The sequence below is a fragment of the Hetaerina americana genome, unplaced genomic scaffold (genome assembly GCF_022747635.1).
Source record: "Hetaerina americana unplaced genomic scaffold, ioHetAmer1.1.p SCAF_232, whole genome shotgun sequence".
Taxonomy (NCBI): Eukaryota; Metazoa; Arthropoda; class Insecta; order Odonata; family Calopterygidae; genus Hetaerina; species Hetaerina americana.
In genome coordinates, this window is record NW_027286800.1 from 10,582 (window position 1) to 82,670 (window position 72,089).

At 38.0% G+C, this 72,089-nt stretch overlaps 1 protein-coding gene across 2 annotated transcripts; it reads left to right on the forward strand.

The window, feature by feature from the left end:
• Positions 1-20,477: 20,477 nt before the first annotated feature.
• Positions 20,478-45,024, forward strand: LOC139689451 (serine/threonine-protein kinase OSR1-like). Of its 2 annotated transcripts, XM_071586580.1 has the most exons (10): positions 20,478-20,678; positions 21,190-21,302; positions 22,171-22,421; positions 23,517-23,682; positions 24,892-25,127; positions 26,439-26,553; positions 31,873-31,977; positions 34,447-34,796; positions 36,050-36,236; positions 37,947-45,024. In XM_071586580.1, exons 1-10 carry the CDS (start codon positions 20,600-20,602, stop codon positions 38,022-38,024), a joined length of 1,680 nt encoding a protein of 559 aa, XP_071442681.1. In that variant the 5' UTR covers positions 20,478-20,599; the 3' UTR covers positions 38,025-45,024. The 2 variants fall into 2 exon arrangements, with proteins under 2 accessions (XP_071442681.1, XP_071442682.1); XM_071586581.1 differs by lacking the exon at positions 31,873-31,977.
• The last annotated feature ends 27,065 nt before the right edge of the window (positions 45,025-72,089 follow it).

Consider the following 72,089-nt stretch of genomic DNA (forward strand, 5'->3'; position numbering starts at 1 on the left):
TATTATCAATTTCTATTTACTATCATCCAAAATGCAAATCGACTTTTTCGACCATATCGAATGTTCCATAATATTTTGCATTCTGTGGATAAATCATAGGTTTGTGTACTTTAAGGATTGCATTTCCATTGCTGTCTCATGAAGCGTTTTCGTATCTCTCATTAATGTCGATAACTACAAGGAATATTACTCCGTCTTCCGTCGACATCGTAGCTTCAATATCATCCATAGTAGTAATTCGCTCCAATAGAGTCTATTGACCGGTGACATAGTCCTTGCCATTATTCAAAGGGCGAACACAACATGAAGTAAAATATTCGATATTTTGTTGATATATCGTAATGTCGCACCACCCTAGTCGTAAAATTTATGAGCCGCTGTGCATTAAATTCGATAATTAAACTTCTTCTGTACACCTATCCTGTAACAGGTACTGGGCGTTCTTCATTTTCCCGTCCCCATCGTCTTCTTATAACTGTTTGTAGCTCATTACTCTGTTTGCATCTGATAACGTCCCACCCCTACCTCTTCCTCGTGTTAATATCCCCCTCAAATGACCTTACTTCCCCTTAACTCCTTTCTCCTCTCCTTTTAACACTCCCCGCTTAGTATACATGTAATTATGCGTGGTACGAGCGAAATTTGTTCCCCCTCAATATTATCCTATTTATGTATCTCTCTTCTGCAAACCTCGGAATCTCCCCATCCATCACCCTGTCCGTCTGATTCAATTCTTCAATATTATACACCATATTTTAAAACACTCCAAATAAGTCTCTTTGTTTTAAATTGACTACGTCTGAGACCTGGACATCGCCAATCTCCATACGCAGACTCGTCGATTCTATTCTTTATTTTTATTTATTTTTGTACCCTGCAAGCCACTGCAAGGGGGTGCGGCAGGGGGTGAATACACACCAGATTAATTTTGACTCGAAATGATCCTGCCGGGCAATGTTATTCTGAACTCTTATTGTTCGTGGAAAAAATGACATCTTAAATCCATCTTTTCTACACTTATTCTCTCTAACTTTATTGACATGATCTCTCCCACCGTAGTAAGATGGGAGCAATAATTGTTTTTCATTTTCAAGATCACTGCTAAAGAGGTATCCTCCAATTTATGCTAGAGGCTTCATCTGTAATTTAACCTTCGTACCGTGAGTGATTCCCAGCCTAGCTGTTCTAATATTATGGATGCGCTACAAAGTTTATCATGAGAACGTTTTACAAATGTAGCTCCTCTACGCTGCTCGCGATTCAATTCAGCAATTAATCCAAATCCGTGAAGATTCCATAATCTAACTGAGGCCTAAATAACGAAAGATAACATTCTCTTTCATCTTTTTATCACATTTACCCATTCTTCTCCATCACATTCTTTGCTTAATCAAAATTATTCAACGCATCAGTATGTCGTTTACCCTCTAAAAACTACCAATTCGCTTACCCAGTAATGTCCTGCAGTTTAATTCTTCCGTAAAGCTTTGGACCTAAGTCACTAGATGTAATATTTGAAAACCAGACCAAATATAGAAATGAAATTGCTTGGTTAACATTTTTACCTTGAAGTAATATGTTGATAGATCCTTCTTCGGTGGCGAATGCGCAACTATGTTGTGAAATAGGGGAGGTAAAAGCAATAGAGAGGAAGGAGATAAAGATCCCGAGGGAGATCATAGCACCCAAGACCGACGTGGTTGTTATAGAAGAAGAGGGGAAACGAGGAACGGCGACAACACATGAAGAGAATTGTTGAGATAATGCGCGAGAGGAGACTAAATTCTATGGACTCCTGAGAAGGATGGACGAGAACACCCTCCCTTCTAGTGGGTCACTGGACTGAAAACCACCACCAAGTGAGTTGAGGGGGCGAAGAGAAATGTAGATAGTTAAATGGGTGTATCCAAGATAATAGTTCAGGATAGATTAGCAATGGGAAAACGGTGGACCACCTCAAACCGCTCCTCATCCCCGAGTCTCCCAAGGGAACAAAGAGACCAGCGATGCCCGAAGAGAGGAGAGATTAGGTGGATAGAGTGTATTAAGAAATACAGGAGGGAGGAAATGAGAAGGAAGGAACATGAACGAGTGATACCAGAGCATCTGATAAGAAGTTCAACACGATCCTCACGTGACCGAAATCAATAGCCTTCTTTCTTCTCAGATATCATCAATTTGACGCGTATCTTGCCTTTATATCAAACTCTTTCCTCCCCTCTTTTATAATACCTTCTCACGTTGACAGCAAATTTTTCTGCCGACTCGGTCAAAACCGCCTAGTCATCAGTATTATTGATGGTCATAAAAAATTTCTACGTACTTCAGTGCTTCTTGCCTTCTCCAGAGCCGCCATCTCTGTCAAATTTTCGGCCTATGTGTCTTAAAGATTTGATTACGCACAACATCCCTTGGGTACTCTCCTTCCAAAGCTTATCTCTTCCACCTCAATCTCCTCCACTCTACCCACTGCTACCTGTCCAATGTGCAATTTTTTTATCAGCCTCAAATCTTTATTGTCTATCCCAATGTTCCAACACTCAGCACCACACATAAGCTCACTTGCCCAAAAGCCTTCTGCCAGTCAATAAAACGAACGAACATTCCTCTATTCGCTTCCAGGGCTATCTCGTCAGAAAACCTCGTGCAGTTAATCAATAGCATCTCTGGGGCCTCTTTCCTTTATAAAACCAAACTGGTCTTGGATTGTAGTGCTTAAAATAGTCAAAAGATTTTTTGTCACTGTCATTTCTTGCATCAAATTTTAATTTAGTTAACTATTGTAACCCATTATCATGCATTTGAATTTTTCCTTGTACATGTATAGTATGATTGACTCGTGGCAGTGTAACTGCTATTTTTAGTTACTAGATTTTCTACTTTGTAATATTATTTTTAGTTTTATGCTGATAATTTAAATTTCACGGACTTTTAAAATACCCGAATGTTTTTAAATTAGTCCGTTACCCCTCTGTACTTATCGTATCTTTTACTTCTTTTTGGCATTATTCACACAAAATTTAATGAAACACCTAATGAAACTACTTAATGAAAATTAAAATAAATCTTAATGAAAAAAACCTCTTACTAGACTCCATTTATATCATCCAGGGTAATGTCAGGATGTGCCATTATACGACTCATTTTTCATAAAATTAACGATTTTTACGATAATTAGTGATTTTACATAAAGATATTAAGAATAATCATTACCTTTTCTCAATTTGAGGATTATTTTGTAGAAGCTCTCCAAACTATATCGTTATCTGCCAATATCATCGCTCTCTCAAAGCTCATCGTACCGACCTTCACCATTACTTACTTCTCCTACTTCATTCTCTGGCTTCCTCTGTCATTCTTACCCAATGTTTACTTCGTTTATGGTAAGTAATTTATCTTGCCTTAGGATGTATCCAATTGATTTTCCTCTCTCCTTATGAGTGCCCTCGGATATAATAATAGGAAATTGAAGGAAACAATTACAAGAAGTAGAAAATTGATGACGGGTACACTAAGCAAAATGTGAAGGAAACATTGTTGGAAATTAGGCCAGAGGATGTGCAAAGATGGAGGGTTTCGAGATGCGATTGTGACGGAGAAAGGAAAAAATAAGTTTTACACTGAGGTAGATAAATGCTGATGTTTTATATAGGATGGCCGCAAAGAGGAAGTTATCGGACGACACCTGAAAAAGGCAGAGAAAGTGGATGGAAGGAATAGTGAAAGATAATGGAATGTTGAAGGCTGTGATTGAGGGAGAACGTTGAGTGAGCTGGGTGGATGAAGGAAGCGAAGGCCTTTCAGGCAGCATGAAGGCTGGTAGAGGTTACGAAGAAATAAAGAAGGAAATAAATAATCTGGGACAAACAAGAGAAAGCTTAGGGATGCGTAGACGATATTAGTCCTTAAGCGATCGTCCAAAAACCTACCTTTGATAGGTATAATACCCTGAATGCACGAATCGAATAGTAAATCTGTAAATAGATGTTGATTGGTCATCATGCATATTGTTTTGTTCCGTAACTGTGAATTTGACCAACCGTGTATGAGCAGTATGAGTGACCGAATGACGAAAGCAACAGAACGGAGATGGATTTTTCCACTGGGGTGTTTGCTTCCCACCATCCCTCCTGGGCATGCCTCCCGTCCACTTCACCCGCCTCTTGTCGTTTTATGCCCGACTTCTCCCAAGGATTTCCTCAAATGATGATGGGGATGTTGTTTTACGAGGGGGACGCCTCGGGTTGAGCTCTTAAAAATCCACCCTTGGTCGTCTTTTGGCCCGGTGTGGGGTATTGGGGGGAGAGCAGGCGGAGGTAGGTAGGTAGGTTGTGGGAGGCCCGACTCCTCTCATCTGTAGAAGATGTTCCCCATTCCGAGAGGTGGGTTGGGTGTCAAAAATCTTCGCCCTTCCCCCCGGGCGCGGTCTTACTCCCTTTCGGGACACCTGGTGTGCCCAGACGATGGTTACCTCTGGTGGGGGTCTTCCATTATGACACATGAGTACACCCGTCGAGTGAAGCTCTAGAGGAGAAAGTGATGTCATCATAGAGCGCGACGCCATAATCGGCCTATGTCATTCATTTTTAACATTGTTAATTTCCAATGTTTTCACACTTGAATGGTAAAAAATTGACCTGTAACCTCGCGGCTGTCCGTCCTATCGGTGGGGTAGATCTAACAGTCGAGTTTACGAAGTACGTAAGGATATCGACGCGCGCCAAGCCATAGTTTGCTTATTGTTTCCATAATTAAAATTGTGAACTTTCTGCTATTTATACACTAGAGAACTGGAAAGTAATAAATTTGCCTCATTAACATTAAATGACATGTCTGGCTGATGATTTCAGGGTGGAGGCAGGTATACGACTAATAAGAGCAGTGTATTGTTAGGCCAGCAATGGCGTCACGTGCTACGTCGACCATACTTTGCACTCTTGAGCATGAAGATGTAGGAGCTTCGTGTCCCCCTTTGGGAGGGTAGGGACCTTTTCGGGAGCGTTCGAGGCAACTCGGTTCACTGCAGCACTCTCTCTAAATCACTTTCACAGATGGCCTAGGCTCGATGGGAGGGCTCACCAAACTACGTCGCGGCTCCGGAGTGGTGCGTGGGCCTCCGTCAGAAGAGACGCCACCAAAATTGTTATTTACTTAACTTCCTCGCGCCTGAGATCTTTGAAAATAGCAGTGATGGCTAGTTAGTTTCCTTTTTTACTTCATTTCTCCATTTATGGCTATGGTCTCTCCTTCGTGAACTTGACACTCGTACTTTTCAATTGTCTTAATCGTATGGTGGACATTTGTTATATCTACCAATATTTCATGTAAGGCTCGTGACCACGACGCTTCGTGCACTGTGGCTATTATATGTGAATGCATCCTCTGCCACACACCTTGACAGTGGCTTGGAGCGTGTCATTATGCTGTGATGTGGCATTAAAGCATAAATTTGTTGATCAAAAAGCACACAAATTCCTTTCATTAATCGTGCCTATATCCACAGGCCGTCGCAAGTTTTGGAAATACTTCGTGGTTTTTTTTATAAAAGGCATTGGGTATCATGGCCAGACTCGTCTAAAACAGAGAGCGGAAGTCGTGGTGAGCTCAAATATTTATTATTGAGCTACCGTACGTGCAAATAATTCGAATATCTTCCGATAAAAAATATACTGTGTGCATGCCTCGGCCTTGAATCACTCGAGAAAGTTATTTTTGGCCTCCTCCTCGTATTTTATTATATAACTGCATACACACGCCTCACGATATCGCCGACCATTAATCTAAAGTTATTTTGGTGGTGGCCCTTATCTTTCTTAATGGCGCATATAAAATCGTAGAATTCCAATGCCCGTCTTCTTGAGAAAATACATGGTTGATCCTCTTTTTCCCTGTCCTCTTTTGTTTGTCCTCGCTTATAGCAATACAGACGCAGAGGTTACAGACCCAACCATCCCTTCTTTATGAATTCACAAAGCAAAATTTTGAACCTTAACTCCAACACAAGTCATTTCGACTCTTTGCGGGATATTGTGTAGATTTTGATGATGAAATATTAAAACCTTTGATTAAAGCTTTTCATCGAGATAATTAAATTTTTAGAAGTTACCTCTGATCATTGAGTATGTTTAAAAAAAAGAAATTTGACGTTTCGTTCAACCTTCTGAGAACGTACGTAGATAAGAGCTGACGGAGGTAGGACGAAACGTAAAGGTTGTTTTGAAAAGAGACTCGATTCTCAGCGGGAAATCCCGAAAAAATTAACGAATCAAAATTCAACTATCATAATTTCGATTAAAATGAAATACCTTTACCATTTCTGTGGGATCTCCGTAATTGCTAGTTGATATATTTCGTTACATGATGAGAAGGAAAGCCCAATTGTTGAAAATCGAATCGTCCAACCCTCTATTCACATGTATTCGCGAAGAGGACCAGGATATGTACAGCCCTTCTTTAATTTGTCGCATGTTTGAGTTCCCTGAAATCTTTTTGGTGAAGTTAATTTTATTTCCCCAGATATACCTCCATATATCTTCGAACAGTGCTCCTATCTTATAAGGAATCAGGTCAGTCGTTCTCGCGGACCCTTGCCCATGTGGCTCTCGTTGAGGTTTTCGTTACCGACCGACAACGGAGCCAACTTCCTCCCACTTCCTTTTCAGAGACCTGGATCTGCCAAATATCGCAAAGATATGGTCAGTTTTTTGCGTAGACGGTGGCGCACTACCCTTATTTTTAGTACTATGACCCAAAAAATGATCTGCGAGCTGCCGCTCACCTAAAGCCTCTGCCGACCCAAATAAATTTCCGAAATCACTGTTACGCGGTGAATTGCGATTTCTGTGTTCCCCAGTAGTCCTCGCTCCGTCGTATTGTTGCGAGGAAACCAAATGACATTCGATCAGCAACTGTTCTTTTTTTCTAAGATGAAAATTTTGAATTTGCATAATTAAGAAAAAGAATATAATAATTGTAAATAAACAGACGATCTGTTTCGTGCGTACGGACAATTATTTCGGGGAGAAGAGGGTTTAAGAGAAAAGAATGTGATTCTCTACACAAGGGTAAGGAAAAGGATTTGATTTAATCAATATTTACGAGACGCGGGTAAGTTCTGAGTTCATCCAATTTCTTTCTGTATTCTCAAAGTAAATAGAAAGAGAAGGCTGAGCTTAAAATACGTGGGCCTCCTTTATATGCATAAAGAAGAGATAACTGCAGCATGTATTGCGCAGGGTTTATTTAAATACTGCTAATGATAGAAGCGTTTTCAAAACTTAAAATAGCGTCGTTTAGCGTGTGTAAAAATCCTTTTTCTCCACTTGAAAGGCTTGACCCCCATCAAGAATTATCACCAATTGAGTAAGGCATGCTATGATGGTGATATGAATGTAAAATGTATACATTCATAGGTGTGAAATGGTTCAATGAAGGCCAAATATCGTGTGATAACGAACCCTAAAAGGCTCGGCGACGGACCAGCCGGTTTTTCCAGCGGGTAAAGGGTACCTCTACGGAATCATTGTCGACGGCCATAGAATCATAAAATTGACGTTGGGCAAAATTGGAACGTGTACTGGAAAAGGATTTTTGGAGCATACTACATGTAAACTTTCTGGTGTCAGTAGTTTGCCATTAAACAATTTGAAGAATTTATAACTTTAATACAACTCGTATTGAAGAATTTTCATCATTATTTCGCATTAAATGCCAAAGATTATTAATACTATCCTAATTTAAGTTTGCGAATCGACTTTGAAGCATTCCTGATATAACATTAAGCCTTTTTTTTTGTGTCAATCATTATATTTCCTTAGAGGGTTTGAATTGAGGAGGAATCTTACGTGATCTTTATTATAGAATTATTTCACCTATTGCTTCCGAAGAAAGAATTTGAATTATCCTTGATCCCCAAAGAATACATCGTTCACATGCTCACTGATGTAACCGTCGCTTCAGAACATTTAAAGCATTGGTCAAATAGAATTGTAGAATGTTTTTTCATTTCACCGGGTACATCCTGAGGCCACTTAAGTGAAACAAATATAAATTTCTATGGATGATAATGTTCTTTCTTGTCAATGTAAAAACGTAATTGAAGTAATCAGTGGAAAACAGCTTCGAAAACCAAGAAACCTTATTCTTATTTTTTCCATAAAAACGTGTGCATGTCATATTACAGATCATTATAAATGGTAGTTTACCGTTTAAGGTTAATTTGGTATAAGCAATTACATTAACCCACCAGAAGAAAAAGCATTGCTACGGCTGGCGAAATGATACCCATTCTGACACCCAACGCTACGATCAAATGTTCTTCAATTCCGCATACGTCCCTAACCTTTTTCTAGCCCTACCTCGCCTGTTGTTCTCTCCTCTATCACAGTCTTCACAATGCCATCGCCAATCAAAACGCTGTGAATTCACATTTCTTTCCTCATTTGGATTTCTCGCAACTACACAATATCATTAGATGCACAGCATTTGGTATCAGGATTTCAACTAATTAGAAATATCTTAATGCTCACCACGTCTACGCATTGACCAAGAAAGGACACTAATTTAACATGTGGTTGACGTGAACTGTTATCAGGGAAAACACTTTGACAGTCCATTCATGCTGTAACTCTAACGATATATCACAACAGATCGATTAATTATTAGTCATGTTCCTGAATAATAATTTCATATTACATAAATTCTAATATTTTTGTGACACTATTAGTGGCAGGGTGGGTCGGCGAACATTGCAGGAAGTTAGGATTTTTCCCAAAAAATTCATTTTCAAGATGAAACCGTTAAAAAAGTGAGAAGTATACCCCTAGTGATATTGGAAATTCTATCGGCTCGCATCGCTCGGATATCGCATTAAAATGCAGTTCACTCGGATATTTAATTATTTTTTCTTGAGCGGATTAATATGTCGTGCACCCTGTGACCTTCCACGTAGAAAGATTGGAACCTATGCCTCTCTCGCCTAACGTCCTCCCCTCCATCAGTCTTCAACATCTCATCGCCAATGAAAATACTCTGCGCCCATCTTTCCTTTGGATTTGTCCCAACAAATCTGTCTCCTCCTACACCATGCCTAGTATTTCTTTGTTTGTTACCTTTTCCGTCCATTTTAATTTTCCCATCATTCTCCACGCCAACATCCAAAAAACTCCACTCTACGCTTTCCATCTTGTTCCAACGACCAAGTTTCTGAGTAGTACAAAACCACGCTCCATGCCTAATTTTTAACATTCCTGTCAACAATACCCTTATTCTTGTTAAAGGTTATTTTCATGCGATTCGTCATCTTTTGACCGTACTGTTTTGCCCTCCTTGGTCAAATGCACTTATAAATTAAGTAAACTTATATTAATATAGTAATTAAAGGAGGTTAAAGGTTGAAAATGGTGAGCATGATTCTTTTTCGTATGTGTGCGATAAGACGTAAGCGGAATGGACTAGACTGTTCTGAACAAGGTTTTTTTCCTCAATGATATCAGTAGCTAAGTTGATAAGGACTAGACTATTAGCCTTGACAGGAAAATATCTCATTTATACTCGAGTCGATGGCATGCGCAGTACACATTATCACCTTCCTTATTCTTTCAAGGGAGCGAGGACTAAATCTTTGTTATTTTCCAAGAGTGGAAGTGTAAATTGTCACCACTTTTTTGTAATTTATTGCGATTTCTCGATCACATGCGTGAAAAGTCAATCCCATCATGATTTTGAGTTTCTATTGATCTGAAGAATGGCTGATAATTTTGTCGTTTTTTTCTGTGTCGAAACTACGATTGGTTCATCCCTAGATTTTTAGTCACTTCTGAAAGGAAGTTCGTTGGCATGCCCAAGGGTATTGGGTCGATGTGGTCGCTTGTGCATCGATTTCCCACCCTTAGGGCCCGGGTTCGTATTCCGACTGTGTTGGCAGACTTTCTCAATGGTATCCCGAACCCTACTTTTTGCTCCGTGTGGAGAGTACGTTGAGTGGCGTACGCCGTCCGTCACATGGGACGTTAAATTGTCTGACCCATGGGCGTCTTTCTTTAATGGAGTAGGCTAATGCAAACATGTCGGGAACATCTCTTCACTCCTTCTCCTCCAATTCCCTGAACACCCTACCCCTACCAAATTACCCACATATCCCTGAAGGTCCAAGTAACCTCAGCTGTCTGTCGCCAACCGTAATAACTAATGCTACCATTGGTTCGCCATTTGTTGTGTTTCACTTGGACTCGATGCGTTTCGCTTGACCGGTGGGGTCGTAATGTTCACTCGATAACTGGAGATAGTTACTTTTATTTTTAGAAAATGTATGGCGAGCTTATCTGGGAAAAAAATTAAAGCGTCGAAGCATGTGGTTCGTCCTTGACTACGCCAAATGAGCCAGACGCCGAAATTATTATTGGCCTGAGTGGGCAGGCCCCATTACCACTGTGATTCTTTTTTATTATACCCGTGGTGTGTTTCATTGCCTAAACGGATATCATTCGTGTGTATGAATCGAAGCAATCCAATCGTTTCGACATTGCTCTTGACGTAAAGCATGTGCGTCACCTATCGAGTCCTTTTAGTTTTTCCCCTCAATATTATTTTTTTCGACAGAGAGGAAAACTTTTCCTCCTCAATATTTTACTAATTATTTTCAAATGAAAGACTAAACGTAGGTGGCCTTAACGGCGAAGCACTTCTTCTTTGTGTGTGAATGTACATGCATTAATACATACATATATTCACACACACACACACACGTATACTTACATTTGAAGCATTTTCCCTTCCGGTGAAAAAGGTAGTTGTAACTCCTGAAATATTAAAAACAACATTGTGGGTATCTTTTTATGTGTTTTGTGTCATTGTCACGCACGTACGCCCACACTGACACACATAGACACACACAGACATACACACACACGGCCACCGCGGGCTTTATCAACACGGTGTGCTTTCCTTCGCCGCGCAAGGAAAGAAGATTGCGAGCAGGGGTCTCAACCCCCTTGGAGCAAACTGTTTCTGTGCAGCTGCTCCAGAAAACACGAATTCCCTCCATAACCCTTGATGCTTGAAAAATAATTTGAAATATTAAATTGTTTCTTTTCACCCAACAATAAATAATAATGAAAACACACACGTGTGTGTGTGGATAATGTTCACAAAAACGAATTTACAGTTCAAAATAATGTTCAAAAAAGTTAATATAAGGTCAGAAACAAGTGATAGTTTATAAAACATTGACACGCAGTATTAGGAGATACTCGCAGTTTTGGTTTGTGAATATTTCGCTGGCACAACCACTTTTCTCAACGGAAGGATGAAGGAACCTTCTCCTTACCGTCGACTCTTACCCCGCCGATCCCCGATATATATATATATATATATATATATATATATATATATATATATATATATATATATCGGGTTCCTTTTCTGGGTTTTCCGTGCCTTAATCGAAATACATGTATGTTCGATAAAACTATTTTTCGATCACCCGCTCATTTGTTCAGCCCCTTCTCGTGCGTTATGGGTGAACATCAGCTTAAATTCGGCAGGAAAATTCTGCGAACGTACCCGCGTTTTCGCAACCGCACGGCTTCATGCCTGGATCGTTAACTTAATGCAAATAAATCTCCACAGTTACGTTCTCCTGAATTGTGTACTCAAATCTTGTTATCAAAGGTTTATAACAATAAAGGGAGCGTTGTTCATTTATGAAGTATTCTCGTTCATCGTTTTATTATACGTATAGATATCAAATTTAAGCCCGCCGTAAAAAAATGCTGATGTAAAGAAATTACAGTCATTGAGTACCTATTAAACAAGTATCTTAGCTAAGATGTCACTATCGCATCTCGTGATTCCCCTCTATGGCTAATAAATAATAATGATTTTGCATTTACTGCACTAAGATGCAGATTTCTATTCCATTTTGATCCTAGATACTTGCTTAAGAGAGATGTTTTTTGCTGGATGATGGTGTATTTATTCACCATGTCGATAAGCAGTATTAGAATTATCAGTCCTGTTATCCAGAAAGGTTGTGAAAATAAGAGTACTTTATTACATAAAAGTATTTATTAGAAAAGATGCGCGCGTGTCGATATTTACCTCGTATTATCATTCATATTGACTCTCACATTTCCTCACTTGGACAGCATTTTGAACATAATCTAAACTTTAAATATTGACGCATATTCCATCGAAGAAAGCATATTAACCTCAGGAACCAATAATGAGCGTTAAACTTTTTTCACCCTCTCTCTCTTGTACTTAAATTTATATATATATATAATATATATATATATATTATTTAGAAGTAAAAATTGAAAAATTATCGGTTTGATATTTCGGAGGTGTTGTACTTCGCCTTAAAATGCACCATATTTCCAGCGGAAATCTCATTCAAGTCGGTGTCACTGGGTTATATTTAATTGCCTCTCTGGATTAATTGGCATGTTCTACTCTCTAATTAATATTGTATGACAATTTAGCTATTGAAAACTTGCACATCGGATCAGCCTACCTGGTTGTACAAGCAATGAATTACCACCAAATATTATCCCATCAGCGGATTCAAATAGATTCTCATTCTCCCCGAAGAAAAACTTCGCAGATAAACTTTCGTCCAGATTTTTTTTTTGATTCTCTCTCAACGGCCAGAAGTATTTTCCTAATCTTCGCACGTACGAGTACCTTATCTTCCGTGCACATTCCGTGACTGTGCTCTTGCTTCGCTCGAGAACAGAGGGGATGCCTTTTGAAATTGTTTCTTTTCGTGATCGATCGTTTTTGATCAGAAGTCAACCGTACTTCCGTCCCTAAAAAAAAGTGTCCTCACAACAGCCATCGTATGTCATGCAAGTGAACGCCAAGCCCGCACGGATTGATACACGAGTGGATACTCTGACGAGGCAGCCCCTGGGATATTCCCAATTCATATTGAGTCTTCGGAGTCCTTAGGAACGAGCGGTTTGTAATCGAGTTCAATAGCCACCGCATTGTTCGTACCATATATTCATCGGAAATGGGACCATCCTCACGCGCCACCACTTTCACCCGGCGGCTTTCTCGAGATTATAGTGGGCCAATCCACAACGAAAGCTCCGCCTTTCCCACACAGTGCAGAGTTTGAATATCAATAGTGTCACTTAGATTAAGGCGAGCGCCCAGCTATAAGTCCTGCCTTATCATCAACTCTGCTTCACATAGCAGAACCACTGTACACTTGGGGAGTCACGTATAGGTACAGTTTAAAAACCGGATATCTTTTCCCTACCGGAAAACTTCGTTAAAGCTTATTGTAAAAGTTTTTTTTTGACATTTCGGCTTCATTTCAACCTCGTTTATTTTAGCTTGCAACCGTGCTTGCGGGTACTTTTCCACATATCTTAATTTTATAAATATGGGTGTTTTTTTATCTTTCCTCTGACCATAGCTGTTTCACTTGATGTTATCACATCCTTGAGTACCCTCCAGACCTTCACATTTTTAGGTGTTTAGGTTTGTTTGTATTAAGGTTAGGAATGAAGGTGTTTCTACCCAGTCTTGTCCCCGCTTAGCCTTAAATCTTTTTCCATCTACTTCTTTCTGTCATCTTGGTTTTTTCTTTGATTCCTCAAGCTTGTGCGAGGAACTTCTTTTTCATCCTGTTGTCGCTCATGCTGTGCACGTGGCCAAAGAAAGACAGTTTTCTTTTCCTGATGGCGTCAGTTATTCCAACCCTGCTGTGGGCATCATCTTTCTTTATGAGCTTTCGCACTCATTCCGTTCGTATGAGTCCTAAGATCTTTCTCCCTATCCTTTGTTTTGGCTTCTTGAGTTCTTGATTCACAGTCTTATTTCTTAATCTCAACGTTCTTGACGCATAGAGAACCTCAGGTCTTACAGCGGTCTGGTAGTGTCATATCTTGGCTCCCCAAGATATGACAAATTGGCTTGGTACAGTGCTTTCTTTTTTTTAGTTCGCAATATAATCATATTTAATACATAATAATAATATTAAAATCCTTAAATCGAGAGTCGTAAAGATTTGCATGGATATTTTTATTACATGTTTGAAAGAGTTTTTTGTTACGATCTTGTCAGAAAACGAAGTCCTGATATGGGTATAATATCCTCTTGGAATTATCTATATAATTACATTGGCAGCTGACGCGGACTCAGTTGCTTTCCATGGAAATTGTGTCGTTTTTCTATAGATTTCTACGGAAGTTTCGAGGAAATATCTGGTAATGTTGTCAAACTTACTCCTGTGGCGTTACTCTATACTACGTAATGAAGCTAAGCTGGATTTTTAGATAAAATATTTATGTTTTCATCAGGGTTTGGAGAGAACATTATAAACTGTATTGCAATCACCTTGTGAAGAACTATGATATCACATGCCTAACTCCATATCGTTTAAAGCAGAGCAGGCGATATTTTAAACCGAACGCCTCACTTGTGGAAGAGTAGCGCGTAACGGGGTGATCAAAAGTTCACTTAAAATGCAACTTGTTGCGTATACATACTTCCCGTTGATCCGCTTGAAATCACATCTTCCATTGGAGTTTCATATTTATTAATTACTCTCCATCTCCGTAGTGAAGTTACTAATATTATTTTTAGAGAAGTACGAGAAATTTGATTTAAAATTATGTAAAATTCCGTCGAATAAGTCGGACATTATATTCCTTTACGAACTTAAACCCAAAAAAGTTGTAACTCGGATGCATTAACTCAAATTCATTTTCTGGGCATACATACTCGGACTCAACAGTTATTTAGTAAGCGATACCAATGATGTACCTATTTGTATCATTGTTCTTTGCCCAGTGTGATTAGAACGGTTAATTCTTGGCCTGAGAAATATTTCAGTCGTATAAAATATTTTTCATGTCCCTGAAAACAATTGGAAAGGAGCTAGATCTGCTGAACCGTGTTATTTGTAGGCGGTTTATGAATATGTCGATTTGAAATACTTTTTATTTACATCTGTGTGAAAGGTAGAAAAGTGAGTGGGGTGCATGGCATATTAAGAGGTGATGGATTGTCGAAGGCCGCAATAGAAGGGAGAATTACGAGCAGAGAAAGGATAAGAATAAGCTTTTTACAGATCGTGAAGGCGGGTAGAAGTTAGGATTAAAACCATAAACACAGTAGTAGGTTTGGTAGGTGATGGCAGAGTCCACCCAGTACTAAGCGCGACGGCATGTGAAATTCATGCATCAGGGTATGGGGGCCAGTTCCTTTCCCTGTGCCGATTATGGTTTACTAGGAAGACATGGTACCCGAAAAATCACATAGCTTGGGTGGAGCTGCAGGTGCCCAGAGTGCCTTGCCCGGGAATCGAACCCGGGACCCTCCGGTCAGTAGTCCAACGCTCTACCCCTTGGACTACCGCGACCCACGATTAAAGTAATAAATAGAATTCAGACAAAAAAGGTGGAAATGTAATGAGAAGATGATTGTCGTTATGGGCCATTCTAAATCCACCCTTCATAGGTGAAATACCTGGAATGAATGTGTAAATAACTATGACTTTATAATATATTATTGAATCGTGATAATTCGATGTTTATTAGAAATAAATAAAATAATAATAGTTGACATTATTGTCAATAATTATAAGATAAATTTATTGTCCTTAAGCTGTTCATTGTTTCGAAAAAAACGTAACTTTATGCTTAAAATTTGTAAAAGGGTTGACTTGACCATTTGACATTAAGAATAAAATAAATAACGAGCCAATTATTTTAGCAAGCATAATGCTGGCTGCTCCGGAGGTTGATGAGATCGAATTCCAACTCAGCCACTGACATTGCTAAACCTCTAATCAAGCTCCAGCAGCGATCACTGCTTGGACGAAAAATAATCCATACCCTACCGTCCCGATTCGTCGTGAACTTCTCTAATGCTCACCACGCAGTAGGAAAACCCGGAAATATTATCATTGTAAACACAGGCGTTATAATTGTGACGGAATTTTTTTTTCATTGCAATGCGTAAATCATTCGAGCCGCAGGCGCAACGGTTTCAAGGCCTGAGGCGGCATTAGTAGGTAGTACGTGCACAGAGAATTTATTGTCTCTGTTCATTATGAATTGCTGAATAAGAAGACATACGAAGTCACAGCGGCGCTATATGTATGTGTGTGTGTGTGTACATAAATATATATCAATGATATAGAAGCACTCACGATAGCAATATGGGTGGCACAATAGAACACAAAAATATTAATAGAAAATACGTAAAAGGACACTCACATTCCAGAAAGTTTAACCGTTAGACCTTCTCTGAGGCCTTCTTCAGGTCAGACTCTCAGATCAAATTCTCAGAATAATATATATATATATATATATATATATATATATATATATATATATATATATATATATAATCATTAGTTTACAGGAGGGTTTTTATAAAGAAAAAGGTGTGACCCCATACTTTATTTCCCTTTACTTTCCTCGATAACTTACTCACGGAATATACTCGAGCAAAGTTACTCGTATTCGTTCGTATTAAATTGACAGCTTTTAATCATGCTGGAGGCAAACAAAACCCAGTCGGGGGAGGGGTGGATGCAGGAAGCGCAAGAAAAGTGCGATAAAACAGCAGATATGTGAATACACACGGAAAGCACTCGAATTTCAAACGATGAACGCTGCAAAATATGCCGTTTTTATAAGCTGATTTCTTACCTCAGTGCAGGGAAGGGCCGATTTTCGACTGGACAACTGAAAGCAGGATTGAGATTACGGTGTGATGTTACGTAAGGTCATGGTTGGAAAACGTGAAAAATTGCGATGCGCGCGATGGCAATGGCAGTGTGAAATGACCAAAAATGTTTGCCGTGATTCACGGACGGGCACTAAATGCTTGTTGGAGCAATGCTAATCAGAGACTAGTATTTATCCCGCTGCTTTTCCCTTCCTTCAAAACGAAAATTGTTCCTGATTCGCTTAGGTTACTTGATTCCAACGCGTCAAGAGAATTTACACAGCAGACCAAGTGTAAGCATTATCGGGGGACGATAAATTTGCGGGGCTGACAGCAGCGCAATTTAGGGCCACCCATTTTTTGTCATTTAGGCAAATTTGCCTCTAATACTGAAATCACGACATCTCTTTTTGATTTTGCTTCAATTTATGGCTCTACGGCGAATATTTCGAATGGAGTCCCTCGTCAGTGGCCGCATTCTGTGATGTGAGGTTGTGGATTCGTTGAAGGAATTACTGGTAATATTCCAAAGAAACTGCGGTAGATGCCGTAACAGTAACTTTCAACGGAGTCATCCACTAATATGCATTTCAATGCAACATTTGCAGAGTGTAAAAATCATTCGCCTTGACCGAGGATATTACTGGTAATGTGTAAAAAAACGAAATCAAAGAGCAAATGCATCGATTCACATATACTTTCTTGAGTAGAATGCATTCATTTATATAATTGTTTTAACTAAGAAATGAAATTTTATTTATATGCCGGAAAAAGAAAATAAGAATTACCAGGGGTTTCTGGACCACATAAGGTATAGTAACACTAGCAATAAATACGGAAGTAAGTCGAAGGCGGTCGCGATAATATTAGGAAATCGAAATAAAATCCATCACATTTTTAATAATATCATTCCAATTACTCGTATATGTCCTTTGGAGAAATGTAAATATTGCGTAGCAATTAAGCAGGCTTCTCCTATTTTAACAACGTTAGAAAACACAGAAATAGCAACATCTTAATTCGCTATATCAATACAAAAAATACTGCATTTTACAAGCAGAAGATAATACGAGGCAGTGGGTTGTTGGAAACGGAGATCGAGGATAGGAATGACGAGAGACAGGAATTATTTGGAGCTAAAAAACGGTTTGATGTAATACGAATACGATGTTAGGGTACATAGTATCGTGTTAGGAGGGGATTTTAAGTGAAGCAGTGTTTAGTAACTGGTAACATATAAATCTACCCTGACTGGTGAATTACTTTCTATAATAATAAAATCAGATACTAGGTCAAGAGGTCAGTGTGGGGAACGGCATTCTACATGTATGGTCAGCCTACCTCAAATGACCTAGCTGGGGAATGCCTACGAATTCTTAAGGACATCATAAACGCTAGTTATCAATCCGAGGTTTGGTTCATATCAGCTCTTTCGACTACCCTTTTCCTTGCCAATCTCTTCATCCCCTCATTGCTGCTCGTGCCGACAATTTCCATGAACTGTTTCAAGCAGTTCATCCCATTCCTTCCCCTTTAATTCTTCCCGATATTTCCTTCAACTATGGTTTTCTGTAAGCTCTCGTGCCTCCGGATGTGCCCAATTAATTTCTTTCTTCTTCTTGTGAGTACTATTTATTTGTTGCTCAGTCTATTCATTTTATCTTCGGCATTATTCTATTTCAATCACCTCCAATAACTACTGCTCTAATTGGCCAAGTGTTCCATCTATAAAAAGATGGACTCCATGCGTAAGTTGTAACGAAACGCTTCCTTATGTCCTTGCCATTAAGGTTGTTACTTCAGTTAGAAAACCTTATTCTCAATTCCTATTCTGTTTTCTACATCCCCCTTGTTTCTGCCGACACCAGTAATCCTGCTGCCTCAATAGCAAAGCTCTTCCACTTGTACGTACCAATGTGTTTGCACCTTACCTTACTTGAAGATTATCTTTCCCGCTGCGACTTTAACTTAATTTTAACCATGTCTATCCTGAAGTTCTCAAAGGGACACCTGTCTCAAAAGGACCTCCCAAGGGCATCTACCCACCCACCTTAAAAGGAAAAACGCCATACGGTCTCCCAAGCATTTGGGCCACAATTGTGAAACTTCCGCGTGGTAAATAGACAGTCAATCGCGTGGCTTTTGTGGTCCCCTGTTCATAAAGCTGGCATCGTTTCTCCAGATCGGAAACATGGTGGAAACGATTGAGGGATGTTCGCCTCCCATCAACATATCGTCACCACCCCCCGCCCAAGGCCACGCGCCCCATCTCATCCTCGCTCCTGAAGAAAATAAGAAACCGTCTCGAAATTGCCGTATAAAAAAAACACTCACGCACACTAATCAGTCGCCCCGTGAAACCACGACCGCCGCCGCGGGTTACTTGTCCCACTGAGAGTGGGTACCCGTTTCGGGTCATTTACTCTCGTCTCCGTGTGGGATGCGAAATGCCCGGCGCCGGCGAGCGAGGCAAAGGTGGTAGAGCAGCAGTTCGCTTACGTCAAATCATTCAGCCGAGAGAACCGCAGAGGCTAGGCACCGGAGAGGGATGCAGGGGAAGAGAGAGAGAAAAAGGTTAGGAGGGAGGTGGAGGGGGGTTGGGAGGGAGAAGAGGACGGAGGAGGCGACAAGGGGGAGTGGAGGTCGGGGGTTTAGGCGGGGGAAGGAAGGGGTGGAAGAGAGGATGGGGGGGGGGGGCGACGGGCGGGCGGATTGGGGGAAGGGGCGCTCGGGAGGAGGGTAGAGAAGAGTGGTGAGGGTATGCTCGTATGTGTGTCGGCACATAATACGGCTCCAAACTTGCTTCCGCAGTTACGTAAGGTGAACTTGTGTATGTCGGCTGCCCTAATAAAAACCTATGAGTGCTAAAATGCACGTTCCACGAAATACACGTACTATGAAAATGAGTCGCGGCCTCCGCGACTTTGATTATTTTCTCACGCGGACATTATCCGCTTGTCGTGCGAGTACTTCGCATGTGCCTGTGGGTGTTTGAAATCGGTGAAAATACTCCTCGAGGAAGACTGATGCGAATGGCCAGGTCTGGAGATTTTGGCTTTGCGCATATCATTCGCCTTCTCTTGTCCCGTGTCTCATCATTTGGATGCTTGGGTTTATGAATGCTTAAGAGTATGAATTGGGACGGCGAGCACTTCACGAATACGCAACATGTAGATAAGTCTAGCCGAGGTTCTTTGTATTGTCCTGATGCCTATCTGAAGCGCAAACACGGGTTTGTGTACATAAAAGGTGATGCCAGGAACTTTAATTGTCGCTCATTGACGTGCCCTACCAACCGGCATTGTGCTTCTTTTAATTGATGGCAAGCCCCTAAAAGATGAACACGTATCCAATTTTACATGGCATCACATATGTACTGCGTCAACTTTCCGCGCTTGTCTTATGCCCTTTAACTGAAAATTCGCATATTTCCATGTTTTATTACCCTCGCAATGGAATTTGATCCCCTCAGCTAATGGCCTAAGATTCGTGTATTTCGGTTAACTGCATACTTGATAAGTAAATGAAGAAGGTGAGAAATTATGTAAATTTTCTCAGATTTCTAAATTAAAGGCATAAATTCACGATCAAAAATTTGTAAAATAAATTTAAATCTGAATCTAGAAAATTTCTGTTCCCTGATAGCCCTTCATTTTCTTTAAGAATTCACCTCGTGAGCCTTGCGCCGCATTGTTGACGTTATTTAAAATCATTTTCTGTTGAAAGAGTTATCCAATATTTGAACTCATCTCATTTTTTTCATTGCAGGAAAATTTCTCCCGGGATTCTGCCCCCAGGGTCGCCCGGGATATTTCGAAGGAAAACTTCCTCCACGGATCCGTCTCCCCCGTTTTCAACTTACCCGCGATCCGCCAGAGTGAGCATTGGTAATATCCTTGCCCACAAGATGGCGGTAACTGGTGCAGGCGTAACAGTGCAGGGCTGGCCCAACAGTAAAGAGGATTACGAGTTGAAAGAAGTTATTGGTGAGTTAGATATTAATTAATGATTATTGATACTAGCTTTTATCTTAACATCAGTAGTTACGAAATGTCCCTCGAGGAGAAAGTGGAGAACACGCATGCCGTATGATGCCTTCCTATGATGTGTCTTCATGCCGGTTCGCCGGCACTTATTTTATGATAAATAGTATTAAGCGAAATATTACGCGAGATCAGAATACAGTTAAAATAAACTCTCTTAAATTTATAATCATTGGGTTTCTGAATCTGATAAAAATTCGATGTACCCAACAATCTCTACAGGCTTAGCTGAAAACATTTTTGCTGTGTTTCACGGGTTTCTTCGTACAATTGGTCACATAAAAATGTGGATGAATTCTCAATCGTGCAATTCGTGAAGCATTTGCCGTTTAGGAGGAAAAAAATTGATTGATAAGTTTCTTCTAGTATTGGAAGATTCGTTTATATTTGGCATTTTCTTTGGTGTAGAAGACGTCTTTAATTCATTCGTTAATATTTTGGTTTTATTTTGCAGGAGTTGGTGCTACAGCCGTTGTTCACGGTGCATATTGTAAACCAAGATCAGAAAAATGTGCCATCAAAAGGATAAACCTAGAAAAGTGGAATACGAGCATGGATGAATTATTGGTATGTTTGTATACAACTAGTTACATGCACTCTATGGAATGTATTTTTAATGTCAGTTTGAGTGATGTTAACCAATAGCTTATAAATGTGTCACATTGATTTGAGATTATTTCAGCGAAGTGTGATAAGATATTATTTTGTGTTCGGGATCGAAGGGTAAACACAAACTGTTGGTATTTTTGCACCATTTACTCATCCCGGAATGTGATGGTACATTAAGGGTGTGATAAGTGTAATTTTTGCTCTACTATGGGGTTTTGTGATGAAATCCCAAAGAAAACAGTGGAGAAAGGTACTTGTTCGAGGAGCAATTCACCTGTTGTAAATATTTTTTTGTGTGCAATTGAATATGAAATATTACTTTACCATTATACGTGCATCTTATTTCTAAGACGTTTTAAATTTTGTGGACTGTTTCCTATGTTTTCAAGTTAAGTCAAGTATATTGCGTGCAAATGCCAAATTTGTAGCTTCGTATTATATTAGTTCATCCACTGAATGTACAAATACGTGCATTACGGTATTGCATTCTAGGCGAATATTTTGTGGCAATTCAGTCTTTCTTGAAAATTTTCAAAAATCCAAATGCTTCGTTGACTTAGAGAATTTTTGGTGTACGGAACCAAATTTCTGGTAGTTTTATAAATTCTCAATTTTATTATTCGATGCATACGTATATGGTGCATAATGATGAAATTACTATTATATGACAATTTGCTCAAGTAACTTGTAGAAAGGAGATGTTTTAACGAAGTCATTTTTGATATATCGCATGCCATTATGAATTGTAATAAGTGTTTACATTATATATGGACTTTTGGATTCTTGATATTCACATTTAATATTGCTCTTTTGAAATATTTTGCAGAAAGAAATCCAAGCCATGTCATCTTGTAATCATGAAAATGTTGTAACATACTACACAAGTTTTGTTGTACGGGAAGAGCTGTGGCTTGTGCTGCGGCTATTGGAAGGAGGGTCCCTCTTGGATATTATTAAGCACAAGATGAAGGCCAGCAACTGCCGGCATGGTGTTTTTGATGAATCAACGATAGCCACTGTATTAAGGGAGGTCCTCAAAGGGCTAGAGTACTTTCACAGCAATGGACAGATACATAGGTAACTTTTAACCTTATGGTCACTGATATGATTTTCCACTAAATGGTCATGATCATTCCCTGAGAGTTGTGGAGAAACTATTGCAGTTTTTATTTCCTTTGGATGTGAATGTTAAATTCTAACAATCGTAGACAGAGAAGCTACCCAAATTTTGCATAGATGCAAAGCAAAAAAAGTTGATCTATTTATGGGTGCAATTTTTTTCTAAGCTTAGATGTGAATGGTGAAATGGACTCGATGCAAGAATGATCAAACTCTGTCCATCTTTTGTTATTCATAAAATATGTATTCCTAAAATCACTGGGAAATCGAGCTGCTGTTTCATCTGAAAATGTGGTGGCATGATACATAAAAACTGCTGGTGGATTTACTTGGTGGAATTCTTCCATTGTGAAGACAAGAAAAAAAATACTGAAGCCTCAGAGTCACAATTCATTTTTAACATGACCTTGGTTTTGCTGACCATCACATATTAATGTGATACACTCTTAAAATTACTTCCAAGGCCATGGCTTTGGCTTTTTTTGTAATCAGAATCAACATAGAGAAGATAATGGGAAAACATAATGAGTAATGGGTTTTAGATGTTATATGAAAATGTTACCTAGATAAGATATTGTCCTGAGATCTAGATATAATATCTGAATTATTATCTTATCTGGTTGCGAAGTTTCAAGATACCTTATCTAGATTTGAAATATCTAGGTAAAATAAAAAAAATAGTTATTTATACTGGAAACATAATAAAATTAGTATAGGGATTATTATCCAGTTTACTGATCAGTCTGATAATAATTCAAAGTACTGAAAGATATTACTGGGCTTATTTCCAGAGAAATTTTGATGATTGGTTATTTGCATTGAATTTATTGTTGTTTTGTTAATCTATATTGAATTAATGTTGTTGTGTAAGTTAGTCTTTGCTAGAGTGCAACACCACCAAATTATATTTACAGGTTCCAAAACACTCAGAATTAAACTTAGTTGTAACAATCAATATTTGGAGGGTGATGTGAGAATGGCTCAGTTTTTTGAAAGGAAAAGTTTAGTATCAGGAACATTTTGGAATGCATGTTATCTGTTTTTCATTTCTAGGGATATTAAAGCAGGAAATATTCTCCTTGGTGAGGATGGGACTGTCCAGATAGCGGATTTTGGTGTAAGTGCATGGTTGGCCACTGGCAGAGACCTTTCAAGACAGAAAGTTCGGCATACATTTGTTGGCACTCCATGTTGGATGGCTCCAGAAGTCATGGAACAGGTCAGTTAATTGATTTGTTAATCATGTTTCAGAATGGAAGGTTCAATGGCCTTCGTAATGATTGAATATGAATAGTAGCCAAGTCTCCGACCTGATTTTGTGCTGGTGAAATGTTGGTGAATATCGATGTTCATTGAAGAAACCCAAAAATTAAGTAAATAAAAATACTTAAGTATTATTACCTCATTCACCAGCTGAGCAAAATATTAAAATTTGAGTATTTTATTTTCATTTATATCATTTTCATTTATTTTATACCAGTTGCATCTTCTAGTTGAAATTTGCCATGAAAGATGACAGAAGAGATAATCTCAATTAGACCTGTGGTTTGCTGGGCAATTATTTTTTTCAATGATGTTTTCAATGGGCTTATGTTAAAATTGGGGTTAATCGTGGTAATAGTTCCATTCTACTTTAGCAGAATTGATCATGTCGTGTATCTATTCAGTGGAAGTACTCTTTCTCTCTCATAATATTGGAAATTTATTAATATACCCTCTTCTAGAGTTATTGGTTGGTTGATTTGTTTAAAATATATTTTATGATGGCTTTAAAAATATTTACCCCCTCTGATGCTTACTAAGAGTGTTGGTACCCTTCTGTGCTTTTGATGTTATTTTTATATGATTTGATGAGTAATTTTTATAATTTTAATATCAATGTATAAAGTAGGTCGCTGGATTGTGTTTTGTTTTGTTAGGAGTCACAAAATATTTATTTGGTAGTTGTTTCCATTCAAAAACCTACCTTAACCGGTAGATTACCTTATAATAATAATTATTACTGGTGCTGCGATATGTTTGTTGATTCCCGAAAATATGAAAGTTGTGTTTTGAGCTCTAAAACTTTGAGAAACATTGTTGCAAAATTATAACATGTATCCTGAGTTAAAGGGAATATCCTTCTAGGGATCAGTAGATGACCCAATTCTTGGACCTTGACCTAGATTCTTATTCATTGGGAATGATGCTCTTAAGTAAAATTATATGTAATAGTCTTGGATTTTTCATTCTTATGGTGGGAGTTTTGCATTCCAGCGGTGATAAAGGTTGCATAAAAGCTGGAGAGTGTAAACTAAATGGATTGGTCATATGGAGTGTGTCATTGCAAACTATTGAGAAAAGTCAGTTCAGAGGATGCATATTTACTTCTCGTCATACAATTGAAAATATTTCTTTATAAATAACTCTGCTTCTTTTCTTCCTCTAGGATCATGGATACGACTTCAAGGCCGACATTTGGTCCTTTGGTATCACCGCTATTGAAATGGCAACGGGCACAGCTCCATACCACAAGTATCCACCAATGAAGGTGCTTATGTTAACTCTACAGAATGACCCTCCAACATTAGACACTGGTGCCGAAGAGAAGGACCAGTACAAAGCTTATGGGAAGACATTTCGTCGTATGATTGTGGATTGTCTGCAGAAAGATCCATCAAAAAGGTATTTATCAGATTTATTGTTAAACTAGGGGTGTTTTTGCATAAGAAAAATGCAGCACTTCCATTCAGACCCTGTTTTTGGTAAATTTTCTCTGCTAACTCGCTAAAAAGTCAGGCATTAAAATTGTAAACAATGCATCTTCCTCAAATCACCAGCCTGTGTTTAATGTTTCTCAGCACTGGAAGAATTGTGTATGGCTTTATTTAGTGATGGTTAATTAATATCCAATGGAAATCGTTAGAACATAATGTGTCAGAGGGCAAACTGTAAGAGTTTTAAACTAGAAGTTATCCTAGTTATAATCTACCAAGTCTTTTGTACAAGTTACTGACATGTGCTAAATATTTCGTCAAGGTCCCGATATGAATTAGTTTCAAACTGTTTCGATAATTTTTATTGTGCATCCAAGTGAATTAATTTTATGCTCTTGAGTAAATAGTAATCATACCCAAGCAAATAATTATGAATAAATTTCCTTGACTTTTGACTGAACCATTCTCCATCCATGGAGTAAAATCTTTCTGGGTACCTCAATTTACTCAAATCTGGGTGTTTGTTTTCTTCAATCCTTGCTCTGAACCAGATCATGAAATGGTTATCTCCATGTAGAGCAATACTTTGAGAAGGTGCAATTGGAATACCTGTAAAGAATATTTTTAGTGTTTTGATGTGGTAAAAGTTAAGCAAAACATCTTTCCCTTCCTGTGGAAAGGATATAAACTATGAAGCTTTAATCTGTAAAAAGTAGATGCGAAGTTGATTTTGGTGATGTTTATGCCTTATAAAAGAAAAATTTCTCGCCCATTTCCAACATAAACCCAGGCATGGGAAATCAACCTCATCTATATTGTACCAAGCTATTGTGAAAACATCTGGCACTAGTCATAGTTGCAAATTCTTGCCTTGATAAATTATGCTCAACCAATAAGATGAGATAGTTGTGAGGCAAATAGTTGATCAAAAGTTGTATTTATATGATGGTGAAATATATATTTATAAATCACTTATGACTTAAAATTCTGGAGTTTATATTTGGCTCATTTTTATTTGACTCATTTATATTTGGCCTTAATTATTTTTTAACCAGAAAAATGGAAATCAAAGTAATTTCAGCTTTATTTAATAATAATGATTTGCACATTCCAATTGGATGACATTGAGTAAAGGTAAGATGGATATTACATCTGAGGTAAAATCTTATTTTCATCATTAAAAGTGGATCAATGGGTTTTAAGTTTGTTCTTTAGTTCTACCAAAAATGCATTCAAAGCAATTTTTGTCAAATAATTGATAATATATATATTCCCTCAGGCCCACTGCAACAGAACTTCTAAGACATCCATTCTTCAAGAAGGCAAAAGACAGGCGGTATCTGCAGCAGACATTGGTAGCAATGGGTCCTAGCCTTGAAACCAGGGTGCAAAAGGTATGCACAGGCAAATTTTAATTGCATGGAAAGAAATCTCATTCATGTAACTCTGATGAATAATCTGTATTTGATAACCTCCATCCCCGCAGAAGAGAGCTTACTAATTTTGTGCTTTTTGTATATTGTTGTCTGCAAAAAGTGCTTTTATCTACTGTTTCAAGAATCCATGAGGGGTCATAGTTGTGGCAAATTCATCTGAAAAAGTGCATAACTGGCCATCCACTCAGTAGATGTGTTCATGCTTATTTATTTTAAAAAAAGCTTAATGCAAGATTTATATAAATTTTTAATCAAATTATTTTTTCATTTCCAATACAAACTTAAAATTACTGCATTGAAATTTCAGGATGTTGATAATCTCAGATTATTATTGCTTTCCATGTTCTTGTGTTAATTCAATTGCTAGAAATTCATCACTATGCAGTGATAATGGCTATTTTAATTATCTGTTGGCTGTTATAAAAAACACTCGCTGTAGAGGCTGCATCTTTGGACTAATGCAATATACATACACTTGTGCTTCATCAATGCCATTGTCTTCAAAGATATAAATTCAGTTTTTCTTGTGTTTTGCTCAAATGAGATATGCCTGTTAATAATGCCTAACTCAGTGTTTATTGTTTTGGAATTTTATATATAATTTCAGCCAACTTCAGGGTTTTATGGATTATCTTAAGTAGTTGCATTGAAATGAGTATATGGATTGAGTATGAAGTCAAAACTAACTTATATATAATGACTAAGAAGTATTTAAATGTATAAGAAGATTTAATCAAATTCTTCCCTGTAGTCCCAAAAGAGTTTAATAATTTTAGGTTATTCCTTCCCAGTTGACTAATAATAATAGCTATGACTAGTACATAATATGTTTTCTTCTCAAATGTCTACATTCAGAGCACAAGCATTACAGAGCAGTTGGGAAGCTGCATTATTCCCATTAATTGTTTGTGAATATGTAAATGAGAAGGTGGTGTGAAATAATATAGCAGGGTGATTGCAAGCCTGGAGATTATGGAAAACCCCGGTGTAGTTTGAAACATTAAATATTAGTTCAACACAGCTTGTAAAGTTATTGAAACCGTTTGAAATTCTTATTTTTTAAGTTAAAATCTGTAGAAAAAATGCCATTAATGTGTTACTTCTAGACTGCCTGTTAGTGAATGGATGCGTGGTTGTAATTTCCAAGTATGGTCATGCCTTGTTCTAGAAGCATATGAGTTAGTTAAAAATGTTCTGACAGTGACTGCACTTAAGTGATACTGTTAAGATCTAGTGGACCCTTGGTTAATCAAGGATCAGATGGCAATATGTCAATATATTTCCAATTTGTTTACATACACCTCGGTATTAGCAATCTTTTCTAGAGAGAATCCTAGATTTTTATAGCAATCAAATGTCGTATATTAATGATAGAGTGTGCATTCCTAAATGTTGACCAATCAGAAAACTCGTAAGACTTTTTTCCTTCAGCAGCTACTCGGCTATTCTCTTCTGTGATTTGAAGAAGCATATTGTTTGAACAGGCTTTATTCCAGAAATAACTGCATCTTAAATAAAAGTTTCTGGTGTCACTTGGTGGAAAATCCTTTTAATTGAAATTGAAAATGAACAGCTTGGATTCTCTGTGGATTCCACAGAGAATTATTTTCATTAAATTGTAAAAATCGAAATTTTATAGTTCACAAGTTTTCTGTAATTAGCTGTAAAGTTCATGTGTGGAAGAACATTTTCAGAATTAGTAATTTGTGATTTTCGAATAAAATTTATACCAAAGTTGTGGTGAATCGTACTTTATTTTGGGTTGTAGGGTGATTCACTTCCACCAATGGAGTCATTTTCAGTTATTGTAGTATGACCGTCATCTATACTAGAAAAAATCCCATGTATATTTTACACTATTAATATTTCCATGGAAAACCATCCCAGGAATTCTTATGATTGGTTTTATATTAATAGCTAAAGAAGAGAACTTTTCCACAGGATGAACATTTTTTTACAGTTTTTAAACCCTGTGCACTGTACTTTGTAGGCTTCTGTGTCTTGTATTTTTAAAGAGAACCCAAATATTTCAACTGCAGCTATTTACTCCCAGTCCCAGAAAAAATATTAGGCGAACTTAGAACTTGAGCACACCTAGATAAGAAAAGAAAGAATATTAAAATAAATTTAAATGGATTAATGGAGAATCACTTTGCTTAGAAGTGTTTTCAAAGGAACCTCTTTGAAATGAATATTTAAATATTTTGTTGCATTTTTTATCGTAAATTTTTAATACTTGTTGGCACAAAAATCGATAGCCTGGTTGTGGTTTTTAAGATTATTTATCCACTCAGTAATGTGTTAATGTTTCTTGTTAGTGAGCATTCCAAGCTAACTGTGATGCAAGTATTAAAGGCAATTTATTATTCAATGGAATTATTCTAGATTTAAAATTGCAGTTTATCAACCCATGGAATCGAGCATGAGGATACAGTTAATGGGTCAGTGTCAATAATTATTAGGGCAGAAAAGATATACCTGATTTGGGTACATATTGATTATCAATGTGTAATTCTGCTAGTGTTGACATGGATGAATATATGCTGGCATATTAAAGCCAAGGAGATTCATGTGTGGGATATGTGTCCAAATAATGGATTGGGATGAATTTTATTCATAGAAAACTGCAGAAAATTTCTCATTAGAAAATGATAATTTCTCTATTATTCATTAAAAATCTTTCTTTTAATTCCAACTTCATTAAACATTTATCAAAATTCTTTCAATTTTGGAAATGAAAAAAATGGTCACTATGTGATTCAACAGGAAATTTATAATGATACGATCTGGGTTTCGACGTTCAACGTCATCTTCAGGTGGAGGATTCTTCACCTGAAGATAACGTTGAAACTCGGGCCTAATCGTGATAAATTTTCAGTGAAATCATAAATTTACAATTTTTTCATTTCTAATATGAATTGATTCCATAAAGTTATGCCGAAAACCATAAATTCTTTGATATTTTAAAGCTTAATGTTGTTTTAAAATTTTCATTACCATTTTTAATCGGTGACAGGATTCATTCATTAAAGTTTTACCAGTATAGAGTAGAACTTTGGCTATTCAGCGGAGATTAATTTGAAATATTGGATAAATTGAATGGCTATTCCCCATGGAATCCCCATGTAAAGAAAATATGCGAAGTATTACATTACATTCAAAATTTCAAGTATAAATATTATAATTTTAGCCACGATCCAGGTTTATTTGAGTGCATTCATTTTTGAGAAATGTCAGATAGGGGCATTTGAATACCCCAGTTGCTAAGGAGTTCCATCAATCTGGTAGCTGTTGCATTTCAATTAATTTCACAGTGTTTTTGGAACAAATTTAGGCTATCTACTCTCTCCATATGGCACATTGTGGCATTTTCTCTTTCTCTTCCCTCTCCAATAGCCTTTGCATGAATTTAACTCAATCACTTTTCCGGTATTTTGGTATGTTGTAGAAATGAATCCTAACTGTTTGACTGTTCACTCCATTTTTTATTGTAAAAAATAGGTCTGCACTTGAATCATATGATGGTTATTTTTGATCAACGCTAAAAGATTGTCGCTAGGGCTTTTAGGTAGCAGTGTACTGACAGCATAAACTAAATTGATAGCTTCTGATATTATCTCATTTAGATGAACATAGCTTTTGTATCATAGATTTTAATGCCCTTTAAATAATGGAGTAGTAGTTATTAGTGGAAGTGGTTGCCAGCTAAGGTAATTACAACATTAGGGATAATTAGGTAATTTGGTATGGGTAGGGTATTTAGGGAATGGAGAAAGGGTGGAGAGAAATCCTGTGTTTGCATTAGAGTACTCTTCGATCAAGGGCCCCCAGTTTAGTGTTTATTGTACAGGCGAATTGCTCTACTTTGAAGTGCTCTCCATGTGCCACGCCAAGTAGGGAACAGGATACCTCTGAAAAAGCTCCTGCTATATCCAGGATTTGAACCTTGGCCCTCAGGGTGTGAAGCCAGCACATTAGCCACCTCATCATCTCGATGCACACTGAAAAATAAGCTGTAGTGTCGTGTAATGTTTCCTCCGAGACATGCTAGTTTACATTTTTGCATGTATGTATATGCCGGCATCAAGCTTGCAGTTCTCATATTTTGGTTAGCTTGATTTAATTCCTCTTGAAATTTTAATTTAAAATTTCTACTGTATATTAAATGTATTAAGGGTTAAAATACCTGTAGATGGTGTATTGTAGGTCATGATACCTTTAGGAATATAGTTAGTGCGTAATTGCATTGTTTAATAATATTCGTACTTCCTCATGATCCTTCTGTCACTAGTACACATAATTAACCGAGTGTCCACTGTGATAATCAGACAGTTGAGCAACTTTTATTTTGATTTGGTGAGCGAGTCGTATAGATGTTTTCATTTGGAAAAATAAAAATTTGTTCTGAAAAACCTGGATTGGTCTGAAAAATTCACGAATCCAGAGCTGTAGCAACCCTGTTTTATGCATAAGTAATAATAATATGCATAAAATAATTAGTTCACTAGCTAAATTTTTAGTATTTCTTAGACCCATAGGGTTACCCTTTATGATCAAAACATGATTAGGTTCCCAAATTATGTATTCAAGTTTGGATTACTCTTTTGGAATGCATTTTCTGACTCTAGAACTCACCCTGTTGATGATGGAAATTGCAGTAAGGTGTCTAAACGAAAGAGAAAAAATATGTAAAGAGAAATGTGAAAGTTCTTAGTTCACAATAATGTTCACAACTGTTAATAATAATTTAAATACCATTTCTCTGCAGTCATTAATTGTATTGAATTTATTTAAATTGAATCAAACAAGCAGTAAAATTATCTAATGGTACTAACAATTGATCTAAGTATATTTTTTTAGTCAAGTTCCCCTTGAAGGAAGTACCAAGGGTGAAGGGATTTTGTTTTAAGGGAAACAGTTCACCTAGAATTAATGTGAATATATTCATTCTCTATCTATCGTGCCCACCAACTTCAGAACCTGTTTTCACCTTAAACATTTCTCCTCATGCTTGCTTGTGATACAATTAATTTTACCAGTCATTTTTCAATGCAATTCATGAAACCATTTGATTATTCTCTTGTGAAACTGAAACTATGCCCAGCCAGCCTTAAGGTACGGCAGCACATGATGTAGGTGTTCTTTTTTAACTAAACATTATATTTACTCTGTTATATGTTTATTTGTTCTTTGTTAAAAAGAACAAATTATGTGTAAATTAAAAACATTGGTAGTTAACCATTGTTTTGAGTAAGCCCTTGAATGACGAATATTTAGGCGGCAAAGAGGCAGCCTGGTACTTCTGGCCGCTTGCATCGAACCGTCACAGGAGAGTGGGTGTGGTCATCCGAAGAAGATGGAGATGGATCCTCTGATGATGATGTGAGTTATTCACAGAAATTTTGCATTGTATGTAATTTTCACATGTGGTGTATGGTTTCCTTGAATTTTTCATCCTTGTCTGACTATGTAGTCATTGGTTTATGTCGTGGTTTTTAAAAGTATAGTGCAATCATTTGAGGTCAGTTTGACATTTCTATTCTTAGTTTGGAATCAAATCCTTTGAATTTTAGCTTGTGACGCTAGGGGTGGTGAGTCCAGCGGTGCAAAGAGATAATGCATTCAACTTTATTGTTGCAAAATGGCAGTTGTTTAATCTGATGTTTGCATCGGTTTTCCTTTCCAATTTCATATTTTTTTCATTTTGATAGTAGGCTGGAATGGCAGCATTCCACCTTTGTATCCATATTAAAGAGCGTCAAAAATGTTATGCCCTTTCAAATTTTAAACACCATTGAACCCCATATCCATGCCAACATCACAGTATTGTCATTCTGCATCTCAAAGCAACTGGTCAAAATAACCATGTCTGTTACATGCCCTGAAAGTGTTTTTTCATGTTCTCTTTGCTCTTCCTATTTTTTTTGTCATGATGATCCCTTAAGTGTGCAATGTAAAAACACAGTATATTTTGTTGCTCTTATTCTACCAACACCTGTGAATTGGAAAAATTTGTTAATCCATGGTGCCAGTGCATGCTTTGGTTTAATAAATTATTTGGTGGATTGAGAGAAAATTGTTTAGTCATTTTTGTCTCCCAGATGGTAGCCAAATACCTTCAAGTGACTTGCTAGAATGTTGATTTGGTCAAATGGTGTTGGCATAAGCTAAATGATGGCATGCGATGTTCCCAATATTGCCCTAGTTATACCGAAATTTGCAGTTTAGCTGGTGTTTTCCATTCACAATAGATGATGTATGTGACTGTCCCCAATATTTGAATGAGCTTTAAGTATTACAGTAAGGAAGGCTTAGGGGCAGAAGCAGCCCCATTTTCAGAAAGGGTATGTATAAGTCATTCTCAACCATATCTCATCATTATTGTTCTAATCAATGGCTAAACAACATTCTAGCTTGTTAATAAGGGATGTGGCTATCCATTACCATCAGAATCATGGGTTCATTGATGACATATACTGCAATGGCTAAACATAGTGCTAACATTCTGCCTCTCTTGGGGAATATCATACTTGTACTCTTAACATACTTGTCAGTGGTAGTCTACATGATTGAACAAATTCCAATTTCTGCCCTAAATATAGTTTGTTGAATTTGTTGTGGGATGGTGTGGAATGTGTATTCAGAGTATCCCATGTGATTTTTTATTATAAAAGTTTTTTTAAATAAGCACATGATAAATTCATAAAGTAAGAGATTAGTTGGAGTATTAACACTTGAATTGAAGCCAGCATTGAATTCCTGCTCCAAGTTGAGCTCTGAGGTAAGTAGTGTATTGCAGTGCCATTAATCGTATTAGCAATGTTTTAGTAAAAATGTTTCCATGTTAATTTTAATACTAATTGGACCATCAAATATGTGTGTACATGCATTTTAAGTGTTGGTGGTGGTGACCTTGTTGGGTATTTGTGGTGAAGGTTGTAAAACAGTGACAATGTATATTTTAATACTAATTGTTACGTTTATATCTGTGCTTTACATTATTATGTTCATTAACTGATTGAATCCTTGACCAGCTCATCATCTGCAGTCCGTTTATATTCTTTATGAGGAAAGCAGAGTATGGCTTCAAAATTATCGTTGCTAAGCTATGTGATCACTCCATCTATTCTCTTACCTGTTACAGGCAATTAATATTTCATTTGTAAATATTTCAAGAAAAACTTCTTCCCATGTTGTGTGAAATTATTATCTAATTATCAGTTTCAAAACTCACTGTTTGGAAGAATGGTATCAGGTAAGGTCTAAAGTGTGGATTTGTAGATATTGTGATTGTATTGTGATTGTGATTGTATTGTGCTATTGTGTAAATATGAAAACATATCAATATATTGGCTGATTGGGAATAAAGTTTTTTTCCGTATTCAGGGTGTCTGCCAGATTTGAAGGTACTTAAGTTCTTTAATACAGCACGGGATTAAATGCTCACTTTGGAAGTAACAATAACTGATGGGGCTCCAGAAAATATTTAAGTCGTTTGGTCATGTAATTGAATTTGCAATTTTAATCCTTTTTCATTGGGCAAGTAGTGCCATATTTTTGTTTTCAACCATAATAAACTACCCTTGATTTCTCTGATAATTTTTGCATTATAATTTTCATTACTGAAGCCAAACATGTTCATTTTGTGTAAAGATCCCATGGGCTTGTTCCACTGCTAGCTAGACGCATCATGGGGTATGCATCAGGGTAAGTTAGGGAGCTAGGTCTGGAGAGCTCGGGTGAATTGTTAAAATTGGTTCTCGTGAAGTTTGGTATTCTTCATGGCTGCCCTCCCTGTCTAGCCACAGTGAGTGAGGCTATTTCTCATGCGGATGCCCTCTCTCTCGGCAGTATGATTCTAAGGAGAAACCAATGAACAACATAGAGGGAGGTGGGTCGTCAGGCAGTGAGAAGGATCCCACAGAGGCGGCAGACACAGGCAGCATACAAGGGGTCCCAGGAATCCTAGGCGAGGAGCACTCCTCCCCGGGACACATGCAGCACCCTCAGCCTCCACGGACGCCTGTCATGACCCCAAAAGCCCCTGGCACTCCAAAGCAGAGGCAAGCCCAGCAAATGGCACAGGCCCCTCAGCAGCAGCCATACATGCCGCAGGGTGTGGCATCGACACCGGGCCTTTTGGAGTCAGAATCAACTGCATTATATGAGTCTGCTCCTATCAATCTTGTACTCAGGATGAGGTAAGTGGGGGAAACATGCCGTGGTGATAGCTCTTGTCTTTGCAATACCATGCACCTTATCTGTCCAAATGGAAGCTGACCCCATGCCCAAAAATCACATCATTTGTTGAAAAAAATAAATGAAGATATTATGGTGAAGCCCTCCAAACGTAAACCTAATTGTAGGCAGCCTAAAATATACTATGCATTGTATTTTTACAATGGTAATGCAGGAAAGTGTCAATTATAGGAATATATTTGTTAATTGATGGTCTATTATTTAGTTAGGTTTTGGATGAATTCAGACTGGACACTTCAACATTTCCAAGCCTCACCTATTTGATTTTAATTCAAGTAAATATAAAAGGTAGCAATCTGATATTCCAGCATTGTTTTATTTTTCATCTTCCTATTTTCATCCTCGTACTAACATATTTGTGGTAAAATTAGCATGGGTATATATATGCAAACATTTTGGCCTCTATCCATCCATGCCAAAACTACTTGATATTTATTAGGTAAGTTAATTATGTACATGCAGTATAGTTATATACCTCTAACCAACAATCAAATTTTCGATTTTTTTCACTGAACTTTAATCGTGCAAAATCATTTTCAATATGATGCAATAGTATTTCGGATAAATAATTTTTTTGGCTTAATTTTTTTTCCCTATGAGAATTTGGAGTATGTGAGCTTTTAAAATCAGTCTTCAACCATATTTAGTGATCATGTAATATGCTGAAGTGAAGCACAGTTTTTTTTTTAATGTTTTAATGGAAATAGTGTTAGGTAGTGTATTAATCTAAAGTTCATACCTGTAGTTCATTCTTACTGGATAAAAACATTCGTTTACCGATGTAATTTCAATAATTGTGGTTATGGATTTTGAATGTTTATTGCTTACTCAGACAATGTTACCATTCTATGAGAAGAACATGCTGTTCCAATTAGTTTGTAATACTACGGAAATAGGGTACTAAAGGGATTGAATCATTTTAGTTGCATATTTATATTCAATATTCCATCATTGAAATACAGAGTAACTATGGATGGGGTATGGTGTAGAAAAATTGCAAGAAAACTCAAGTAATGACATTATCATAACATATAAAGTGCCCTTAATGAAAACTGAATTTCTTCTGAAAAATAAAATTGAATTACATGTTTACTTTTTTTATTTATGTTAAGTTACAATTTCAATTTTCAGAATATTCCATTGTTTTAATGATGAGGTTTACTTCAGTGCATTTTACCTTTTATGATTGTTACAGGAATAGTCGTCGTGAGCTGAATGACATTCGTTTCGAGTTTGTGATTGGAAAGGACAGTCCAGAAGGGATTGCATCTGAATTAGTGGGTGCAGGACTAGTGGATGGAGGAGACATGGTTGCTATTGCGGCAAGTCTGAGGAAACTCATTGAAAAGACTCCTTCGTGTCGGGCTGTTACATTTCCATTGGTGAGTGTCAATAACGTGGTTTTGCAATGTTAATACTTATGATAATTATGGTGCTTATCTCATTCAAACCCAGCTCTTTTATGACCTTATCTTACCATGGAGTCTCAAAGTTATCACATGTGGAATGTGAACCAATTAAGGCCTGCATAATGAAGAGTCATTCAACAAAGAATGTTATAAAATTATGTCATTTTTGTAGCAATTACATAGATGGAAGCATTCATATCGCTCTTAAGTAAAAATGTTTATTCTTATGGATGATCCAAGACTTTTAACCCTTGTGTTTTTCTTTCATAAAGTAAACTTTTGTCATGTTTCATTATTTAGTTATGGAAGAATGGATTGAACACAATTTGCTCTTTGCTCTATAATATTTGAGTAATCTTTTGCCAAAAATCTGAACGTGCAATTTGTTTATGGTTGATGCAGACATATAAATACTAAAAAATTGTGTGAAACTTGTTAATTGACTGATACATCTGCTATATTTGAGTTTCTCTTGTCAACTGTAATTTGTTTAATTCAGGCCTTACTTATGTCCAGCTCATATTTTGAGTGCCTGAATAATTAACCCCTGGGAAATTCCCCCTTGGTATAACTAGCTCTGCCTAAGGAAATGCTAAGAGAATTTCTCGCCTTTTGAACTGCATAACTGTTGTAAATTTATCCTAATATAAATGTTTATGAAACAAAACTGTTTGTTGAGGATACCATTGCAGATTATTTCAAGACTAAAAAGTTGAGGAAAGCTTGCCTTAACCTTGAATGGAAAATTGTGTTCTTCTTTTTAAAAACTATATTCCTACTTTCTAAAGTCCAGAGTAACATAATGTGATGCTGGATATACTTGTTTTGGGAAATAGCTATGATCACCTGCCATTCAAATTTTCTTAGTAGTGACTGAGCATGTACACTTAGTGCCAGAATTCCAATGGTGGAAATGGTGAACCTCTCCTTTGTCTTTTTAGTAATAATAATTGTAATGATGCCAGGATGTCAAATGTACGCTTATAAAAAATTTGTGAGAAAAAGGACAACTGACCACAAAAAATAGCATTAATGACATAAAAATTCTTTAACAGATTAGGAAATATTTGTCAGTAAAAACTCTTAGTTTCTTTTTTGAGACTGAAATGCGATTAACATAGTTAAGGTCATTTGGAAGGTGATTATAGAACATGCATTCAAAATATGATGGACTATTGGCAAATGCGGAAAGATAATGTGACACAACCTAAAAATCATTTGTTTTCCTTGTGCTGTAACCATGTGAATGTTTTTAATGTCACTCTTGGTCCTTGAATGCGAGATTGTTATTGAAAAGAGGAGGGAGCATTTTAATGTAGTCGCAGATTACTCCAGTAAAAGTAAAGTTAGAGGTGTTTGTTCCATACTAATGTGGAGCATGAGACCTAACCACCAACGATGGTTTTTCAACTGCAAGTTGTCTCAGGTATGTAACCCCCGTGGTTGACCAGAAATACCTGTGTGTGTTGTTAAATATCCCCCATGCTTTTGGTAATGAGTGTAGGATACTCTTATCAGAATATATTTCTGTGAAATGCCACATTTATGTAATGTGTGTCAATTGAAAATGTGTTATAATTGTAAGGTTTCAAGTATTTATGTTCACTTGTCAAAATAGTCATATAGCTTCAGGGTGGGCAGTGATTAATACTGTTAAGTATTGTTCATTTTCTGTCTTTGCAGAATTCTGGCTGTGGAGAAAATGAAGATCCTGATGATAAAGCTCTCATAGGCTTTGCTCAGATATCTATCACGGACTAGCAAGTGGTGTGATGTGGCGACCTATGACTTGGAAAAAAACTGGTGCTTCGTAGTGGGCAAGAGATGATTACGTTACATTGGGGGGACAGTTTTGTTGCTTGTGCCCTGTTGTGAGATCCCCCATGCCAATGCTGCCGCCACCAACACCTCTGACCACTCGACCTGCCTCCCTCAAATGCCCTCCCTTGGTGGAAAGGTAACTTTTGACCTCCGGCCTGTACATCTCTCCCCTCTATCCCCGTCTCTCTCTCTCTCTCCCTCCAACTCCACCTGACTGGATGCACTGCCTTACACTGTGACATCCATTAGGGACCAACCTAAACCTCATCAAATATCCATTGCCTCTTCACTCTGGAAGACCCTGATGGAAAACTCAGGCCGCTCAAATTTTCCATAGAATACCATGCCGTGTTTGGATTTCAAAATTTGTGGTAGTAACCCTAATTGTCGAGGAAGAAACAAAATGTAAAACAGTGGATATTGAGGAAATGTTACAGTTAGGCAATTCATTCACCATTTATACTTTCCGGAATTGCTTGTAAGACATTTCTTTTTTGGTATAGACTGCCCTAGAATGCACATAATGCCCTCTTATGGTGCCTGTAAATGCTTCCAGGATTTTTAGTGAGATAAAGGTGAGTGGTTTTTTTCAAGAGTGGAGACAAGGAATCTCAAATGTCATCTGAACTACATTCCCGCTGGGAGGGAAGGAGGAAGGGATCTTAATTATAAATGTAGTTATAAGTGAAATGCCTTGTTAAAACAGGAGCCCTTATTTTGGAGCAAAGACCTTCAGTGCTTGGTTTTTTATAATGCAAATCTATTCTTTATTTTGTGTATGAAAGTGGCAATAATTACTCCTTGACTTAAAAAAGCATTGATAGTGAGCTGGTTATGCATTTTAAAGGGATTGCTTAGGGGCGCATGGCCTTCTGGTCTAGGTGGTATTAAATCCTCATACAACTGTAATGTATCATTGCCAGCTGGGTTTTGGATGTGTGATGAGTTGAGAACAGGGACTTCTTCGCTCTTAATGATGTCAATGAGATTGTGATAGCCAAGTACTTAAAATGAAACAATTAAATATGAAGCAGTTTATCAAAGAGGCCTTGTAGATGCTATTGTCACATGTATTAGGGTGGGAATATGAAGGCTGGGACTAACAGTGGTTGAGAGCAGTTTTATGAGTTGCATTATTCACTTTGCAGAACCAAGCAACCTAAGTTATGTACTGGTTTTGTTGGATTTCCTTTGTGACGAGCCATTGTGCTTTGGTGGTCAGTAGACTCCTAGTGCCATGAGCTTGCTTGCAAAAATCCATGTTAAATTTATCTTTTATTTATGAATACTGTAATACTTTGTAGCATATGAAAAAAATTCTCTGATTGGTGGACGTGTTTAGTGCTATCCACATTTGTATATTGTGTATATATACAAATTTAGCTGCTGTCCAGAATGTATTCTTTATTTATTTTTGTGGGATTCCCCAAACTTTCGTATTTTGCTTGGAGGATACAGTGAATTGCAGTGATAGATTTGGAAATGCCTGTCCATTACAGTTTAAGCATTTGGAAGCTGTGTCATTACTCTCCAGCTATATATTATTTTGTGAAAACTTGCATATCCATAAAGTAGATTTCTTCAGCGGTGGATGTATAGACCCTTAAAAAAAGTGGCCTTAATTACAAATAAACGTGGAAATGCTTCTGATTTTGTATTTGAATATATATATATCCATGCCCTTTGTCATGCCTTTTCTGATACATGAGGCAGCATTGGGGAAAGATTGGTAGATGTAATATTAGGTGACTGTCTTTAATGGTTTCCTCAATGTTGCTCTTATTCAGTACTTTGAATTCGGTTTCAACGAGAGGGATGCATGGTGCAAATATTACAGAATTTATTTTGTAACTGCTTCATTTATTTGCACAACTATTGTATTTGTGACAGAGATAAGGTGATGATGGTGTAGGTCCCTTAAGAATGAAGTCTTGCCATGATGTAATTCAACGAGAAATTTACCTTTAGCTTTCATCTGAAACTTGAGTAGAAGTACGAATTTAGTATAATGTTCCTTTTTTTTAATACATGAGGAACAGAAATGATGCTAAGTTTCTTAGGAAATGGTTTTTATTAGAGCAGCTTGAGCATCATTGAGTACAAAGTTTGGAAATCTAGCTTTTAATTTGGTAAACTAAGTGATTTATTGGTCGAGTGAAAGCTTGTGGTAGATTTCAGCATGTTTTCCAAAACTGTAGGAGGTTAAGCGCAGATGAAAACTATCTTTTGTCATATTATAAAAATGCAGAATGGGAATATTGCAGTTGAAGCAGCTAGAGAATATGCCATACTTGACTGGTTTAAATGAACCAATTCATCTAAGGTTGTGTGTAAAATGAAAGAATTTGTATCTCAATGGATGTAGCCTAGGTTTCATAACTGTAATATTATGATAATGTTTAACCAAATGTAGAAATTGTATGCAGTATGATGAGTTTGATCATACAGATTATTAGCCTGGACACCACCATGTTTAACTAAGGTTAATGGTCACTTCCAAATATGGGTTGTGGAAAGGGATGTTGATAGTGAGACCAGGATTCTAATTCATATAAGCACCCATCCCATTACCCCTTTTTTTGGGCATCAAAGGAAAGAAAAACTCGTGAATAAGCAGAATTGTTAAGTTTTAATGGAGGAAAATAAATTTGTTTAAACATTTGCTGTAGCAAACGAAATATTGTAGAGAATCATCTTAATCAATAACAATATTAACAATTGCTAATGAATGGAAAAATTGCTACAGTCCCACTCTTTCAAAATTACTGTGTGCTAGAAGAAATTTTGATTCAGAAATCGCGGGTTGAGAATATCTTGGGAGAATGTATCTATGAGATAGAAAAATTTTTTTTTACTGACATAATTTTCATCATTCGTGCAATTGCTGCATATGGAGGGACAGGCGTTTTTAAAAAAGAAGCCCTAGTTTGCCAAATGATGCCATCTTCACAATCATCCTGTTTATAGATATTGTAGCATCATTTGAGACAGGTTCAGGAGGATGAATTGTATTCCTGATTGCCTATAAATATGGGCAAAGGTATTTGAGAAATCTGAACTTGTGTAGTGTATGTTCGCGTTTACTGGACAGTAATCTGCGGGAAACAGTTGATGCACAGTGGTCATTCAGTCTGGAAAGTGTGGAAAGTCAGTAAAAGCTCTCTTATGTCTTCAAAATTGGAAGTAAATGTGGAAAAGGGCTGATTATTTTGAAAAAGTTGGGAATTGTGTATTCAATACAGGAACTCTCAGTGCAGACATTGTTTATTTTGGTTTTGAGGAGTGTTCATGATTGCCATTACTCATCAAGGATACAGGACCTGAAAAAACAGCAAAGTTACAGTAGAACATTGGTGATACCAATGTAACACGTAGGGAAGATCCATGGGAATACCAAATCAGTTTCCAAGCAAACATTAGATCACATTCTTGGAAAAGAACAGTATGTTCACCAGGAAAAGTAAGGAATGGGAATCTTGAAAATGAGTGTTATTGTACATTGCTTAATATATTTGGTATTGAAATCTGTGGAGGGAGCCGCAGGGTCATTTATTGTGGGCAAAGTGGGCATCTGCTGTCTTTGGGTTATTTTTTGAGCATTGATATTTCAGATTCTCTTCAAGTGGGAATAGATATTTGGTCTTGCTTGCCATAACACCCTTGCTGCTATCCCCTCGTATAAGCAAAGCGAGATTTGTTGAGGCAAGCTCGCTGGCTCCACAAATCTCGCTTTTGTTGTGAGTTGGTGTTTGTCTACAGTAAGCCAGTCGTAGTTATCAAGTGAGTGATAATGTAAAATAATGTAAGCCTCCACATGTTGCAGGGAAAAATCAGCATCATCAATTTTAGGGATTTCATCTCATTTTCACTGTTCGCTCAGCTTATCTGAACGAATCCAGACTATTTCCAGTATTTTGGCTTAGGTTGATGGCTGTTAAATGGGTACATTTCAAGCTTCAGGATATATTAAACCATGCTGTAAAAAGCTCAATGTTTTGTGAATAGCCAATGTAGAACTTGCCCAGTAGTATGTGTAATTGTGTGGTTTAATGGAAAGAAGGGGAATCATTAAGTGAGCATGCTTGTTCCTAGTATCGAAACCCAAATTTGCCTTTTTGCTTTTGTATTCAGTGGAATACTATCTAAGGCAAAAAAGTTAACCGAATTGCCTCTTTTCTGCTTTAAAATTCAAACAAAATTTGAATCGGGTCATATAAATATTTCTCTTCTTATTCTCTAATGTTTATGAAAATGCTTCATGTGATTGTAGTTTAATTGCCTGATAATCAGTGGACTGAACAATTCTATCATGGGTGACTCATGTAAGAAGTTGCAAAGTAAGGAGCAGAGTTTTCGTAACTTTGTATTACCCTGATGATTATGAACTGGAGCAAATTGTGTGCATTACTCCTAAATCATTTTACAGCTACATGCCCTTAAAAAAATATTTCAGCTGCAAAATATTTCATTTCTTCTGTATCTAAACTGTCAACATAATGAAATTATTGAAAGAGAATTTTGTCAGTTCACATGATTGTCATTAGTCCTTCTAATTCAATGTTATCAATATGCCAGAATGATTGATTTTGGGATTGATACAAATTTGGAAAGGTGTTAAATCAAAGCAGAAGAGAGGAATTCAATACATCGGGTATTGAATTTGTGGCCTATATGGAATAAAATTAACCAAATTTTAACAATAGTGTTAGTTTCAAAATACATAGTGGCTGTTAATCAATATGGCTATTATGAATCATAATTCATGTGTGTGGCAACATACTCGTGAGAGCAGTTTGATGAGTGTGCCAATGTAGTATGTGCTGTGTGATCCAAAACAGCATTGAAGAAAAATCAAGGAGCGTCAAATGAACTGGAAATAGTTCTAATCACATTCTTTAACTTTTGTTTCTTTGGCATTATTCTTTGATTTGGCTTTGAATCAATGCTCCCACGTTTACCAGATTTAATTAGCTGACATAAGTTTTTGGGGAAATTGCTGTTGTAATGCTATTTTGTTTGGCACAGGTTGCTTTTCATCATGTTATCGAGTGTATTTTGCATTATAACCATGGAAACACAAGTTATTTTTTAAAATGCTGTATGTATTTCCACTTCTGTCTCAAAAAGGACCAAAGAATTCAAATCGATTGCCTGATTATTGATGATAAAATGCCATGGCTAGTGGGGGCCACTGTGTTGGAGGGACAAATAATGTTAGGAAGGGGGCTAAAGTAGGTCTTCACATGAATGCTGTGGAAAATGATGGAAGCACAGCCATAGAATCTTGAATATTATTAGAATCAGCGAAAGGATATTGAGTCTCATGATTTAAACTCTGCATACCTTCATGGCCCCGGAATGAAAGTGTCAAACCATATTGTTTGAGAGAAGCATTCTTTCAATTGCTTTTAGGTAGGAGAGTCAAATACTATGTGAAAGTGATATAACTAAATTTTCAATGGAATTTTTCATTCCTCTGTACGAATGGTTGTCGTCAAGTAAGAGCAGTGGAAACTATTTACCACCTTGATTAGCCCTTCTTTGAGTGGTAAAGTTCAATGGAAAACAATTACAAGGGGAGGTGAGATATAATTCCTGAGCCTTATCAGTCCAACAATTTAAGATTTGGCTATTTGTTCATGCAGAATATATTCTTTGCAAAGAAATGGTTCATCCAAGGCTACTAAAACCCTAGGATTTACATTTCCATATTCTGGAAAATTCATTGTTCCTAGTTAAGAGAATACAGTAAATTAGGTGTGACCTCTCTCATACTGCTCGTAGGAGTATTCTTTTGAATGTTACACTCTGGGGTTGCATTAAAGTTGAATGATGAGGGATAACGCAGAAATGTTTCTATTACATAAATTCAGCATTGGATGATTCATTGTTGGTACCAACTTCAAAATTAAGTTTTGCTGATCAGTTGCAGGATTTTCTCAACATGTGTGATAAGTTTTAAGTATCAATGGTATCCCAAATACTTGTTCGAATTTCCATCTTGGATCTTGGTTTTCAGAGTCTTAAGACCGCATGAATTGTAGAATCTTTGTGTCCAATTGGTAAATGTAATGGCAAATATGCACCTTTAGAGTGACTGATATATTTTGATGTAAACTTGAACCCAGGTCTTTTCTTTGTGTACACCGAAGGAAGCGACTTTGGGAATGTGGTGGAAGCTGAAATGCCTTGTGAAAATTTATAACAATAGATTTATTGAGATGTATTGTTTGAAGTAATTTGTAGCCTTGGGCTACATTAAAATTTAGAGGTAGTAATTGTATCAATAATCTTGACATTAACCTGTCATGAGTCGTCAGAGTTTTAATATTTGGTACATCATTTAAATGGATTGGGTCGCTCAAGTTCTGTAAAATATTGTGATAACCACCATGGTATATTGCAGTATTCCCATTCGTGGGAATCATCAGATAATACTGGAATACTTTCATGCTCTCGGTAATGTTAAATATGTGGTCTTTGGTACAGGTTTAACTGCAACATTAAACTATTAAGTTTGACTGGTAAACAATGCATGTCTATTCTGGAAGAAATCTTACATTCCTGGAAAACACTGGATTGCGATGGAACGTTTTGGAAAAGGCAAAAATATCATCCAAGCTGACGTGCAATAGGGATAGCTTTGGCAAAAGCAGGTGTGGTTAGTCTCTCAGTGCAACATAAATGGAGACAAGGCAACATGCCCTCTCTCTACAAATGGAGTCCATAAAAGTGAGTGCAATTGGGTCCAATGAGTGAGGTGGACAATTTTTTTGGGAAAGTTGCCTGTTGCAAGATTGGCAGTAATTAAAAGCTCTATGGGAACAAAATTATTATGATGTAGTCAAGGGTGACCATTTATAAAACATATCACACTTCAATAATTACCTAATCTATGTATCATATCTCTGTCATTCCTCATGTTGTTCAATAAAATGTCCCTTGACCTTCAAATTGTCAAAACATTTTTGCATCAACCCTAATGTGTACGCAATGTGTGTTTTTTTATGGCATGAGACTGTTAACACGATACTTTTTTGCATATATAGGTACCTAGCCCTTCTATGAAGGACCATGATTCTCTCTCTTCACTGGCACATTATCCCTTCCATTAAGTTTTATGAAATCCACAGGCATTTGGGGTCTTTAATGTTGAAACAACTGAACAAATACTGGTTGCTTGGGCATCAACTTGATAGAAAACTACAGGGGAAAATTGTTTGTAGAACTTTAAATATTTGTGGAATTCTCGGGATAAAATTGACTTGGGGAGCTCTTACTAATTTAGTAATGAATGCAATAATTTAATGATGGGACATATGCTTACCTTATTCCACTCACTTAAAGAAGCATGCTATTTAATGAAGAAAATTAAATTATTAGCCTAGGAAATGAATTCAGGGAATGGAATTATTTAAGAATGGAAAAAAATAATGGGTATGTCACCAATCAATTTTGCAGTGTTGATTTATGGTGTGCAGTTTCTGTACCAAAACTGTTTCTCTAGTCAGCTGGTCACCATTCATATCCAGGTTGTGTGCATATTGATCATGTTTATTTAGACAGACCGAGAAATTTTTTATGTGAATAAGTATGAAATAAATTCCATCTTTAACACATTAAGCATGCTATTTCAAGTCATACTCTTATTTCACCAGTTAAGGGAAACAAGTAAGGACTTGGCGATGTAAGGTCTGAGGTTGTGACTCATCCAGAGGGAATATGTTCTCCATAGCCTCAGGTGTACACTGCAGTCCTATTGAAGAAGCCACTTGTTTTCATTGTGATGCAGGTTAGAATCCATTTAAGTACAAGTAAGTTATGCATATTATATTCATAGTATTTTTGTTAATCATTGATTAACTCTCTTGGAAGTCATGGCACTAAGTATTACCAAACCTTTAGACCTTAAAGTAAACATATTTTCTACTTCTATGATGGTCACCTTTGCCCTACGCCACCTACGATTAGAACAGCATTGCAATTCCTAAGAGTGGAGGAAGTTCAAAAAGGTCAAAGATAATCAGGAGGGATTTCTTAAGAGAAAGTGCCCGAGGAGAATTAATCTTGAATACATAAATGCAAGGATGGAATGAGAGAAACTACCTTGACCTTTCATGGAATATGGGACCTCTACCAATTGTATGCTTAGTAAGGACCTGGAAATGATGAGGTGTGTAGATTTTTTCATTGTGCTACCTATATTCAAAGGGATATATTTACATATTTCAATATCAGGATGAAATTTTCCTTTGCCAGTATCTTAACCTTTTGGCGAATTGCCTTGAGTACCAAATTGTGTCTAGTAGACGAACTTTTGATTTAGTCAAGATAATTGGGAATGTCTCTAGGTTGGGATCATGATGCAAACTCCATCATTAAAATATTGGATAAGGGAAAAAAAAATTTTTGAAGATTGAGGATATTTTTAAAATTGCCATATTTGTTGATCTGTAAGGGCATTAAAATGGAGTCATTTATAACAATCACCATTTGGCATTGAGCAATGTATAATTTGTCAAAAATTAATTGCGTATGACGAGGAATTATGTATGAAAGCGAAAAAATGTAGCTTGTAACGATTGGGTCCAATTTCTGGGCGGTGGATTTGCTTTGTGATTGGTGTAGGTACTACTGAGATAATCCAATCCATTTTCCCAAATCAGGGTCCACTGGTCCTATGGATATATCATTCAGTAGGCACCCCTCCAAGTGGACGAGGCATTAGATTCAAAATGCCCTGTTATTTAAATTCTATACCAGTGACTCCTTGGAGTTGAGAATTTCGTTAAGGGTATTTGAAGTTTGACTTGATAGGTACTCCAGAGGGTATGGTAGGCCAAAAATGTTGAAAAACTTTGACTCAGTTGAATTCAACATGATCTGCTCCCTGATCAGTAACTATGTCACGTACAATATAACTATGTCCTGTATATGTGACCTAATGAATCAATAAACATTATTATTATTATAGATTTTAACTGAGTGTTTGGGGATGGGAGCATCATAGCATAGCTATCATATGGAACCACCATCCTTTCGAGTTAGCTGTGGTATATTCTTTTCCAAAGAGCAGCTTGCTTTGGGCAATGAAGTGCATAGTGACATCCTAGGTTGGTGAATTCTTCAATCTGTTTCAAACTTGTAGGCATTGTCACAGAGATAAGTTGATCATACTGAGGCCATATTTATCGTGAGTTTTGCAGTGTTTCTTTGTAAGAAGTAAGTACACATTTGCATGGTTTAGAGCTTAGATTACTAAGACCCCATCAAAGTTCATTTCTTCACCAAAACACTATATTTACGCAACAAACAGACATTCTTTAAAATGAAAAAATGAATTTATCTAACGTCCTCATTAGGGCAAGATTGAGACTTTATAGTCCCTACTTCCACCAAACGTGTTAACATAACATTGAAAACCATTAAAGAAACCTATGCCCCAGATGGAAGGAAACCCGCCTAGGTAGGAGTCAAATCCAGGACCTCTGGGTTGGCAGGTGAGGACATTTCCTTGCTGCCACCAGGGCTTGCTAAATAAATGTGGCTGGCAACAATGTAATTGATCCATTTATGGTGCAATTATTATTCATTCTAAACATCTTGAGAGAGATTCCAGATTCTTCATTTACTCAGCTTGTAGGTTATTATTTAAATTCAGGGCTATTTTTAGAATAGGATTGTTAATTATTGCTCACAATTTCTGTCGTGTTTGGTTCTTTCAAGTGTTAGAATTAACACTAATTAAAAAATTAATAGTGTTTTAATTTTAAGCAATTAATTAACTTCTTTTGAGGGCAAATGGGAGAGGGAAGGGTTTGGAGGACTTTGCACAATATTTTATCTCTTAGAATGTTAACTAGACAGAGAGGTACCTACCTAACCATAGTCAATAATGCCATTATAACTACTCACCAAATTTTGACTTGATTCATGTAAAAGGCAAATCGCCAATTGCAATTGAAAAATATATTTGTACATTTGCGCATATTTTTCTAGTTGATAGTTGTTAGTATTAACACAATTTTCTTTCAAAATTGAGGCTGTCAATTGTTCAATGATTGACATTTATTTAAGGTAGAATTTTTGCAATTGATTTTGAGATTTTTTATTGTTTTACTATGGCGTCTCTGTAGAAATGTATTGCTCTGTGAAATGTTTCTTTCCTAATCTTATTGATCATTAGTCACTCAAGAAAATATGCTGATACTCTGGTGGGAGAGAGTATAACTAGCAGGTGCTAGTGTCATTTTATAAAGTAAACAGTGATGACATGAAGGTACTGTAGTGAATACCTCCTTCCTTCTGTTTACCACACAAATTTATGTATTGTGAAAAGCAGGATATTTTATCAAAAATTAAATGAGACAATTATGTTGAATATATATTGTGACCATGGTTTTGGTAACTTTCTGATGATACGTTAGATGGTGGGCTGTTCATTTTAATGTTCATCGATGGAAGACCAGTGAAGCTGTTGGTAGAAATGCCACAAAATTAACTTAAGTTTATTTATCTGTTGTCAAAATCTTTATGCAGCAAAGCCCTCAGTTTTCTATTTTAATGCCATCGATGAAAAAATATTTTTACCTTCAACTGTAAAAATATTTTTCATTCTGTTAACTCAAATCGAGGGCTTCTGATTAGAATCATGATCTGGGCAACTGATTTTTGCTTAGGGGAATTTTCAAATTTCTGTCATATTTTTATATAATCAATTGGTTGATAATATTCATCGTTTGTAGACGAAGTATCGGGAAAAGTTTCGGAAAAGTGGATTTATTTCAGGCATTACTACTATGCCTCAAAATTCTTCAAATTGCATCCCTTACGCATCGACACACTTTTTCCAGCGACTTTCCCACGGCTCAAAAGTTCTCTGGTAGGCGGATTCATGGAGGTTCTTAAGGGTACGCGTGTAAGCTTCAACGGGCCCCATGATGGTGTCCTTTGAAGGAGGATTTCACTTTTGGGAATACGAAATAGTCTACTGGTGCCAAGTCGGGACAGTTAAGGGATTGGGGGATCATCGCGATGCCGTTGCAGATCTTCGCAAGCAGACCCTCGACTCTGCTTTTGATCGTCCCTCTAGAACTTCGGGACAAGTTGTATGCAGTTGTTTTGCAACGTCAAATTTTCAGTGATAATAGCCCACTGTCATATTATCAATGCGATCATGCGCACACTTAACCATCTGAATTCAACACTTCACGTCAGGAAAAAATTGTCAACGATACTTTTTACACAAACTTTGTATATCATCTATATCAATACCCTGCGAGCCACCAAAAAGGTGTGTGGCAGGGGGTGCAGCACCAGGAGGAAAGGGTGAGGGTGTTGGGGTTTTTCAAATGGGTGGGGGGGACCTAAAGAAGAAAAAAAAACAGCACATATAACCACGTGCAGTCCCTTACTTGAAGGTTAATACTTATTGTGTCGAGCTGACTCCTGGGGTATTTCGAATACAAGCATTCTGGTCTCCTACCATTCTTGGAAAAAATTGCATTTTAAACCTGTCAGTCTTGCACTCTATCTCTTTAATCTTATACTCGTGATCCCTCCGCCCGTAATACGTTTGGGTTCGAATTATGTTCTTGATGTCATCGGAAAAGGACCCATCTTTAAATGTTTTTAATAAGTTCAATCTATTATGTAAACGCCGCTGTGTAAGGGAATCCCAGCCTAAATTTTCTCGCAAAGTAGTTACGCTACTGCGTTGGTCATGACAATGTTAAACAAATCTAGCTCCCCTCCGCTGAAATCGATCTAATTCCTAAATCAATATATCCTTCTGTAGTGAGCCAAATCTTGTAAACTTATACATCATTCCAATGAGAACATTGTCAATACAAGAGCTGAATACGAGAGGCACGTTGACCGTGAATTTCGGCAGACAGACTGCTATATTGCGGACCCCTGATGAAGGGAATGGAGGGAAACAGGTGGTGGGTTGTCTGTTGGATCGAAATTGGTTTGGAATTAGGCTCGTATATGCTGTCTAAGTCAAGGACCTCTACTCTTGCTATGAACCATTGGAGGTTATTAATGGCAAACGAAGAAAGTGTTAAGGTCCATTACCCAATCGCCGTGGAAGCAGATTCCCCATTTTTTTTAATGTCAGTTGATTATTTGGCTTGGGAATGTGAGCACCGAGTTGGATGAAATGAAAAGATCCTTGAACTCATTCAATTTTAAGATTGGACAACACCGCGCTGGCTTCAGTGCTGAAGAGAAATGGAACCCTGCTTCCAGCCAGCAATTACCGGTCAACCATGAACATCGCGATGAAGCGGAATAGATAGGTACCCCATTCAAAGTATGGTAGGTTTTCGATGACATTCGCTGGAGACTGCGTGTGCAGCGTGATGGATGTGACGTAAGCTTATCAGAAGTTGCCAGTGGATAAAGAGAACGTTTAAGTTGCAGACCATATGCATGACGAAACTGCTATTTCGTAAAAATCGCTTGCGTTATGGTGTGCAAGTCGCTTCTATTATTTTCCAAATGTGTGTAGACAAATTTTGACACAATTACTATGGACCTGCGTAGTGTATTCGGATGATATTTTGACAATGGGAATTTCAAAATTGGTACATGATATTCGTTTGAGACGAGTCCCGACTATATTAAGAAATGCTTCTGACCTTGGGTAAAAAGAATTTTGCATTTGATTTGCCACAGTATTTAGGGTTTTCATTACATTCTCTATCCACCAAAAACCTACCTTAAAGGCTAGCCGACTAATTAGTTATAAGATTCTGTGGATTATCATTTAACAGGAAAAGATTAGTGGCATTTAGAATGCACTTGCGCCCAAAAATAGGTAGAAACTACTAGCGTTTTGACGGCGATTTCATTGTTTTCACTAATTTTTAAAAATTAGCAAAATCATTGTTTCGGCTAATGCTTGCTGAACCAAAATGGAGGTGGGAAAATTAAGAGGAGGCAATGCAATATTTTTTTAGAAAATCAAATGAATTGTTAACAGCCAATAAGGTTATGAGAAACAAATTTGCTCTTTTCCACAGATTTATTGTAACGTACAACGCGTTTCAGTTCATCGACATCCAATTAGGTGTTAGCACCATACTCAAAAAACTGAAAACTGAAACTCATCTCATTTAATGCATCACTTTATGACTTAGGTACTATATTGGGGCACGGAGCAAGAGTGAAAGAAACATTGACACCAGTGGAAAGACGACATGCCTGGATTGATAAGGGGTTTATATTTTTTATGTTTGGCGTTTAAAATGTTCACAACTTTATTGCTTGCCGCAGGGTGGCATTGATAACTGACTCACTGTAAACCACCGTTGTGATACAAGGTACCCACCTAAGGGAAAACCAGTTCCAGTGATGTTTTCCTCTGGGATGTTCCGTTGGTTTATTGCTGTCAGGAAGTGATCACTCTCACTTTTCCGCCAAGAGCGTGATCAAGAACCAGTGCCCTTCTTCGACTGTCAGGGGAAGTACACTCATATTCTAGAGAACGACTAGAATCAGCTGACACCTTCATGCTGCAAACCACCGGTGAATGCTGGACAATTGGCTAAAGAAAAAATGAAAAACAGCTTGCTAAGTCAAATAAAATGCAAGGTGATAACTGATTGAGTTTTTATGTTGAAGGTACAAGAAGCTTTCCTTCAACTCAAGGGTGATGGTGCCTCGGACGAAAGAAATCAAAGACAAATAATGGAGATCTCCACGTTTAAAGTGCTAATTCATTTGGTGACATATTTTGCCCAATACAGCTTGCGGTCTGTCACTGTTGTCCCAAGCTGCCAGTAAATTTACCATCACTTTCTACGTGGTCTGTCCCAAAAATAAGTAGAATAAATCTGGGAAATTATTGCCAGTCAAAGTACTAATTAATAAAAATTCTCAAAAATAGAACCCTTGTGCATCGAAACACCGATGCAGTCGCGGGACGCTTCTTGGGAGGCGTCGATGGGAACCTCGTTCAGGAACATCGTCATGGCCCCTTTGAGGTTATCCAGCGTTCCAAAAAGGCTGCCTTTCAGACTTATTTTGATTCTTGGGGACAAGCGTTATTAGTAACCACGTTCTCTGAAACATTCGGGTCAACTGTACAGCAGTTCAAGAGATCACGCGATATTGTCACACGAGAAGCCGTCTGATCTTCCGACAGCACCGTAGGGACCATCTTGGCAAACCCTTTCTCATGGCTACGTCTTTTGTGAGAATGCGATGCTCTGTGGTTTTAGGAGTATTGCGCTCTTCTCCTAACATTCTGGCCCTCAGGCGTTGGCCGTAATCGAGCATATCTCTCACCTTTTGTACATTTTCGTCGCACTGTGGCGTTGGCGGACGTCAAGGGCGTTCTTTGTCATCAATCGCCTCTGTATCTTCCCGGAACATATCGTGCCAACAAAAAATCATTCCTTGGGACATTTATTCATCCCCGTAAGCATCCTTAACAATGAACATGGTCACAGAACCCTATTTCCGAGCTTAATACAAAAATGTATCGCGTATCGTTGCTCCACGGAAAGTGGCATGCTGGATTCGTGGTGCGACGCCCGAACAGGCCAGACTAGCAGCGATCCGCATACCTTAACGGATCGCGTTGCTTTCTCAAGACCCCCTGCCGACAATCCCGCCCCAAATCGCTCCACTCCAGCTGTCCGGGTCGGCGGGTAAAAATCATTCTACTCATTCATTCAAATTCTTCTAAAAATCATTCTACTCAATCATTCTAATCATTCATTTTTGGGGTATACCCTGTAGACTGGATTTACGTGCAAGCTAAACAGACTGCTGTCCACACACTGGTTTGGCGCAACCTGGCCGGGTAAAAACCAAAGATCAGAGCTCACGTGGTCCATGATACATATACTTTTCTCCTCGCCTAGGATATTACGTAAATAAAGACGAGCTCAATATTCAATAAAAATAATTCTTTCTTCTAGTCAGTTATCTTGGACTGTATAATTTGATATTTTTACGCTATTACCTGATTATTGTGTGGGGAACCACGTCTAATTTTTGTTTTCGTATTTCAGCGGAACTCGGAAATTCATTTTTAAATTGCCTTCCAAAGAAGAGTTTTACTGTTTTCATGGAAAGTCTTTTTATTTTATGTTTTACTTTTTTAATGAAAGAGCAATATAAAATAACAGTAGCAATTATTTCAAATATTATTTTGTGAATATTCTGTTTTGAAAATCTCTTAAGTGGGTCTTGGCGGGGGCCTCTGGCTGGGGGCGGATGAAGGGGTTAGGGGTCTCTTGGGAGGCAACTTGGGGGAGTAAGCGAGGGGTAAGGTGGTCACCGACGGTGAGACCGGTGGGCACTGGAGGGGGTAAGAGGGTCTGGGGGCAGTAACGAGGTGACCTTCCTTGTGGAATCTGACTCTCGGAAGAGAAAAAGATGGCACAACAAAGATTTAAATGATCTATAGGCCGGTTACAATACCTTTTTTATAACTGCTTTTCACTGCAATTACGATTTCCAGGACCTTATATTCTAATTTAACCTCCGAGTGTTCCCATTTCCCCTGATCTAAATATGGCAAGCCTAAAATTTTCCTAAGGCATTTTACGTTTATTTTCACTGTGGGAGGACATTACGAACCCTCCTGTGTAGTAATTAAAATAAAGCTGAACCATCTATCTAGATTACATTCAGGTTCGGATATCTAGTTCCTATGAATACCTGATTTGGCCATAATGCACTAGTTCATATGATAAAAATACGCGAACACTTTGCGTTCAGCCAGTCTTCTGTAATACCTGTAGATGTAGATTAAAAATGATATATAAATACATAGTCGCCATTCCCTTCCAGGTAACAATAAATTAGATAGAAGCCTCTTTTGAAGTTATTTTCAGGAATTCTTTCCCCTTCACAAGTTTCTTCCCACATTGAACTACACTTGCACACTTTTCGCCTCTGTCATTTATTGTTTCATATATGCTTTTCTCTCTTTCTGAGACTCGTGGTGGAGATTCCTTGAAACTGCATTCACCTGTAACCTTCATCGTCTTACCCTTCCCTTCTCAAACCATTCACTTTTCTCTCGTATATCTGTTCGGTGATTGAACTCCCATCCATTCTCTTAGTATGAGCAAGCCAGCGAAGCATTTTTGTTCTTTTTTAGTGTCGGTGCATTCAAAAAAACAATATTTCGCGACCCATCCAGTCCTCACCCTCTTATATTTTTACCGCGAATATTCGTCAAGTAAATTCCCCAAATTCACTAAATTTAATCGGCATTATGTCTACCCTGGAATATACAAGTTTTGTATACTTGCGTACAATAATTCAGATTCAAAAGGTCATTTCGTCATTCAACATATCATAATCACACCAAATCTCGCGTTTCACCAAGAGAGACAGTATTTGAGCGGTGCAAACTATTGCATTCCTGTGCGAGGTCAAGTACATCTTCAGGGTGGATCTGCGTGCTGCCATAGTTCAGCCGTCAGCTTAGGGGATAGATAGATTCTACAATAATTCAGTTTACATATTCATACATCGTCAATTTTGCTTCTTCAGGCAGACATTCTTTGGCATTATGCTTACATGCAATATAATTTCAAAATACTTCCCTAGACTGAGTCTTAGATTACCTTTTTAAAAGTGAATATTAATGACTGTCAACATTGGTAAATACATTATATTCCTATTCTCGTATCTTCTTGTACGAAAGAAGTTGTCGGTGTTTTCTTTCATCCTTGAGTTGCGGCTTCAAGTTTAGTGTTATTTTACAGATAAATCGACTACCTTTATTCATAGGCAGTCGGTGGGTATTATTTCGGCCTTAAGAAATTAAATATCATAGCTCAAATGTCGTTTTGTTGCAGCTTTTTCGAAATTTCTTTCCAAGAAGATGGAATGAGTGATGGTGGCAGGAGTGAGGTAATTGTGAAACACTCGCGATAATGAATACTTTTTGTTTTGCTTTGCTTACCGCAAAAAAGAGAGATCGCAGAGCTTAAGGTGGTTTAAGAAACTGCGGTATCGCGTTTTCTGATTTCTCTTGCAATGAAAATATGCAGTAAGCATTCTCGTCCCGAAACGCAGAGCTGCCGGCCCTCGTAATAGGATGGTCTGAACAATAATGCATTCGTAATTTATAACTTTTGAAGGAGGTCAAGTGAAACAAAATAATTTGGCCAGTGAAGGCTTTACTCCTAGTATTTAAATGAATGTAATGTTACCTACAGACTGAGATTAGAATCGTGGAAATTATCAGGGAAGGTGGCCAATAGCTGGTGGAGAGAAACCCGGCGTCGGCATCAGCCTACTCTTAATTAAAGAGCCCAGTGGTCACAGGGTTTTAGTGTCCCATTTGACTTCACTTGAAGTGCTCTCCAAATTGCAGGCCAAGCAGGGACCAGAGTGCCACTGAAAAGAATCTGCCACCACCAGGATTCGCGCTCGGGTCCTTTGGGGTGAAAAGCCAGCATCGCTAGCCAGTGCAACAATCCACCTCCCTGATTAGAAATCTATTGATTACAATTGAACGCATGGGTTTTTTGAAGGAATATTTCATTTCCTTATTCATAAGTGATTTAACAGGTTGAGCACGTACCCGTCCTGATTCCAATCTTAAAAATAATTATGATAATAAGTAAATTAACTTAAATTAAAATTTTACAATTCGCATTTAAGGAGGAAAATATCCGCATTATGGAATTGGCAGATCTTTTTACCCATTTCCACCTATTACTATTGCCAAAAAGTTATATAATATCATGTTTTTAAGCGGCAAATGATTTGAAATATTTTTGTTAATGTGTATCTGGATCACATTTAGGGAGTTTTACATCAAAGTAGTCCGCTCTGGAAATAACGGTTTGATAAAATTGGTAGAAAATAATAGATGTAATGGGAGAAGTCATGAGATCTAAGTATCTTAGTGAAGATTCTTCTTTGATTCTCTGCATCGACTCTAAGTGAGTTAGGACCGATTTACGCTAAAAGAGCACCTTTTATGGGAATAGGGCTTTAATTCCTTAAATAAAATACCAACTGTTAATTTGCACCTTTAACAGTCATCACAATGCGTTTTGGGGCCGGATTACGCTATATGCAGGGCCTAAGGAATATATCTGAATAGTAAGCTTAAGGTCTGAACAAGCGGTCACCAGCCTTCGACTTTTCAGCATAATTACGACTCCAGTAGACTTCTGGGAATGCAATGCACCATATTTTTTTCGAATATTGTGTATAATGAGTAAAGAATATAGCGACGAGAATCTCCCTGATGAGGAACGGAAGATAAGTAATTGTTGCGCAATTGTCATCTTATATTGTCGTCGTCGGCGATTCCCTACAGTATGTTTTTCTTAACATATAAGTCGTCGCCTGCGGGTTAGTGCTAAGGACTCTTAAATTTCCGTTTTTAGGAACGTTTAAATGCATAGCGTAGTTAGTTGAGCCCATGGGGCAGCTTTCAGGGCTCTACCAACACCAGTAATGAACACCATCATAGTTGATCAGTTGATTAAATCAATATTCATTAATCTAAACTTACTCCGTGCCGGTCTAAATTGAGATTCAAATTGCCCAATCTGTTTCCAGAGATGCTGCGAGATGATACGATGCTGAGATGAGACGATACGTTTCATTCCCTAATGAAACCAGCATCGTATCATCGGAAATTAATGAATCCAGAGTTATGTAGTTATGTAATTATATCTTAAGTTAATGAGCAATTATGTTATCATGTAATTTATTGGTAACCCAATAATAGGTATAAACCTAAGTATGATGAATGATGGTTATTTTCATTTTCTTTATTCTATTTGAGTGTTTGCCCATATTCATAAACCGTATTACTATAAGAGGAAGGATTAGGCCGTGAGAAATTTTCCCGAACCGCCAAGAATAGGTTAGTGATCGTAAACGAAAGCGGTTTTCGTATCTTTGAACCCCAGATCTCACGTATTTGCTTACACGGCATTTATGATGCACATGAAATAATCGTTGTCTGTAGCTTTGGGGGTTGCATCCTGAATTTTGTACAAATATAGAAATTAAGTGCCCCATTCAGTTCCATCTGCAGTCAGTCGCCAATTAAAGAGAGCGTGCTAAAAATGACACTGAGAGGGTCGAGTCAAATGAAATTAAAACTTTTCACTCCATGTGCGTTTCACATTTTGAGGAACCGCCGCCTTATCTCGTCCTGATTACCTTACGTTTCCAAAAGAATATCTAAAAGCATTTCTCCTTTTGCCACTCTACTTATCCTACGACAGTTAAAACACATCTCACGCGACTCAGACTCGAAGGAACTCGCTAAAAGTGCCCTCTCATTGTTTGTTATGTTCTTACCGTGTGTTTAGAAATTTTTTCTGTCAGACTCCTGACATGTGGATTTTTCAGAAAAAATATTTCCTGATTGATGTTGCAAGAGGTGTGGCACGTTATCTCATTAGCTCTTATTGAAAATCAACCGGCGTCCTGATAGCATTTCAAGGTTTTGAGCAGTGATTATTTGCTATCGAAAAAATTACCTTTCACAAAAGAAATCCTCTTGTGTCACTTCACGTGCCTTTGCGTAAGATCTTCCCGCATCCAATCTCACCTTGGCTTCATGACCCGAAGGTTAAGCAAAGGAGGTGTGTAGACCACATCCATGTTACGTGCGAGATTGTTTGCGTGTGGCAATTTCGACGATTTCCTGAGAGAAAGGTCGGAGGTTAAGCTGGCTCAGATCCCGGAGTAATTTGAAGAAACGCGAATGGTGATATATCATATCGGATTGAATTTGCAATTTGGTTCAATGGAGTTAACTTTTTGCTGATCACGTATCGGTGGGAAAGATTCGACAGTGAGGTTGGTAGCGTGAGTGACTTATCAGATGAAAACGAACTCCCCAAAAGATTTGATCGAGAAAGTCCGCATATAAACTGCACTGAAAAGATTGTTATTTGAAAATACATACAACATTTCTTTTAGTCATAATGTCAGGACGAATAATTTTCTTGAAACATTTTTGAGATGATTTGGTAAACGGCTTCTACCTGAACATATACATTGTTCTTTGAAACGAATAAGAAAAGATTGATTGAGAGATTAAAATAATGGAGTTACAGATATATACAAAAGAAGTATAAAAATGTCAGTGTTTAAAAGATGTATGCCATTAATCTTTTGAAATTCATGGAATATGTAGAGTAATAGCATTAGGGCATATATTAATTTTCAGGACGAGTGATGCTAATATACTTGTTTCGAGATAAGCAGTACCTGCATGAGTCTTTTTCATACTCAAGTGAAATAATCGGAGATGCATTTGCGTTGCAACTCCTCCTTCAACTTTCTTAACTAAATTTTTACGAACAATATGCCAGACCTCTTCGTTATTTCAAATTTTGCTTCACGATATCTACAAGCCGTTTTCCAAATCCTTAATGTATTTAAAAGGGCGATCATTATAAGTGATCTGCTGAACTAGAATATTCGTTATGCATCGTTAAAATGAATTAATTTTTAATAAAGATTAAATATTTTATCAATTAGGTATGCCAATCCGAAAGTGGGTACCTTCAGTCGATGTAGTGAATTTTTCGGACCAGAACAAGTATCGTGTACTCTGATTGCCAAGGCAATTATATTTGATAGCCATCAAAGCTTCGGAAATGATTTCATATATTTGAATTTTAGTAATGAAGTCATTGAAATGAAAACTAAAAAGCGTAACTTTATTTTCCACACAAACTTTTAAAAAGCCACCATAAATACCTCGTAGGTTTCGCAAAAGATCTACATCATCAGGCTTACGCTTAAGTTACGCTTTTTCATTTAAATATGGAGTTCCACCGGAGCTACACCGGATACAGTTATAGGGTAATATATAAACCATAAACACAGTAATCAGCCCGAAAATCAGTTTCGTAAGTGATGGTAGAGTTCACCCAGTACTAAGCCCGACGGCGTGTGAAATTCACACATCAGGGTAGGGGGGGGGGACAGTTCCTTTCCCTGTGCCGGTTATGGTTTCCCAGGAAGATCTGGTATCCGAAAAATCACAAGGCTTGGGTGGAGCTGCAGGTGCCCAGAGGCTTCCCCAAGAATCAAACCCGGGACCCTCCGGTAAGTAGCTCAACACTCTACCCTCTGGACTACTGATACCCACCATATATATACACCATACATATCCTATATAGATATCCTTTGATCTACTTTTGTGGTATCCTTTGAGGGAAAAGCGTTGTCGAGAAAATCATCATCTTCCTTGAAGCAGGCCAAAATTCCTTGCGAAATTTCAACCCGCGACAATTTTTGTTCCTCTCTCAAGACTTTCGGCACCAGCCGACATGAGGTCCCTCCTCATCTCTAAGTACTTTCTTCCTCCCTTCATCCCGTCCAGCATCTCTATCCTGTTCCTTCCCTTTCCTCTTTTGCCCAACATTCTACCCTCTATCACAGTCTTCAACATCCCACTGCCGGTCAACACCCCCTTCATCCACTTTTCCTGCCTCCATAGGATTGCTCCCAACAAACCCCTCTCTTCGCCCACCATACCAAGTACTTCCTCATTTGTTTTCTTCTCTGTCCATTTCACCTTCTCCATTCTTCTCCACACCCACATTTCAAAAGCCTCCAATCTACGTCTATCCTCCTGCTTTAATGACCACGTCTCCACACCGTACATAGCTACGCTCCATATCAAAGTTTTTACGAGTCTTTTCTTAACATCCTTACTCAAAGTCCCTGTCATCAACTCTCTCCTCCTTGTGAAAGCCTCTTTGCCTAGCGCAATTCTTCTCCTTACATCCATACTGCTTTGAGGAATTTGGTTCAAAACACTTCCGAGATACGTAAACTGTTCTACCTGCTCTAGTTTTTGCCCTCCTATTTTAATGTTAAGCTTAGCCTTTTTCTTTCTAGAGAATCGCATAACCTTTGTTTTATTAATATTGATTCTCATCCCATACCTGTCGCACTGAATTTCCAATTCACTCAGCAATGCTTGCAGCCCCTTGGCTGACTGACAAACCAAAGCTTGGTCATCAGCAAACCTAACTGATTTTACGAATTCCCCGCCCACCTTCATTCCTACCTCCAGTTCTTCCCATGCCTCTTTGATCATATCCTCTGCATACAGGTTGAACAGCAACGGTGATAATGGGCAACCCTGCCTTACACCTCTTCCTAACACTGCCCATCCTGACTCCCCGTTTCCCACCCGCACCTGAGCAGTCTGAGACATGTACAGGTTGCGGATTAGCCTCCTTTACCTCCAATCTATTCCTATTATCTGCAATATACTCATTAGTTTTTCCCAATTCACCCTAACAAACGCTTTTACGAAATCTACGAAACAGGCAAATACCTCCTGGTTGTGTTCTATATTCCTCTCGATTAATAATATCATTACTGCAATGGCATCACGCGTACCTCTCCCCTTCCTAAACCCAAACTGATCATCCCCTAAGTAATCAATTGCCCTACTTTCTATCCTTTTGTTAATGATCCTGAGAACAACTTTAGCTGCGTGGGATATCAAACTTATTGTCCTGTAGTCCTCACATGATTTAGCCTTTACCTTTTTCGGAATAGGAACTAAAACTGATCTCACAAAGTCTTCCGGCCAGATTCCCTCCTCATAAATACTACGGATCACCCCATATAGCCTCTTCCTCCCACATTTTCCTAAGCATTTTAAAAGTTCCACGGGAATGTTATCTACCCCCACGGCCTTATTTAGTGTTATCTCCCTTAATGCCTTTCCTACCTCATTGTCTAGTATGCCTGGACCTAAGCTGTGTTCCTCTACGTCATTTTCTTTTTCAATGTCTAACTTTGTTGGTCTGAGTTCTTTACTATACAGTTCTTCTATATACTCCTTCCATCTCTCTTGGATCTTTCCTGCGTCAACTATTACCTTACCCGCCTTATCTCTAACTGTTAGCGAAGCTCTTCCTTTCTTACTTCCCGATAACGATTTAACTTTGCTGTACAGCGCACCGATTTCACCCTTCCTCTGCAGACTTTCCATATGCTCGCACTGCGTCATCCACCATGCTTCTTTTGCTTTATTTGTTGCCCGCCTCAATTTATTGTTTAATTCTTTGTACTTCATTTTGCCTAATTCTGTATTGACATTCTTCCATTTTCTCCGCTCATCCATCTTTGTAATCATATCATCCGTGATCCATGGTTTCCTAGTCCTTTTAGCGTTAACGGTTTCAATAGTGTCTTTTGCGGCTTTAGGCAACCCTTTCTTGAAACTTTCCCATTTTTCTTTGATAGTACTAAGCCCTTTGCCATCCTCCATGATTTTCTCTACCGTCTGTTTGTGTTCCTTCCTTTTCAACCCATTTAATGCTTCTACATTCCATTTTCTAACTCGCCGCCCCTGCCTTATCTTTTTGAAACGTACGCTACATTTCATAACAACTAAATTGTGGTCTGAGTCCGCATCCGCTCCCGGGAAGCTGTGGGAATTTATCACACTGTTCCTAAACCTGTGTCTAACCAGGATATAATCTAGCTGATATCTTCCTGAGTCACCTGGCATTCTCCATGTATACCTGCGTCTTTTGTGGTGTCTAAACCAAGTGTTGGTGATGACTAACCCCTGTCTTCTGCAGAACTCAACTGCTTTCTCCCCGCGGTCATTCCTCGTGCCCAAACCGTAGTCGCCCACCTCATCACCATCTCTTCCTTCGCCTACCGTCGCATTCCAATCCCCCATCACTATCAAATGTTTCCCTGCAGGAACACACGCGATCATGTCCTCTAACTGATCGTATATCCTATCGACCTCTTCTTCCTTATGGTTGCTCGGTGGCATGTATACCTGAATAATAACTAAGTTCTTCGGTTCTGCTTTTATCTCTACTAGTAGTATTCTATCCGTTACCTGCTCTATGTTGACTACGCTTCTCCCTACCTCTTCATTTAATACTATGGCAACCCCTCGTTGGCTCTCGTCCCCGCCGCTGTATATTATCCTATACTTATCACTCCAGTAATCCCCGCTATCTTTCCATCTCACCTCGCATAGACCTAAAATATCTATATTTCCCCTTTCCATCTCTCGCTTAACATTCTCCAATTTCCCTGTCCTCATCATTGTCCTAACATTCCACGTTCCTATTCTTACTAATGTTGTCTTCTTCTCCTGCGTCTTCTGTCCTGCTGCTGCTGGTTTTCCCTTGCAAGGGTTTCGTGGGATGACGACCGCGGAAGCCTTGCCTCCCCCGCTGCCGGGCACGACACACGGCCGATTGGGCCGAGCCCCGTGGTTGCCAGGACTCAAAATATCTCTATTGTTCATCATATATTTCTTGGGAATGATAATTGAGGTGGTTTCCCGTTGCCTTCCTCAATAGTGTTTTTAACGTGACACCATCACTTACTGGCCGCCCCACTGGGGTCAGACGCCATTGCAGCCGCCTCACTGAGGAACAGACGCTGCGTGGACTACCTTTCGTCTGGCTCCTAACCTTCGACCTATCTGGCATGGGTGACCCTACCAGGAGCAATTTTTATTACTCCCGCCAGCACAGCTCTAGGAGCCATCGGAACGCACAAGCCCTTCCACCACGTCAAGGTTGTAGTCCGGGGAGGGATATATATATATATATATATATATATATATATATATATATATATATATATATATATATATATATATATATATTTACGTAGCTAATTACCTTTAACCAGTTTCAGAATATTGGTTGTGTTGCATTTTTAAGCAGGGGAAGTTTCATATTATGAAAACGAAACTAAATAGATTTTAAAGTAAAAAGAGATATCTTTGCGCGCCCAAGCTGTAATGACTTTATGGGGCATTTTGAATGGGCTTGTTGAAAGGTCTGGGAGATCGGTTTTTTAAAGGTGTGGGGTATGGTAAAATAATGACCATTTCTCCGTGGTGCATGACATTAAAGTCCCTGAAGAGAGCTTATCGCAAGAACGGTCGTTAGTCCCAAGATGGATTTGAAGTGGGTTTGATTTTCAAGGGACTGCTCAAGTTAATGTTGAGACGGGAAGGAGTTATATCATCCACAGAAGTCTCTCCGGCCTTGCAACTTGATCATAGAATCCAGAGGAGATAATCAAACTCGGAATTAGCTTGCGATGTGAGCGAGACCTCGGACGTCAAGACGCAAGGTTGGCACAAGAGCATTCACTCCGAGGACTCTTGTGGTCGTCTTGGTCATGTTTAAGTACAGACGCTCATTGCAATTAATATCCAAGTTATCACGGAGTGGTCAAAATGAAATGCTATCCCTGTGGTCACGCAACTGTAATACTGAATCAATTCTGCGGTGTCGGGCTCTCGAGTAACTCGCTTAGTTCTACGACGGCTTTAAGGCCAGCATATACGCGAGACACGGAGAGAATCCCCTGGGGAAAATCTTGCATTGAATTGCAGAACTTTTAAATTGGTTTCCTTGTATATTTGGAGTGGAAGAATAAAACAACAAAATGGATTGAAGGGAAAGCGCACAAAGGAGTTCTAGTCATGATGGGAGGAGAGATACGGCTGTTGGAATAAATTCTAAGAAGGCAGGACAAGTGGGAGTTACTGAGAGAGGCAACGGGATGCTGAAGACAGTAATACGTAGAGGGGAGAATACTAGGAAAGCGAGGTAGATTGAGGAAAACAATATGTATTTTGAATGGAAACAGGAGAGGTAGTAATTGGGCAGAGGTTAATGATATTTTGTATCGTGTTATTCTGGGTTGTGAATTAGAGCTAGAGCTAGTTGTACGTAGTTTCGAGTTAATTTAAACTCTATCCTAGCCAGACTGCTAATAATATTAATAACTTTTTATGACCGATGGTATGTGGTAATGTTCAGTTGCTGATTGACTGAATCTAACACACGCATACCTTTTAAGCGATTCCCTTTCGGAATAGACGAAGTCAATGAAAGCATGATTTGAGATAATTTAGGGATACATTCCTTTTTACGAATCTACTGAGTATTTCCGGATCCTTGCAATAATTATTTCCCCTCCGCCATATTCATTCATTGCTTCATACAAAACGTTGTTCATGGGAGTTTTAAAGATCTTTTTATAAGGGCTGATTTTAAGGTAGTACGTATGTCATGTCGTGGCGTGGTGTTTATTCTATATGTCCGGCAAAGACCGAGCTTAAATGGTAGATACAGTAATAATAATAATCAAAACCTCTGGGCATATCGAGGAAACCCAAAAGTTTGCGCATTTATTGGGGGAAACTTTGGTGGGAAACCACAGACGGCTCAAAGAAAGGTATTGGACTTCAAACTACCCTGATGTGTGAATTTCGTATGTCGTAGGAGTTATCGACCAGTCAATTGTTGTTTAATTACGAATCAATCCAACTTTCCGTTCTAAAACAATGATTTGGTATTTAATATAATCGTATCAATCGTGATTTCGAAGCGTCAAACCATTGCGGGAAATAAATCCAAAGAGTTAATTTATGGATACCGGAATTCCAATAGCTCCACCTCAACCCACCGTTATCTATCCAAAGGTTTGTTCGGGTAGGAATGTGAGACTAGATCTAAAAATCTTCAGATGTGCGTAATTCAGACTTTCAAGATAGTGGGTCCAGTTCCTTCCCCGTTGACGCCTTTCAATTTCCTACGAAATGCTAATAGCTAGAAATGGAACCGCTTGGATGTGTTAGTTGCGGCTCTTCTAAGGTATTATCCTAGTTTTGAAACCGGGAACTTCCGAATATTAAGCGAACCTCCTGCCCACTAGGTCCCTACGCCTAACCATCTATGTATAAAAATAGCAATTGGTGAATTTTCATTTTCGTATGTATCCGCTGTGTGCCCAATTCGTCCTTTTCAATACATCCTAGAAAACTGGTCGCATCCTTCTTTGGGTCAGAGGTATCTCGATGATAATACTAATGTAGAGTTGAAAACATAAAGTAGAGTGCAAGTGTTTGGTGACATTCGAATGCATAAATATACAGTAAATCCAAATATTTAAATTTAACGGATTATCCATAAGCTGTTTAAAAGTTTTTAAAAAATAGGATACCTTGCCGAAAGCACTATTTTCATTTAAAAAATTAAAATCTCTTTAAAGTACTTCCAAATCTTGCCGTTTGCTTAGCTACTAAAACTGAAGCCATTACGCCTGAAAGATTTTGGGTTGAGTCCAACAAAGTTGGGAATTACTGACCCAATCATTAATCAAAATAATGAGAGTCAAATAGTAAATAGTTAATGCAGAAATTTGACACTCTTATTCAGCATGCCCCGACATTAACAATCACTTTCTCGATGTTAATATTTATCGTGCTTTAATTAATTATGTCAAAGTTAATGTTTATCATAATGCTTATCATTTTTCCAAATTTCAGTGTGTTCCACTATTTTAATATATCTGCACACAAATATTAACTAATGTTGTCATGAACAAAACCTTTTAATCATCGATTCACTTTATTTATCGTTTAAAACGTGGGCGGGGGGTATTGAGAAACAATAAAATGCAGAAGGCCGTGATAGAAGGGAGAAGGTTAGGAAAATGGTGTCGGGAAAGAAAAATAATAAGCCTTTTGGATGGCATTAAGGCAGGCAGAAGTTAAGAGGAATCGAAGACAGAAAGAATGAAGGGAAATCATATGGGAGATCACGCGATGCGTAGTACGTGTATTTAATGACTAGTAGGGACCGTCAAATCCCACTTTTTACCCATAATTTACCCTTGCTGAATTAATTTTCAAAAATTATATTAAATAATGAATAAATAAATATTGAAATGCAAATTCGTGTGCCTCGTATAATCATCGCACGGGCATTGGAAATTTTCGTTTAGCACTTGGCCAAGCATTTTAATAAGTAAATAAGGAACATAGATATTATCGGTCAGCAGTAGCCGCGGATTTGTTGATACATCTATTCGAATGATTTTCTTATTTGATACTTCTGCATTTTATGCTAGAGATACCCCCTTAGGTATCTGCCAGTTGCTATCCTCCGAGGACGATTAAGAGACCTTCCTAGAAATGAGTGAGGTCCCCATCGTTTAGATTTTCCAATATGTGGTTTTATTTAAAGAGCATTTAAATGTTAGCATTCGAAGCAAAGGTATTTGAAAGTGAAAAAATAATACACCTTAATCGAATTGAGAAATTAAAATTACTCGTACTCACAAGAACAAAATGGCAATGTTATAAATGGGTATCTTGGATATTTGTTTAATAATGCGGTGGTCATGAAACAAATGCAAAATACTTTTATGCAAGAAAACTCTCTCTCATGAATGAATATGTAGCGTAACTTAGTAGCGTAAATGACTCGGCTTAGGGATTTAACACTGCAGACTTCACGCGTGCTGACGCATCGATACTTTTCAAATGAAAGTGATGGCAATGAGTACCAATGATTCAGCTAGTTTTTGTTTATTATTTATTGATTTGTCAGTTTATAAAACTAACCTTATCATCCCGGGATCATTTTTGTGTGAACGCAGTAAATTTCTTGATTTTATTCCTTGATGCCTTCCAAAATTTCAGTCTTGTTTTGGATTATTTCTACCGTAAGTCCACTCCACTTATACTCAATATATGAATATTTTTTGTGCAGTGTCTGAAAGCACTTGATAATTGATTCTAAAGAACTTTGCACAGCATCATCCCCTGTTGCCCAACTCTTCCTTCTTCAATTTCTCACACTTTCTGCCAGCAATACCAACGTTCTTTTTCACGCTCTTCCCTACCCTCCTTACTTCAGGCCATAAACCTCAGCCGACAGGATATCGTAACTGCTACATCTACTCAACACTTCTCAAGCCGCCGAAAGGGCGTGTGGCGGCAGGTGGTACGGCACCAACCATCACAACTATTAATTTATAAATACTTTTGAATATATATTACCTCATACCCAAAATAACCTGTGCATATAATGCCGATATACATGATGCAATACTTACCTATATCATTAAATTATCGTCTTTGAGTAAATATATTCGGGTGCTTCGATTCTATCTTATTATGATTTCGTATTGTGTGAGGGAAGAGCAACAACTCGAATATGTTCGTAACAGTATAGATATCTCCTATTTTGTCCCGGATTTTGAGTCTATCAATAAAATTTAGTGCCGTAATAATTCCCTTGGTGTAGCAAGGAAGGACAAGTGTCCTATATCTTTCTAAAAGCCCATGTATTGCCTACTTATTCGCGAATCATGGGGCTCCCAGCCTACTTCCTCCACCATGCCCGTCACGGCTACCCTCTTCTCGTAGCAAATTGTAACCAATCTGGCGGACTTTCTCGTAAGCATTTCTAATTCCTGAATTAACTTTTTCTTTCGTGGATCCCATATACTCTTCACTTATTCCAAATGTGGCATGACCAAACCGAAGTAGCACCGCTCTCTTACCTTTAGGTTACATTTTCCTACAAGCCGTCTGATGAAACCTTGCTTCTTTAAGGCTGACCAGCATATTCTTCTGATGCCCCATGTCAGTGTAATTCAGTAGGTCAGTAAGGTTTTTGATGTCAGTGTAACACTCAAATACATGGCCTGTTTTGTGATACTTAAACGTAGGTTATAATTTACGTCTTGTTTTTCTATTCTTTATTCCAAAACTTTAATTCTGATATTTCAATTTTCATCCCAATTATTTACACATCACCAATATCTGATCTAAATCGCCAGAATAGATATCGCCGATATATTTTCACATCGCCTTATCCCTCTTCTTTTACTTTCTTCAAAATTTTCCCAAACTTTTTCGTCTCACCAATCCGACATAACACTTCCTCTTTTGTCTACCTATCCCTCCACTTTATTTCCTCCCTCCTAATACATACGAATTGACGGGACGAATAGGATTTGTCAGTTATAGTTTAATCGGCTACATGAATAATCGTGTACTACTTAAACTTGGTTTCATTCCCTTCCTGTTTTCCGCTCTTTCGCTAGTGAATGTTTGGACAATATTTACGGTATTTGGTTCCTCAGTCTATGACTCTCAGAGCCTTAGTCCTCCGCACTATGCCCACTTAACTGAATGAGTGAATGTTGTGATTTGGAGTATGAGCACTGAGGACGCAATATTGCTTGCAGCAAATACTTGTCAGAGAAAGGTAATCCACGCTCCTCAAAATATGGTCGATGTTAACCTTTTGCACGGTGGTGAAGTTCATTTCCGGGTTTTCTTTTACCATTTGGAGCGTTAGATCGTTGAATTTAAAGTCGAAAGTCATTCAGTCTATTATTGCGATTCCCGACTCGGGTCGCCAAAGCCCCGAACTGGAAAGTGTATCGTCATCACATGCATTGAAAGGCGTGGCGCGTTAGATGCTGATAGTCTCTTCCGTGACACTTATCACGAAAAGTGATGGCCTCCGGCATGGTTTTTATGATCACTGCAGGCAGTGAGTAATCACATTATCGCTCAGGTTGCGAGATTTCGCAAGGTTTTTGCTTCTGCGGACACGGCTGTTTGACCCGATTGAAAAAGTGCAGTTTGCATGTGGCAGTGGAATGCACTAAGTTCGCCTCGTCACGATATGACGCCTCAGCATGGTTTGCCATGAGGAAGTTGCAGGTGAAGCCTTCTTTGACAGGAGTACACAAGGACGTTTTCTGAAGTCAAAAAGGTCCCTCTTAAAGATTAGATTTCTCAATACCCTACCATTTAAATATCTGCTAATGTCTACGAGCCAGTCATAAGAAAGCGAAATGAATAAAATACAGGGTATTTGAGAAAAAGCGTAGGGTGCTATTAATCAGATAAAATATGCAATGAAGAATTGAAATCAGAGGAAAACATTGAAAAAAGGCTACTATTTATTGCTCATATACTCAAAGAAAAAGATGCAAAGAGAGGGGAAAGAATAAAATAATGTAGGAAAAATGTATCGACGGTATCGAAAGAATGGATGTCACGTGGTTACTCCAGCTGATAAGAACAATGAATTTCTGATTAGAGTTTTTCTTCATTTTGTTTTTCTTTCAACAAACAATTATAGTATAGGAAATGAAGTAGTTGTATTTTGGAGAAACTAACTTTTTTCCCTTTTTGTAAACAATTATACCACCATTGAATAAGTAGTTCGTCAATAAGTAACGCACAAACTAAGAGAAAAGATGAATGCTATTATTATTATGAAAACATACATGTACAGATAGACAATTTCAGGTGGCACACTATCAAACTTGCCTTGGAAAAATAACATCACATCTCAAATCCAATCAATATCACAAAAGATAATAAATAAAATCAGTCAGTAAAAAAACACTTATAGAAAACTTCCAAAAACCAATCTCTAACACAAAAAAAAGAAAATACCCCTCTCATTAACATCAGTTTCCCAATCAACAAGAAAAAAAAATCAAAACTAAGTTGTCATACAATTCTGCGCAACTTATCAATCAAATTATTCCAGAAATTGTTTACATCTTTCCTTAAAAGTATTTAACCTGTTAGGAAAGGGTTCGAATAGTTTAGCAGGTAAACTGTTCCAATCAACAATTGTTTTAATTTGAACTTAATTTTTTTTATTCGTTCTTTGTGCCCGGCATTTTACCTTGAATAATGTTGACGGTCCCAAGAAAAGTTAGAAGCAACCCCGCATGCCAAGTCGGAATAGGCGACTTGCGTGTACCGTGAAAATATCTCCTCAATTCTACAGGGAAGCCATATATCTTCGACTAAGCTTAATTAGTCTATCCATAAAGAATGAATTTATGTCCCAAGCCCATTTGAAAGAGCTTCGATACCACCATGTTTCTGTTATTGTGGTGGGCCGGTTGGGGCTACTTGATTTCTTGATTTGCCGCAATCACCGACCACGCTGAACAAGGTGCGATCAAACGCTCCCGAGGGCATGAAAATCGTTCAGCATTCCTAGTATTAAAGCTTAATCCTACTTTTACACCAATCGTCCGATTTCCTCTCAAGTTTGACACTGTCAAAAGAATCAATTATCCTTGTCAACGGCCATACTCAATATTTATCGCCATTCCGTTTTTTCCGCATCGACGCAAGGGGCATCAGGTTGTTGTTATACTGTTCCTGTTACCCCAACATTGCTGATTAAAACCTGATAGTTGTTTTAGTTGGTGCACGAGCTCCATGGTTTTCGTAGGTTACGAATTATTGATGAAGGAACAGGGTAAAGTGGGGCGATATCAACCGACGAAATGAGCCCACAATTAAGAGTAAACGACATGGTACAAGGCTCGTAACTTTTCAGCGGAGGGCATAACCGAACTTGAAGAGCACTCCATACCTCGGAATTGGAGCGACGCCGAAAAATACGAGGGTCATCCGGAAAGTAGTACCCGTTCGTGAAATAAAAAGACAAAAGTAAATATTAACAAACATAAAAAATTTTATTTGAAAGAGGATACTTTAAACTACTTCTCAACATAATCTCCAAGCAAATTAAGGCATTTGTCATAACGTGTGACAAGTTTCTGTATTCCTGCTGCATAGTCCTTCGCCGCCAGCTCATTGAGATACGCGAGGGACCCATCTTGCACAAATTTTTGCATAATGCAGATGGTGTTTAACAATTTCATGAACAATTGTTCGAGAAACATTGGGAAAATGCTCACAGATGTCATCAATTGTGACGCGCCGATCGTTCCTCACGAATTCGTCAACTGAGCTCACCAGTTGGTCTGTAATGACAGACGGTCTCCCCGAACGCTCATCGTCGTGTGTGTTCCCCCTCCCCATGTTGAAGTTGCGACACCACCGCCGAACAGACGACTCGTCCATTACATTGTCTCCATACACCTCCTTTAATTGGCGATGAATATCACATGGGCGAACGTTTCTTGCATTGAGGAATTTAATCACTGCCCTCACTTCACAACTGGCGGCGTTCTCAATTTTTTTAAACATTGTAAACAATCACAGAAACAACACAGGCAATGCTAGCGTCACGCAACTTGGCTCAGAGAAGGCAGACAAGCCACTGAAGCTATCTGACCTCGTCCAGCGGCTACTCGCGTCGTCAGCACTTCATGCGGCACGAACGGGTACTACTTTCCGGATGACCCTCGTATTAACCATTTCCGGAAACGTAGCCCCGTGCCTCAGCATAAATCACCGAAAGAGAGACCTAGCGAGTAGTGAGTGAATCGCCGGTATCTCTTGGCAAACTCCTGTGCTGCAACGATGAACGAAAGACTCCTCTCAGGTGGGCGGGCCAACTTAATGCCATTCCTCGCTCGGGAGAACTGCAAGGTAGGGTAATTGGGCTAATTAGAAAAGCTATTTCAAAGATACAACGAATGCCTTCGAGATGTTTTAATGAATGCGGATTCCATACCTGTTAAGTGAGGTCGGACGGATAAAATTTTCTTATGTTGAAACACGATGAAGCCGCGAGGCCAATTTTTCCCTCTTTTTGTTTCGAAATTTCACAACAAGCAAAATTATTGTCATTGAAGAATGATATGCTATTTTATAATATTATACTTCTTCTCTCCATTGGAATTCAACCATAGGCAGCTGAAGCTTAATGTGGCAAAAAGTGAACACACCATCTCCAGTCAAGCGTCATGTTAGACCTCGACCTCTTCTCTAAAATTGACACAGAGGGACATGATTAAGGCAAGGCAAACGTAATAAGCGTTAGCGTCTGCATTTCTATTTTTAAATGACTTAGGCAACCGCCATACAGAACAAAAAGTCTCGGTGTCAAACAATTTACTCAAGGAAAATTGACTGCGTCCTTTGTGTTCCTTGCTTGTGTTCCGTTCTCACACTTTGTGTTCCTCGTCGTATTCCCTGATCGATGGCGAAATTTTAACAAGCGGTTGAAAATACATCCGTACGAGTTGTAATTAATTGAACCGTGATGCTGAATTCGACCCGAGAAAACCTCTATGAATATGAATATCTATTCTTCAACATAATGAGTTTTGCGTTGATGATAAAATCAAATCTTTAGAAGAAATTATTGTCTTGTTTTTGTCCCCAGATTCTTTCACCGCTCAATTCCGGGTTCCTTCCTCATCTGGTCTTCTTGGTCGGCCGTTATGCAATACCCTTGGGCGGGAAAAGATTTCCATTGGAGAGTATCCTCA

What these genes read in the sequence shown, in the direction of transcription:
- LOC139689451 (XM_071586580.1), top strand. Translation starts at nt 20,600, where the DNA reads ATGGCGGTAACTGGTGCAGGCGTAACAGTGCAGGGCTGGCCCAACAGT. An exon ending in CGAGTTGAAAGAAGTTATTG is followed by an intron (nt 20,679 to 21,189) that starts GTGAGTTAGATA and finishes TTTATTTTGCAG; the next exon opens with GAGTTGGTGCTACAGCCGTT. An exon ending in GGGCTGTTACATTTCCATTG is followed by an intron (nt 36,237 to 37,946) that starts GTGAGTGTCAAT and finishes CTGTCTTTGCAG; the next exon opens with AATTCTGGCTGTGGAGAAAA.